This window comes from Amblyomma maculatum, chromosome 11, assembly GCF_055883805.1.
Source record: "Amblyomma maculatum isolate TAMU_Amacu chromosome 11, ASM5588380v1, whole genome shotgun sequence".
In the NCBI taxonomy this organism is placed as follows: domain Eukaryota; kingdom Metazoa; phylum Arthropoda; class Arachnida; order Ixodida; family Ixodidae; genus Amblyomma; species Amblyomma maculatum.
In genome coordinates this window covers 29,652,278-29,713,225 of record NC_139354.1, presented here as the reverse complement: position 1 = coordinate 29,713,225, position 60,948 = coordinate 29,652,278, and the positions used below count along the sequence as shown (strand labels likewise).

At 48.6% G+C, this 60,948-nt stretch overlaps 3 protein-coding genes across 3 annotated transcripts; all 3 read right to left on the bottom strand.

Annotated features, from left to right (window-relative positions):
- Positions 1-1,330: 1,330 nt before the first annotated feature.
- LOC146173295 (uncharacterized) lies at positions 1,331-10,819 on the bottom strand. The gene is made up of 3 exons (XM_084584227.1): positions 10,678-10,819; positions 6,944-7,085; positions 1,331-1,690 (listed from the first exon to the last, which is right to left on the bottom strand). The coding sequence occupies exons 1-3, from the start codon at positions 10,814-10,816 to the stop codon at positions 1,354-1,356; spliced, it is 618 nt and encodes a 205-aa protein (XP_084440353.1). The 5' UTR covers positions 10,817-10,819; the 3' UTR covers positions 1,331-1,353.
- Positions 10,820-14,394: 3,575 nt separating this feature from the next.
- On the bottom strand, positions 14,395-30,658 carry LOC146173294 (uncharacterized). Its single transcript, XM_084583948.1, has 3 exons — positions 30,520-30,658; positions 23,546-23,687; positions 14,395-15,186 (listed from the first exon to the last, which is right to left on the bottom strand). Exons 1-3 carry the CDS (start codon positions 30,656-30,658, stop codon positions 14,787-14,789), a joined length of 681 nt encoding a protein of 226 aa, XP_084440074.1. The 3' UTR covers positions 14,395-14,786.
- Positions 30,659-46,067: 15,409 nt separating this feature from the next.
- LOC146173293 (uncharacterized) lies at positions 46,068-51,237 on the bottom strand. Its single transcript, XM_084585069.1, has 2 exons — positions 50,653-51,237; positions 46,068-46,763 (listed from the first exon to the last, which is right to left on the bottom strand). The coding sequence occupies exons 1-2, from the start codon at positions 51,038-51,040 to the stop codon at positions 46,645-46,647; spliced, it is 507 nt and encodes a 168-aa protein (XP_084441195.1). The 5' UTR covers positions 51,041-51,237; the 3' UTR covers positions 46,068-46,644.
- Between the last annotated feature and the right edge of the window lie 9,711 nt (positions 51,238-60,948).

Here is a 60,948-nt window from a genome sequence, read left to right as displayed (position 1 = left end):
TATATACTATCGTTTTGTTGGTGACTTATAACGTTACTCTTTTTTACGTCGTAACAATTCGTTGCCCTTATTGCAAGGCGGCTCCCAAGCGGTAACGGTGACTTAAAGGCGACGGACACACAGCGCTGTAGATATTGTTTCCTGTTCTCCGGTGATTAACCCGGTCCTGTGCTAGCTGCATCCAATTGACCCCTGCCAACTTAACCTCATTTGCCCACCTAACTTTCTGCCGCCCCCTGCTGCGCTTTCCTTCCCTTGGAATCCAGTTTGAAGCGGCCACCGGTTGTCCTCTCTACGCATTACATGCCCTGCCCATTTCTTCTTGACTTCCACTAGAATATCATTAAACCGAGTTATTTCTCTGACCCACTCTGCGCGCTCCCATTCTCTTGACGTTACAACTACCACTTTTCATTCCTTGGCTCTCTGCGTTCTCAACTTTGTAGAACCTTTTTCGTTAGCCTTCACGTTTCAGCCCCATAGTTGAGGACAGCTAAGATGCAACTGTTGTATACTTTCCTCTTGAGTGATATCGGTAAGAGACGTAGCCACATGATTCCTCTCTCCACTTTGATGAGATGGGCTTGAAGGTGACAGTAAGGGAGTAGACCCTGTACCTGACCAAAAGACAACCACGTTTGCGCTAATGAGATCACCTCCATCGATATTTGCACTCAGGAACACGCTATAAAAATGAGATTCGCTACATTGATGCAAGTGTTGTGCTCTATCTGACGTTCGAAGAGGTGAGCCTGTTGAATTTCTCGCAGAGGCCAGCTGATTACACATACCCTTGATTGCACACAACCGCAACCCTACTGAAAATGAAAAGTACTACACGCCAATAACCTCACACAATCTCATCAAATCACATAGACTCTCATACGGCGGTCATCATTATCATAAAATATCTCCATAATTTATGTTAATGTACAAGGATCTATGAGGTCTTACGCAAGTATATGCGACTTGTATGCGATTTCTTATGTGAATTGAGTGAGACTGTGTGCGAAAATGTTAGGTTATTGCCTCAAACAATTTTTTTCAGTAGGGAACTTTCCCTAAATCGGCCTGAAAATTCCCAGTCATTCTTAGTCGAGACGAATTGTGCTTGCCGTACCATCGCAGGAGCCCTTTGGGGGGCCATTTGTTGTAATAACTCAGTCCTGAAAACAATCGTGAATACCTCAACCCTTTCTGCAGCTCAGAGTGGGGAAGCAAACGCTCTATTAACGAGACACGAGCCTTGAAAACAACAGCCAATACCCCTTCATTTTCTTTGAAATAGAAACAAAAAAAGATACAAGTTCGTGGCAGATGACAGAGGGTGCTTGTTGCTGCTGAAGTCCCAATCTACGGTAAACCTAACGCTGCTTCTCCGCTGTTCTCGCCGAACTCGAGGTCGTAAAGCGTCTGCAGTATCTTCATCATGGCTATGTGCCGTTTTCGGGGTGGTAGTCTCCTGAGTTGCGACGCCAGACTGAGGCAGAAGAGCTCTTCGGAGCCCGAGACACGCTCCAGCATGGCGGCCGGCCGCACGGCCAGGGGCCAGGGTTCAGGTGGGGGCGCCGCCGCCACAGCCGCAGTTTCGGCTACCGCGGCCTTGAGCACACCGGCGCCTTCGTCGGGCTGGTCGCGCTTCACATCCACGTCGGCCGGAGCAGCCGCCGCCTTCAGCGTCCAGCGCCTCCTGCGAAGGAAGAAAAGCGAGCGGCAGTGAAGGCCCGTTCACACTTGCGACTAGCAGCGGTCCCGGAGTACTCGATCGAGCACCTTCTCAATGCAATTAAAGAATACCCTTTTCAACAAACGGCACCCGGAATTCAAAGGCAGGGAGAAGGATATGGCCTGGGAGGAGATTGGAAAGATATTCGGACTATCCAGTATTGTATAATAAACTTTTGAGAAATTGGTTTTTCACGCAGGCGCAACATTTTATATTGACACCGTAGATCTATTCGTCGTCGGCGTTCTCGCCTGAAAAAGCTGAAGTGTCTGGCAAGCGGCCGCTACCGACGTTCGCTGTCATCGCCCTGCAGCTCTCCTACTCCCAACTCGTTTTTCGAGAAGGCGACAGTCGCAAGTGTGAACATCGGTAGTGGCGAGCTCCTCTCCTCTGGTCGCACGACTGGTAGTTGCGCGACCTCATCTAGTCGCAAGTGTGAATAGACCTTGAGGGTGTTAGTCAGACATGGCAGTAATTGAATTACAGTATTGAAATTACTTTTAATTACATTTTTGGTAATTTGTAATGTAATTACGTTTTTCGTTTGGCAATTTAGTAATGTAATGAATAACTTTTGGTAATAATTTTGCAGCAAAAATAATTAATTCCTTTCGAAATAATTTTACTGAAGTGCGTCTGGTCTGTTCAGGTTTTTACTCTGGTCTTGTTTTTGTAATGAGGAAAGAGGGAAGGAATAGCTCTGTGGGACGGAATTTGGCGGAAAGACGAAATAATGTGTGTACTTCACGTCTGGAGAACAAGTTGCTTTTTTTACTTGGTTTACTTAGTTTTTGCATGGATGGAAACTAGAAAGTAATTTTAAAATAATTGAATTACTCAGTAAAAGTAATTGTAATGTGATTTTGATTCCTTTTTAGGAGAAGTAATGAGTAACGTAATTTAATTACTTTTCTGCAATTTTCAGCAAAATAATTAGTAATGTAATTTAATTCCTTTTCAAATGTAATTTTACCATGTATGGTGTTAGTAGGCACTCCGACTCGAGGCGACATGTGTCTATACTCCAGAACCCCACACTTGCGAGTTCGCCCAGGGGCTAATAGAGAGGGATGAAAGGTAGAACCCTTTTATGTTTGTCCCGAATGGGTCGAAGTGTTGCAGCAAGCCGGTCAGTTTGCTCCCAAATGCATTAAAACCTCCCAACCTTTTGTAGTCTTCTTAGAAATGAATAACTGTTATACCTGTCCATCGGCAGCCCACAGAGCATGCTTACTGGCGGCTGGCGCAAGCGCTACAAGCCCTGTGCTACGTACAACGCACTAAGGAAAGCAACCCAGGTGCAAACCCCTTGAGATAAAATAACTGGCGACGCTCGAAGAGAAGCTCTATAGGTTACAGGACTTAAAAATAGTTGACAGTTAACATTAAGCCCATAGTACAGCTAGTTTATGTCTGCAAACGTTTTCCGGCGCTTAGGAACGCTTCAGATGACTAATCACGCTAACTTTGCGCTTAACGCGCACTGTGCATCCTGCTCTGCTTTACTTCAAAGCTTAATATAAAAGAGCCCGCAAGTTATTTGGTGGCAGGCAGTGACTGTTCGAAATGCAGCCGCTTTGAAGTATAAATTCAATTTGCTTAAATGCATTGAGATTCCATGCGCACTGAGGATTCGACGCTGCTGCCGCAAGCACATGCTAGCACTCCGGATTGGTGACACACTATATATATTCTTTGAAACAACGACATGATAACTATGCGCCACCTTTTTTTATATACACACATGCACGCTTACAAGACCGAAATACGTACCAGTCAACGTTTCCCGTCCACGAGATGTTGATTTTCGGCGTTTGTCGCCCTTGTGAGGGAGCTTTAAGCTCAAACATGTACGGCGAAACGCTAACACCTTTTAGGGGGCAAATGGGTTTCTATGATCGCGAATTTGTGTCGAGAAATTTAGCTTACACCTGCGAACAAAAAAAAAAAAGTTCTTGTAGCGCGAGCTACACTGAGCTACCAGTCGAGTATTTCGCGATGACCAAAAGAGGCCAGTTGTGCGCATGCGCAGTTACCAAGGCAACCCGAGAGGTGCAGCAGATGCTGCGTGCGCTTCGCCGTTGCCGCGGCCATTCGACTAATCACGGTCGGTAACTGCGCACGCTGAATGGCCTGCGGCAATTCCTGCTCATTTCTTCACAATAAATGTACAATTAAATTGTCGTTTGTATGCAATTTCAACGTGATAGTCGAATTCACGAAGCAAAATCTAAAGTGCTGCCGAAAGTAACTTCAGAGCGAGACATCTATTACGCTATGTTTCGCCAAGGTAGGACAAGTTGATCTTGAATCCGGGAATTTTCAATTCGGTTTAAAGTAGGCTGCTTAACATTGCATTGACAAATTACCCAAACAACCTTGACCATTGACATGAAAACTTAACGTAACCAAGCCAAAGAGAGCTCTCGCCAAGCTTCGCGGAGGTCATCGAGGGGGGCGATTTAAACTTGAAGCTAGAAATTTTCAGTCTGGTTTAAAGTACAGCACTTCTCGGGGAATTGGACAATTACACCAAAAACCTCGACCTTTTATATACGAAACTTTAACAAGCGTAAGCAAGCCAAACAGAGCTCTTGCTATGTATCTAGGATAAGAAGAGTTAAACCAGCATAAAAAAGAAAAGCTGCCTCGTGCGTACAGAGGAGAACACAAAGAAAGAAAGAAAGAAAGAAAGAAAGAAAGAAAGAAAGAAAGAAAGAAAGACAGAAAGAAAGAAAGAAAGAAAGAAAGAAAGAAAGAAAGAAAGAAAGAAGGAAAGAAAGAAAGAAAGAAAGAAAGAAAGAAAGAAAGAAAGAAAGAAAGAAAGAAAGAAAGAAAGAAAGAAAGAAAGAAAGAAAGAAAGAAAGAAAGAAAGAAAGAAAGGAAATGAAAAGACGCGTCGCGACAGCCATTGTACAGCATCAAAGCGGTGGCGAGTGTAATGACGGCATGCGTAACCAAATCACCGATGGCAAAAATGCCTCCGTCGCAAAGGGGCGAAGACACCAGCCCCGTAAGGTCAGGATGTACTTATGTCGCCGGTTCGAATCTGTATCGCAAACAAGCCTCACTCAACTTGACTAGCATATGGGTACAGAATGCGAAACAAAATAGTATGACACCACCGCAAAGCTGCACAAAGAATAGCTACGTCACAATTTTGCTCAGAAATCATGTGCCTGTTTTACCAGACACTTTTTAGAGAGTATACGCTTACTACTCAGGGTGCAACTCCGTGTTTCGCCTCGATCGGTTCGGATGACGTTCACCTAATTAGGCTCAGGCGGCCACCGAAAAGTGAAACAGATACTTCGCTTTCATTTCCACCCAAAATTCAGGTGTTTATGCTGGTCCAAACTAGTTAACCGAGCGTTATAATATATCTGTTAAGCATATATGTATCTACACATCTGTCAGATGCCTGCGCCGAAGCGTTGAAGCACTCGGACCGCAAAGCAGGCACCTAATCCATGGCGAGGTTCAACAATCAAAAGCCGGCGAAGCAGTTGTAATTGTAAACCCCCCGCCTAATCACTGTGGTCAGTGCGCGTTAAAAAAAAAAAAAAGGCTAGATAAGTTGAACGCTGTTGAACCAAATGTCGAGCGACAACGCTGCCGATTTAGGACAAAGCTGGTTTCCATATTTAATGGTTCCTTTCACGCTTTAACAATTACGAACAGAACAGAACCTTCTGTGTGAAACTATCGCGGTTTGCATGTTTCTTTGATAAAATTGGAAATTGGTATAGAAGAAAGGAGAGACAGTACGGCACGGGTCAGGTGTCCAACCAGAAGTGTGACAGATAATGCGCCTTTCCTTCAGGTGGCACGCGCTGTTGCTATGAGATTTATTGCTCAAAGTTAAATTTCAGAATAACGCGAGCCTGATGAATACTAGCAGTTGAGATAATGTTCTAAAACCCCAAGTGGTCAAATTTTCTGGAGCTCTACTCCACCGCGTCTCTACACTGAAGTTAAAACGCGTGAGTGATCTTTAACCGGTGTAGTCGAAACTCTTAGAGCCCTCCACTATGGAGTCTCTCGGTTCAAGACCAAACGCGTGTATGAATGACCTTGGGAGCTGGTTTGGTTGGTCTGTGAGGTTTAAATCCTTAAAACTACTCTTACTACGGCGAAAGACGCCGTAGTGGAGAACTCCGGAAATTTCGGCCATGCACCTGGGGTTCTTTAACGTGCACTGACATCGCATAGCAAACGGACGCCTTTCCGTTTTACCTCTGTCGAAACGCAGCCGCCGGCGGTCGGGTTCAAAATGACATTTAGGAGTTGCAGTTTGAAAAACTCGAAACTTCCGGTTTCTTGCACTGCGGCTTCTCTGGGCCCGAGGTCAAATTTGCGGCGCCACCTGACTTTGGAATTTTCAGTGTGAAAAGCAGTGCTCACTCTCTAAATCCAATTTTGAAAAATCGCATCTACTCGAGGCGAATCTTGAACGTCCTCGATTCAAACCGTTAGACAACGTACAATCTTGCTTAACCATGTAAAACCATGGTTAACAGAACTTTCGCTCATAAAATCCATAAGCAGCCTTCTTTTTTGGGTGGCCTATGCTGCAGCCGTAGCGGATTTCGAATAAAATCTTATCGAATCAGCCAAGCATTACATCACCAAAACTGCATGGTATTAAGAACAATTTATACGAGGTTATGCTTTCTGTGAGCCGAATTTCAGTGCGAGTAAGCGAGCGGTTTTGCCGACTGAACCATTTTAACTGTGCTTTTAGCGTTGCAGTAGTAGTTATAAGAGACATGTGGCATTGAAGTCATGGTACTGCTGATATTCTCGATAGTGCCACCTGAGTCGTTCGTTCATGAGATAATCATTGGTCGCCCTGAAGTTCAAAGCTTGGACGCGTTGCTTATTTGATGGAGGCCTTTGGAGACACCTTATAAGAGAAGCTACGGACGCTGTGGTGTGCAGGCTGTCTTGTCGAATATTCGCATTGAGCCTCGTGTATCGTGTACCACGAAAAAGCAAAGCAAAACATGGCGTTTCTAGAAGAGAGCACCCGTGGTCTCGCGAAAAGGATATGGTAACCGCAGTTCAATGCGCGCTCAGCGTTCGCGCGTCGTGGAATTCTGATCGGATACGCGATTCTCAAGAATGACAAAATTTGTCAACTGAACCATGACGTACAGTCGCGCGAGAGGTTAGATTGTGCAGCGAAGACGGGGTTCCATGTTGCGCAACACTCACGTTCGTGGCTGCAGGTAGTCGTCGAGGAAGCTGAGCTCCCTGTCCAGCACGTTCCATTGTCCCTTGGCGTCAGCACGGCGACGTTTCTTGCGCTTGAGGTACGTGTCCCGGATGGTGCGCCATCTTATCTGGCACTCATCCACTGCGAGACGCACCACCCGGTGGGGGAAACGATTAAGCTTTGGTCGCATTTTGTGGTTCGTTGATTACCTTTGATAACAACGGGAATCATTCTCTCCGTGACAGCAAGTGTTAGCCTACGTCACAATGGCCGCCCTTTCGTATACTATCAGTGTTGCCAAATCAAAATTAGAAAACCCGCAACAGGAAGCTCCAAAACCCGCTAAAAAAAAAAGCTAAATTTTTTTTTTTTGCATAAGACAGCTCATTTTAAGCATTTTATTTTATTATTTAAGCCTGCAAACAGTACGACCATTGTTTTAAATATAAATGTCATCACTAAATCATGTAAGTATTATCATTGTTGTTGTTGTAGTGGTTATTTATTGTATGTACAAAAGGAAAGAAAAGATGTTTGCCAGCCCCGGTATCTGCTATCTGATATCTGAAGAACTGGGGCGGCGGAAATAAAGGGATAGCGAGGAGAAGGTAGAGGAAATCAAAGAGGTGAGTGATAGGGAGAAAGAAAAGAGTAGGTAAAAATAAAAGAAATATATACACTATGGTACAGTATACAGTAGTTTGCATGAGGCCCACCCGCAAATGTTAAACCATTATCTTTGCTCCTGTCATCAATGTGATTATCAAGTTTCAAGTTTATTTCATACATACACACAAAAAATTATCACTAATTGCAGCGTTATTGTCACCGATACTATCATCTTCAAGATAGACAAGGAGAATTATGATGTGCGTTTCACGATCCCGGGCGTGGCGCAGTTGGCTAAAGCTCTCGGTAGGAGATCCGAGCAACCAGGTTCTATTTCCGATGGAGGCAGGCTTTTTATTTTTCTGATAACGTCATCAGGGTACTTGGTTTGGTTTGGTTTGTGGAGTTTAACGTCCCAAAGCGACTCAGGCTATGAGAGACGCCGTAGTGGAGGACTCCGGAAATTTCGACCACCTGGGGTTCTTTAACGTGCGCTGACATCGCACAGCACACGGGCACCTTGCTTTTCGCCTCCATCGAAAAGGCCGTTGAGGCCGGAAGTTGACAAGTGACACATCAGCGCACAGATACCGCGCACAATTCTCGCGCACGGGATTTCGTTCCACGAGCATAGAAAGGCTTTCACCTTGATAATTTATTATCCCTATAAGCGTCTATTTTATTTTTGCATTTCGCTGCATGCCCCGCCGCGGTAGCGCAGTGGTTAGGATGCCCGATCACTATTCTGGAGTACATCGGGTTGGAACCCGACCGCCGGCGACTGCGTTTCGATGGAGGCGAAATAGACAGGCGTCCGTGTGCCGTGTGATGTCAGGGTACGTTAACGATCGTCAGGTGGTCGAAATAAGGCCGAAGCCCTCCACTACGGCTCCTCTTACTCTCTCCCTTTTGCTTTCACTCCCACCTTCCTCCCTTTCCTTACGACGTGGTTCAGGTACCATAGAATAAATGTGACAGATTCTGCGCCTTTCCTTTTCTGTAAACCAATTTATTAATGCATAAGCATTAAGTCGGTATGTTTTCAAGGTCGTGTCACCAGACGTTTGTCGGCAGGATTACATTCGAACGAAACATGTGATAAGGAATCGAATGGTCGCACTAAATATAGGGTGAAAAGATATCGCTGGATAAGAACTTCGATGCAGACGGAGTACTAATTAGTTAACTAATTAGAGCTAATTAAGTCAATAAGACGTCGAGTATGTCGTGTCACCAGAAGTTTGTCGGCAGGATTAAGTTCGAACGAAATGAGTTGTAAGAAAACGAATGGTCGCTCTAGGTAGAGGAATAAAAAAATATAAATAAAAAAAAATCGTGCACGTGGAGTAAATAACTAGAGCTAATCAGGTGAATCAGACATCGAAATAGCCAAGGGGGTAAGGTCGAAGTTCAAGGGGAGTGACACGGTAAACTTTCATGGGGTGTTGGTTGGCTGGTTGGACAACTTTTCCACCGGAAAAGGACATACTCTACCCCCCGCCTCCGGCACACATGCCGGGGAAGACGGGGAGTCATGCGCCCGCGGAGCAGGTAGCCCTTGGCTTGTTGGGGCCTCTTCCGCCAGATGGACAGTGCGTCGCTTGATCGCAGGGACCGCGCTTCGCAGCAGGGTATCCCAGGCTTCTCTACTTATACTTTGTCCTATCCCAGGGGATTGTCGGCACTCCCAAATTATGTGGTCTAGGGTCCCTCTCGGCCCCACAGTGTTTGCACTGATCATTGTCCCTGAAGTCCGGTAGCGCGTGAAACGCAGCTACAAACTAATAACTTCATGAATCCATGGGGTGTTAAATCATAGTGTGACGTCACAAACGGGAAGCCTCCTGTTCTTCCGTGTGTCTTCAACAAAGAATGCTTACGCATTCCCCCAATGCGGGTGCCGCAGTGACCTCAAACGTTTTTATTTTGTCGCCATCTAAACGCGACAACCTCAATCGGGATTCGATCCTGCGTTCTGGTGTTTACCAACCGAAAGTCATAAGTGGGTATTGGGCTATGTCATATTAAATGTCTGACGGAGAAATCTATGCCTTTTTTTTCAGAAAGGGGCCCTTCTATATCTGTAGCCGCGAGAACATTGGAGGAATATGAAAAAAAAAGAAACAACGAAAGGTTGTTTTGAAAATAAAAAAGCCTGTTGATCGAACACATGTGTGTAGCAACGGATTTTCTTCCAGAGGGGCTTCAGGCGCTTTTCTTTACGTGAGGAGCTAGGGTGTATAAGCCCAACAGGGACATTAAAAGAAAAGGGTTGAGTGGAGGGGAGAGGGGCTTGGTTTGGGGGAAGGCATGGGCCCTATACCCTCCCTCGGGCACGTGCTAGGCCTAGGCCTCATTTGGTTTGGTTTGGTTTGTGGAGTTTAACGTCCCAAAGCGACTCAGGCTATGAGAGACGCCGTAGTGGAGGACTCCGGAAATTTCGACCACCTGGGGTTCTTTAACGTGCACTGACATCGCACAGCACACGGGCGCCTTGCTTTTCGCCTCCATCGAAAAGCGGCCGCCGAGGCCAGGATTCGATCCCGCATCCTTGGGAGCAGTAGTCGAGCGCCGTAACCACTGCGCCACCCCGGCGGGTTAGGCCTCATTTCGGAGCACAGCTTGGTGGAAGGAACCGCTTCATAATGTCCTTGACGTGACATGACGAAATGAAAGGCTTACAGCACATGTACTCCGTGAACAAGGACGCCTGATCACAGTGAACCCGAGGCCAACCCCAGCTTGGCAGTTCGATATGAAGGCGCTCCGGCGATGAGCACGCAAATTCCTACACGGCACTTGTTCCCAACATGATGATCCACTGACGCGAACAGCAAGAACAAGTGCTTATCCAACATACACGTCCCGATTCGGCACCACCGGCTCTGCCACTATCACGATGCCAGTGGATCCCCAAGAAGCTCAAAGCTCCCGGCACGGCAGAAAAATCATTGCCGGTTCAGCATCGGATGGCGATCGGCACTCCGTCAAACGCTATCCGGACCGAGCGTCCCCGAAGAAGCAGCAGCGAAGTCGCGGTGCGAATTCGCGGACACGTACGCGTTCGAGACCGGAGCGCAGGCCGGCCGTGTGTGCGGGCCACTCAACGTGCAAGATGGCTTACCGCTGACGTCCAGTGCGGCGGCGATGTCCATCCAGGCAGCCTCACGGTAGTCGGCCTGCTTGTGCAGCTTGGAGTACCGATTCCAGAGCTGTTTGTGCTTCTTCACCTCCAGGACGAGCTTCTCGTTGAAGGACGCCATTGCGTGCAGCCGATCGTTCGGTAGCGCGGAGCACTGATCGTCGTCTTCGTGCTCGGGCTCCGGAGCTGCGCCCCGGCCGTCCTCTTCCTCGTCTTTCCGGTCGGCACAGATCCGCCCGGAGGCGCACGAGCTTCTGAGCGCCGCATGTGCGCATGCGCGTACGCGCAGCGCCACCTTTCCACGAAAAGCCAAATCTACTGAAGATGTTTAGTACCCGGGTTAGAACCCGAGCACTGACGGCTGCGTTTCGATGGAGGCGAAATGGAGAGGCGTCCATGTGCGGTGTGATGTCAGTGCACGTTAAAAATCCCCAGGTGGTCGAAATTACTCCGAAGCCCTCCTGTACGGCAGCTGTTTCACTCCCACCTTTCTCCCTTCCTTTACGGCGCGGGTCTGGTTTCAACGGAGAAAGTATGACAGATACTGCGTATTCCTTTTTCTGTAAAGCAATTTACACTTTACTAAAATATTTAACACTTTGCCATACACTGTGTCAGTCTAAAAGCTAAACCACCAGGCAAAACCATGTCAAACAGTACTTTCGCACGTCTTAATCGGCTGAAGCGGAATTCAACCCCACCTATATTTCTGCAGCGTTCGTTACATGCTGATCTGGCTGAAAGTTAATTGCGTTTACACTGCGGCGATTGTCCTTGTATCTAGGAAGATGCCGTGCAGAGGAACGTTGAACGCATCGTTGGAACGTCCGTCCGTGACTGCGATTTTCACCCTGATGGTGGTTCCTTTTTCGATGTTCAGTGATGCTCGCGTGTATAGGCAAATAAATGGATTCCTGGTGATGCAGACGCACCAACTTGGATATAGATTGCTGGTTTTCTGCTGCTTAGTTTGCGAGCTGCTACTGCTACTGTTTGCTAGCTGCTACTGCTTTCTTTGTACAGGCTACAGCTAGGCTGTTCCTGGCCCTACGGGGATGGAACGGTAGTTCAACGCCGCTTGCGGCGGGGGCTGGCCAGCCACCGATTTTTATCTTTTGTAGGCCGTCATTGCACCCGCCACCGCTTAGGTGGTGGATGATGGCTGTTGCGGCGTGCGTCTTTCTCTCCCCCTTCTTTTTCTTTCTTCTCTGTTTTCTCTTCAGTCCACACGAGGCAGCGGAGGTGGCTCAACTACAGAGCCAGTAGCAGGCCCGTGCATTTTCATTTCCTTCTTCCTACAGCCACAACAACAGGCTACAGCTAATCGCGGCTGGGTGGAACACCAGCTCTGACTTGACCCTAATATGGCTGACGGATTGGATTAGCTTGACTTGATGAAATCTGAAGCGCACTTACCGAAGTTATTCTAGAGCACTATACCGGAGTACGACAGCGTTGATAACAAATGCGGACTCCCATTTCGGATCTTCGCTAGTGTTGACACACATTGCTACTCCCTCAATACTCCCCTCTACGAGGCACAAATTTGCACCTCTTCGGTAGTCGTTTATGGATTGCGCGTCGAAATCGTCGTCGGCGTAACAGACTTCCGTCAGTCGTAACATTTACGGTAACAGTGAAACACCACTTGTCACAACTGCAAGGTGGTAGAGCGTATAGAGATGAAACTCTCTCCCTTCACCTGTACATTTAGGTGAAGGGAGAGAGTTTGAGAAGTAGCGGATGGATTAGTGGCTCTGACTGAGCGGTTGAGGTTAAAACCCGCTTTAACCGCGGTCGGTCAACTCATGACCGACCGCGCTAACGTACACCCTTAATCCGGTTCCACATACGCGTTAAAAAGTTTGTTGTTACTTTTGTTTATTTACAAACAAAGTTTGTTATACAACTGAAAGTTGCACTTACCACAGGAGTTTTTCTGACACGTATGTGGAACTAGATTAAGAGTGTGCACCTGTGTGGCCTAGACACAGCTTGTCTATATCTATATTCAAGGGTTCTGAAGAGCTAGATTCTAACCTTACCCTCGCATCTCTGACGCCCGAGTCGGCAAAGCCTGGCAACACAGCCTTGTAGTGTGTTCTTGTGATGTCATGGAACTTGACGACTAGTGAGTGCATGGTCATGTCATCTGCTAGCCATACCAATTGTCATGGTCATGTTATTTCTCGCTCACGGCTCTGACCTCGTATATTTTCTTGAAAACGGGGCCTTTAGCGCGATAGTCGAGACGGTAAATGCCCGGAAAGTGAAGCGAGAACACATGGCTATCGCTTTGTGCTCTCTCTTTGCTTTGTACCTTTCCCGAGACGTTGAACGCCCGTCTAAAAAGATCAGGGCCTCTCACTGAGACACGCACGTACAGCTTCTCGTGGCGAAGACCGATGTAGGACGATGCCAGTCTAAAGGGCGCTGTTGACAGCAAGCGGTGCTAAAACAACGCAGGCAGGTATACGGACTGGCCAACAACTATGTTAGAGAAGGCAGACTTTCTCCTCACTGATTATCAGTCACTATATGTACCAGAACCCCACCGATATCTCGCGAAATCTCGCCGACACATCTCGCGCACAGTTTGCGCACAATTTCTGCGGATTTCTTAAAACGCGTGGATAAATGGAGTCACCAAGGACGAAAGCAGAGGAGAGCGCAACATGCCAGGTTGCTATGCGCACTGTACTGCGGCCCAGCTATGTAAAGCAACCACATCGTCACCGGACGCTTCGCCCTTGTAGTCTTTTGCAAATAAGTAGTTTATTACCGTTAGTCAATTACAAAAGAAATAATGGCATTACCCCAAATGTTGTTACTAATTGTACACAAATGCAATTAGTTACAAGTAATCAATTACGCACAGCTCCAGTTCTGATCAACTTAATTATGAGGTCAGGAACAGGTCATGAATTTTTAAATGCGATCAGGAAACCTAAACTTAACATCACGCGTTAGTTTGAGATTGAGTGGGGTCGTCATTCTGTGCGGTCGAAACTGTGAGGTCCAGGCTCTTCGCCGTTCTGGCGGTTTATTACGAAGAGCGCCCCTTCTGATGCGAGGTTTGTTTGAGCCTACCGGCCACGATGTGCATGCGGATATGCTTGGTGTTCAGTTCGGGTCTACGGCTCGGGTCCACGGCTTCCTGTACTGAGGAGGCTGCCCATCTAGGGCGAATATTTCACGCCATCTCTGAATGAATGTTTGTCTCTCTCGCTAGCTTTAGGTGAGGTCGAGGTTTCTGAGGTGAAATGCCCATCTGATGCCCTTGTACTCTTATGGCGATTCCACTGGCCGCTCCGGAGCACGTTTTCTTGCTCCGGGATTACATTTTCGAATTCCACTTGTCGACGAAGATAGGTCGCGCCTATCCCGCTGGTCGTTTAGAGCAACTCAGGGCGCTCTATCTCAATCCGCCCACCGGAGTCGGACTCGACAAAAGTTCTAGTCGCTGATGTGGTCACTTCCGGAGGCTGCTGGATTCTTTTGGCTATTTCTGGCTATTTCAACGATATCGGCAGAGGATACTGGCTGGGCATCACCGTTTTTTTTTTTTTTTTTTTGCGCGAATATGTCGAAGTGCGTCTATCGATAAGCTTCTGCAGCGTTAAAATAGTGCTAAAGCAAATTGCAGATTGACGCACTCCTGCCTATTAATCAACAGCAAAAATTTTTGGCGCCGTGGGATGCGGCTACAACTTTCGAAACCGGCTCAGCATTACTTTCGCCGCGCGCTCTGCACGTTCCGCTGGTCGAGCAAGGTTAATTCGCTCTGTTCTAGGTCGGTTCGGGCGCCCAGTTCCGATCGACCAGGGGAAATCGCCATTAGTTAGAGGACCCTTTTGATGGACTAATGGCTTTAATAACAACGTCCTAAAAATAATCGCGGACATAAAATCATTTCTGTAACTCAGTGTATGGAAGCAAACAATCTATTTACAAGACACGTGCGTGCAAAGCAACAGCCGCCCTCCTCTTCATTCCCATTGAAGCACAAACAAAAAAGTTCCATTTCTCTGCGCCTGCTCACTAGAGGGGCTCGCTGCTGAAGTCACTTTTTTTCTAGTCCTAATAATAGTCTATGGTGAACCTAGTGCTGCTTCTCCGCTGTTCTCGCCGAACTCGAGGTCGTGCAGCGTCTGCAGTATCCTCATCTTGGCCATGTGCTGTTCTCGGGGAGGCAGCCTTTTGAGGAGCGGCGCCAGGCTGAGGCAGAAGAATTCTTCGGGTCCCGAGGTACGTTCTTGCGTCGCCGCGCCCCCCGCCGCCAGGTGGTGCGGCAGCATGGCGGCCGGCCGCATTGCAAGGGGCCAGGGTTCAGGTGGCGGGGGCAGGGGTGCCACCGCCACAGCCGCTGCTTCGGCCACCGCAGCCTCGAGCACATCGGCGTTTTCTTGGATGGCTTCAGGCTGCTCGGGCTTCACATCGACCTCGGCTGGTGCAGCCACCGGAGCCGCGGCCTTCAGTGTCCAGCGCCTCCTGCCAGGCAAGGAAAGGGCGCGGCAGCGGGGTTGTTAGCAAGAACTAAGACTCGGGGCGACAGAGTGAGTCTACTCCACAAAGGCAAACTTCTGAGTTCGACCACGAGTCTCAATAGAGGGACAAGACTCAAGAGAGGGAAATATTTGCTATTAGTCCCGAATGGGATGAAGGGTTGTGGCAAACCAGTCAATTCGTCCCCAAAAACACTAACCTTTCACACCTTTTCAGTGTCCAGCGCCTCCTGCCAGTTAAGGAAAGGGCGCGGCAGCGGGGTTGTTAGCAAGAACTAAGACTCAGGGCGACAGAGTGAGTCTACTCCACAAACGCATACTTCCGAGTTCGACCACGAGTCTCAATAGAGGGACAATAGAGGGAAATATTTGCTATTAGTCCCGAATTCGATGAGGTTGTGGCAAACCAATCAATTCGTCCCCAAAACACTAACCTCTCACACCTTTGTAGTCCTTACATTTAGAGTTTTATAGACCTTTTCAAAAAAGTAGTCCTATAGAGACTGGGCTGTGCTCCTAGCATAGGGAAAGCTGAGGAATATCCCCTCCAAACCCGCACCACAGCTACCACAACCCAGTCAAACCGGTTACTCAAGGAGACGCCTACAAGCGAATGCTCATTTTCGGCTGCACATTTCGCTTCAGAGAAATGCTCGAACTTTTGAGAAACATATCTTCGCAGCAACTGTTACACTAAATATTAATTTTCGGCTGACAAAGCAAGCGCTACACGCTGTGGCAGAACGCTCTAATAAAAGCAACCGAAGTGCAAGCCCCGTGGCAAGAATTATGGACAATACTGAAAAGGAAGCAGTATTATAAGGATACAGAACTCGAAAATATTTCGCAGTTATTATTGAACTACAGCACTTTTGTTTCTTTGTTTTCCGGTATAGGAATCACAGTATACTCGAATAAAATTCCGCCAAGGCTCAGCCCTTCGCAAAGCACGCCGCACAGATAAGTGGGGTGTACTAAAACCAGTTACTGCGTCATCGTTACGTCGCGATGAGCGCAGCCCACTTCCTCGCCGTGCTTCTGACTACGACGAACGCCGCGGCAAAAGCTTCGCCTGCGCATTATAAGCGAAATGCATGCAGCTCGTTGAGTAGAAAAGCCGTCGCTGTAACCCGAAAGTGAGTATATGGCTCTGCCATATATCCCCAGTTTCGGCTCGGGTGTTGTTGGTAGTTGTCGGAAGGGTTTGGAAAGTGGCATGAAAAAAGGCCTGCAGTTGATCGATAAATACTAGATAATGGTTGGGAAGTGTGATACGTGAACAGTATAGTTAATACTTACGCCATAAGGGATTAATTATCAATTATTGAAAACAATTTTTTTAAATTAAAGAACATTAATAAAGATATGAAAATAAACGATAATTTCATCTAAAAATAAAACAAAAGCTAATTAAACGGAAGAATAAAGATTTAATATAATCATAAAACTGAAAAGTGCTGAGCCCTTGCTTCGCAGTCCGTTGCAGCTAAAAAAAAAAATTGAAAGTGGTAAGTCGCGTGCTTTTATACTAAAGGTGATGAGACACTGAGTGGTCGTGGTTGCTACGAAATTAGGAATGAAACGAAAGAACGCTTTCGCGTCTACTCTGCAGGCGAAACTTAAGCGTCTAATTTTTGTGTGTATTCGAGTGTTTCGGTTAAATGTGCTTTTTAACAAGTGGCCGAGGCAGAGCAGCAAAGCTTTGTGCTCAGCATGCCGCTTTCTACGCGGCGTACACATAATTGGTTCACAGGAAGGGAAAGGCACAGTATCGGTCACACTCGCTCTGTGGACACCTGAACCGCGCCGTAAGGGATGGGATGAAGGCGGGAGTCGAAGTGGAAAGAGAGAAAGGGGAGCTGTAGTGGAGGGCTACGGAGTAATTTCGACCACCTGGGGATCTTTAACGTGCGCTGACACCGCACAGCACACTGTTTCTGCTTTCGAGCAATCTCTGATTGGCAGCAACACATAAGAAATATTTATTGCCGTAGTGTTCATCTGCAAAGGTTAAATCGTGAAATCCGCCATCTTGAAACGACACATGAGTTATGAAAGATGCCGCAGTAGAGGGCTCGGAAATAATTTAAAAACTCCTGCGGTTCTCAGTGTGCACTGACGTCCACAGCACACGAGCGCTTTTGTATTTCACCACCATCGAAAAACGACCGCCGCAGCCGGGAACAGCCGAACATAAATGGAACTATTAGGGCTAGTTGGTTTATAATTCGAGAGATGGAGAGAATAAACTTTAATTGCTTACGGAATTGCGTGGGTATTTCTTAGTACAGGAAAACTACTCACAGAAAGAACAGGAATACCTGAAGCTGCTTCCCGTACTGCAAAGAAAAAACCGCGCTGGCGGGACGCAGTCGAAAAAATTCTAGAGGGCAAAATTCTAAAGTGCGGTGAGGCGAAAGCCTTTATAGCGCGATGATCCAATAGCCCTCAACTATACGGCACCTCTTTCTCTCTTTCTTCTTTCACTCGCACCTTCCTCCCTTCCCTTACGGCGCGGTTCAGATGTCCACGGAGAAGTGTGACAGATACCGCGTCTATCGTGCGCAGCTGAATGAGCTGAATGTGTTCGCAGTAATGACGTCACCACGACGTCACGTCCGATCGTGTCTAGAAACCAGAACAAACGACATCATGACGTCACGTCCGGTCATGACAATCACTTCACCAGGCAATTCACGCATAGCTGACCCCGCACGGGTGTCCGATTCAGACGCCCGTGCGGCGCCTTTCATATGGAGCTCCTTCAAATGCCGCACCACACAGCATACAGAAGTGTCCATATTAACGTGGCACGACTGTGTATGAATTCGCATGCTGGAACAAAACTTAACGGGACTTCCCAACGCGGCATTGGTAGACGGAACGACGGCAGCCTTGGATTCGCCTTGTTCGTCGCGAAAAGTAAGTTTAAGCTCCGTTTTTATTTTTTTTTTAATTTTTACACACATCTTGCTGTAAAAGTAGGCACTTGTGGAAGTCTTAAAGCGCGCAAAAGGGACGTTTCTTGGTATCTGCCGTGCATGCTGCACAAATATAGGCACCGTAGATCGTTCCGATTGTATGCGCGTATGCTGCTTATTTGTTTTTATGTTTACCTCAGCAGCGAAGATGGCACGGATTGGGTGCCTTCGGCGAAATCCAAGATATGCAACAGCCATTTCGTGGGAAATGCAAAATCGAACGAAGAAGGACAGCGTCCTACGACCCGAGTATTTTCCATTCGGTCTACAAAAGAGCGGAATTCCCTCAAAGCGTGGAACAACACAAGGCGGACGTCACACAAACGAGCAGAGACCGTATAGTCTGGTGGCCGTACACTGCGATACATTCCAACGCGAGTGGCTTGGAAAGACAAAATGTGCTGGACACATAGTAGGCGCTAGGAAACATAAACCTGTACCCGCGGGATCCCTCCACGCCCCCCCCCCCCCCCTCCCTCCTGCATCCCATCTTATATCCACGGGCTATGTTCAGTAACCCGTTGGATGACTAATCGCAAAATAAAAAAAAATGGGCAAGCTGAAACTCTCCTGCGTCCTGTCCCTTTTCTTTCCGCAGTCCCCAGCTCGTGTGCTTAAGATATTTGATGCAGTTGCCGCGGCCGGCAACATCCCTTTACTTCTGATTATTTTTAATAAACCACCACCATCAAAAACTCGCTTGCAGTAACACCTGATGAAGGAACCGAGTAGGTTCTGGAATGTCGTGCGTTTTTCTTCCCTTTTCTGTTGCCGTTCCTGTCTATCACACTTTAAGTTGCAATAATGTAGCGGTAATCCGGGCTGATTGTTACATTATATAAAACTAGCAGTGGTTTTCGATGGCGCACCGATGCTTGTCTACGCAACGCTGTTACCTCATTACACGGAATTATCTCCTTCACGTTGTGTACATGGCCTGCTTCAAAAAGCTTCGTTCTTTGCCTGATGTTAGCGCCTCGAAATAATTTTTCAACTCCATTGACAGCTCCCAATCCCGCCTCTACCATCAGCGGCACATCGCTACCAGACGACCTTCCTACGGAGACGCGGAGGGTGCTTTCATGACAGGGGCGAGGAACGAGCCGCGTGAGGCGCTTAACGCAGTCTCTACGGTGGCGGCGCCTAGCGGGTGCAGGGTGCCTATAACAGGTGCGGCCTATGGCAGCCTTGTCACCTTTGTGAGCGGCCACATAATGATGGCGCTGTCGGCAGGGGCAAGCATCTTCTGCCGTGGCGTATAACAACGCAAAGCGATAGCTTTCCGCAAGATGGCGCTTCCTACCTCTCCTTACATCATGCAGCTCCACTGCTCGGCTTAAACAGCTCCGACGATGGCAGCAGTGAAATACAGAATGATGCAAATGCGTACTCGGCCACGAAGATACGCTGGTCTGACAAGAACGTAGGAGAAGCGTCGTTAGATTGCTCCCCGAGCGTCTGCTAAAGAGAGAAACATCATGAGCTGACGACGGAGCACAGTGACAGACTCAATTCCAAATGCCCTAACGCTCTGCGAGCTGCTTCCGCCTCGACCACAGACGTGAGCCGGTATTCTACGCACTAGTGTGTGACACCGTGTCATCATCCATGGGCTCGGAAGGCTGAGAGAGCGAATTCTCGTGAAATTTCGTTTGGTGCCTGGATGTTCACGTTTCTTAGAGAAATAAACAGCCAAGGGACGAGGACGAAGAAAGACGATGTACGCTGGTTATTATTCTCTAAGACAATGTACCAACTGACCCAGACTTCAACCCTCGTTCACGTTTCGTTCCACGGATGAAGAGATATCAGTGCCCGGATGAAGGATAATCGGTGCTCGGACGACATGGTTCTCGGTTTCATTTCGTCATACCCGTAAGGTCACTGTCAAGAGGAGCTAAAAGTATGTCGTGCTTAGAAATTCCAGGGGCCACCTAGGCCCCGTTACGTGCAGCAATGCGAAATCATTTCTATCCTGTTGCCTGGTTGTGCGCCTGTGTCCACACTCTAATGCGTTTGTTGTACACGGAGTTCCTCGAACGCATGACGTGTTCAGACATGTCGATTACATGCAGTGGCGTCGTCCACATTGAGCTGTTATGACGTCAGGCCCTGTAACCATGACTATGACTAATTAAATCGTAAGTATCATGATCAATTATGAGTGATTGGTTTCATTTCTGGATGATTGACCGCGGTGCGAAGGACGTTTTCCGGTCACACTTTCTGGTCACACGAAGCATGAGGCCACAAGACGTTTCCCCTTAAAATTTGTCACCTATTGGCTTGAAGTCGCGTCCGAGCTGCCGTTTTCCGGCGTTAGTCGCTTCTGTGTGGGAGCTGGAGGCTAACCGCTCCTATCGTTCGGAAAGCAAATAGATTCTATAATCGTGAGCTATTGTCGAGCGTATAGTCTGCAGCTGCAAAAAAAAAAATGGTGGTGGCTTAGCTTGGTTAAGCCTGGATATCAGAAGCGAAAAGGTTCGGCGATGCCATGGCTTAGCTTGTGTTTCCTTGGCGTAGTTGGCCTACTACACACGCTTTCAACTGGATTGTCTGGGATGCGAGGCTGAAACTCACGAGTAGCATAGCCAAGCTCGCTCGCCCGAATGTCAAGGTCCACTTTCCGTAAACGGTTAAACCTCATCGTCACATCCAGTGTTATTTTCAGCCGCAAAACGCGCCCGTCTTGCTGCGTCACTCATACGTCTCTTTTCCAACCGCTCGGAACACTGTTCACTTTCCTCGGCCCGCCGCCTCCTCTTGTTTTAATTCCGCCGTGCAGCAGTGGCTTCGGCCTGAGCAGCACCCGACGCCTCGTCTCCTGTCATTCTTCTTCTTCTCTTTCCCGGCATACGGTGTCCCAGTGCCACGCCAACGGCTTGAAAACCTAGCGCAGTGTATCATTCTTCTTCTTCTGTGACGTCACGTGGCTTGCGCATGCGCAGCTGTGGCTTTTTCTAACGACGGAGCACACGTGAGACTCGGAGTTGACTAGCCTAACGAATCTTTTCGTTTCAAAAGAAAAACGGTTTTCTTGCCAAGCGCCTCGCAACAGCCGAGATATAATAGCGTCCTGATGACGGTTAACTGCGCGCTGAATAGCAGTCCTGCCGGAACAGCGGTATATTTAGTCGAAATAATGGTACAAATCTTTTTTTTTTTGGGGGGGGAGGGGGGAGGGGGGAGGGGGGGGTGGTGATTTCTGTGTGATATAGTCAAAATCACGAGTCAAAAATCTCTGAAATACCGTCCGAAACTGATTTCGTTTTGAAAACCACCTGATCTTCCTTTTACCTGCCTTTGCGGGGTACGACGCGATAGATTTTACTCCCATCTGCGTTCGCGTTCGCGAATACTTCGCGGTAAGAGTTCGCGCACTTGTAATTGCGCGCTTAATTACCAATTCTTTATATTGGGCTTCCAAGGGAAGGCGCAATATTTATCCTACTACTTGGTGGACACCTACACCTACCGTTAATGACACACAATTAGAGATACACAAGTCGTCGGTTGGAATCGCTATCGCAAACCAGCCTCAAAATGGACTAGCAGGTTGTTGATAAGTAAACTGGTATGACATCACAGCAACCTTGTACAAAGAACGGTAACGTCACAATTTGATACTAACAGTGACGTGCGTGTTTTACCCGACACGTTTCAGAGCGCAAGTCCACTATACTCGGGGTCCAGCTTCGGGTTTCGTCTCGTTCGGCCCGGTTGACCTAATTAAGTGCAGGTGGGCATTGCGCCTTTCTTTCCCCCTAAATTTGCGGAGGTTGATCTCGGTTAAAGCTACAGCGCATTGCACAATTACAGGCGTGTTGTAGAATAGTTCCGCCAGCTAAACCGCGGAATCCTCGCAGCTCAAAGTTCACACAGAAATGGCATTTTGTCGTTAGTATTTTTTAATATCACATTTGTTTGGGGTAATTGCCTGATTCAATCATTCGGCGGCGGCGAAGCAGGACATGCCACTGTCCCAACGCTGGCATCCAACGCGTCATCTTGTGCTGTTTCCCCAACTTTATCACAGCAACAGAAGAGGCGACTGAATGTTGCTGCAAACAGCGCAAGATGGCGCCGCAGATGCCAGCTCTGAGTCAACGGCTTTTCTTGCTTCACCGCCGCCGAATACGATAAGAACAATCTTCTTCTGATTGAATCAGGCAAGTACCCGAAACAAATGTAGTATTAAAAAATACTAATGACAAAATGCCATTTCTGCGTTAAATTTTATCTTCGAGGATTCTGCGGTTTAGCTGGGAGGAGAATTCTACAGTACGCCTGTAATTGTGTAACACGGTGTAGTTATCCGAGCACCTCTGACGTCCACACCGAAGCGTTGATGCACTCGAGCCGGCACGCACCTCACCCACGGTGAGAGCTAACATAGCACCGTCGAGCAGTCAAGAACCCCAGGTGGCCGAAATTTCCGAATCCCTCCACTACAGCGTCCCTAAGCTCAAAGTCAAATTGCGCAATTAAATGACTTTGGGAGTTACAGTGCGAAGAGGTTGAAACTTCCGAAGCCCTTCACTAAGATGTCTCCCGCGCCAGATGACTGGGGAGTTGCAGTGAGAATGGTAGAGCTCATGGTCTAAAGCCAACTTAAAATATTTTAAAAAATCGCCGAATTCAAAGGCGGTGTTAGAAGCGCTATCGCATCTACTCCTAAGGCGAAGTGTGAGCCCCCTAATTGAAAATGTTACGTCAAGTACTATAGTTGCGATTCAATGCATATTTGAAGTCCGCTTGTTTAACCTGGTTCAAGCCAACCGTTCCCCCTCCCTCCTTTATTTTTCTACATCCTTAATTAAGCTCGAATAAACGAGCGATTTTAGTCGCGCTTTTAGCGTCGCAACAGTCGTTATAAGGGTTGCGGCCTCATCACGTGGGGCATCGACGCCCTGGCACTGCTGATACTCTCGATAATACACGTGAAGCGTCCATTTATTGCAAAACGTATGGTCGCCCCGAGTTAAAAGCGTGGAAGCGTTGCTTATTTGGTGGCATGTCTTTGGGCACCCTTATCAGAAAAGCCACACTCGCCACGCTGAGCAGCCTGCCATGTAGATTATTGCTACTAAGCATCGCCTATCGCAACAGAAAGTAAAGCAGGCGTCTCCTGGCGAGCACCCGTGGGCTCGCATAACAGACGATGTGCGCAGTCGCGACTGTCAACGTGCGACTCGCCGATCCAAGGCGCACTCAGTCTCGCACGTCTTCAAACTCAGTTCGGTCCGTATGTATACACATATGTGATTCGCGAGAAAGGCTTAATTTGTCAGCTGAGCCATCGTACAGTCGCGCGAGAGGGGAGCATGTGCTGTGAAGACGGAACCCATGTTATGCAACACTCACGTTCGTGGCCGCAGGTAGTCGTCAAGGAAGCTGAGCTCCCTGTCCAGCACGTTCCATTGTCCCTTGGCGTCGGCACGGCGGCGTTTCTTGCGCTTGAGGTACGTGTCCCGGATGGTGCGCCATCTGGTTTGGCACTCCTCCACTGCGAGACACACCACCCGGTGGGGGAAACGATTAAGCTTTGGTCGCATTTTGGAATTCATTGATTACCTTCGATGACCCCAACGGGAATCATTCTCTCCGTAACAGCAAGTCAGTGCTCGCCGACCCACAATTATGGTCCCTGGTACAATGGCCGCTCTTTCGTGTACTATCATTGTTGCCAAATCAAAATAGAAAACCCGCAAACAGGAAGCACCAAAATTCGCTAAAAACCACTAAATTAAGTAATTGATTCAAGAAGCTACTTTTAGCTCGTTATAGGGTCAGCAAACAATACGACCAATATCTTAAATACATTACATAGCACGTTTTTGTATTTGGAGTAGAAACTTAGGACTGCGAATACTTTCGTCCTCAGAGATATCTGCCTACCTTTTGCAGGTTCAAGTTTGAAAAAAAAAAATGTCTTTATTTCCTTACTACATTGTATATTGCAGCCATTATCACTCGCGATACCAAGGCAGTATTTGTAGATGTCACACATGCCCAGCTTTCCGGGAAATGTACTACTCGCGCCATCTACCGGTAAGCGGCGGAGACAGGGTGCGTAACTTAATGGGAACGAGTACAAAACAATACGTAAGACGTGAACAAAAGCACGTACGCAAAATGATTCCGGGATTTATATAATATGCAGTTAGCCGAAGATCGCGCCGAAGTTTCAGTTCTGTGCAACTATTACACGAGCTTCCCAGCGAGTCTGAATATTATGCATTGCTTGCTATGGGAAGGCACCAAAATTTCCCTCTTTTTCAGACTTTATAACATTATAGTGTCGTAACGCGGATAGATATTGAAAATGAATGTTTCATTGTTAATTGAGGCATAACGCAAATTTCTTATAATTTCCGTGAATAACTACTGTTTTGTTAATTACTGTACTTCTGAATTTTTGTTAGATTTTATTTGGACTGATGTTATAGATTGATGTGAGCCTACACTGTAATTTACTGTGAGGCAACTGCTGCCATCTATGGGCCCTCAGGCACTCTTCAAGCTGTTCTAAAACAGCATTTGCGCCTGAGGGCCTTCAACCTCGAGTTGAAAATAAATTGAATTGAATTCCCGGTTTTAGGTACCCTAAAATATGCTGATTAAAATGGTTTGCGTCGATCTGGCATAGATTTAATCATGCAGCTTCCTAGGCCGTTTTATGTGTAACCTGATGTCGCCTCGCATACGAAACACGGGCCTTATTTCCTTATTTCTGTAGTTCCTTTCAGCATGAACTTCTGAAACTGCCAAATCTATGGCGAGTGCAGCGGCGGCAATCTGACGCAGCGAAATGTAGTGCCTGCATAAACTGGCCATTTGAGCATATATGGGTTATCATGCATTAAATCGCATCCAAAAACGCTATTTCGAATCGAACCTTAACGTAATGTTAGCGTCCGCGACTATCACGTATGCTTGAATTACGTTGCTAACATGGCGGCGTGCTATGTGCTTCGGAATAAATTCTTCGTTCTTTCTTGCTTTTTCGGTATATTCATTGGTCATAAAAGGCGCTTCAGGCGTCCGTTTGGCCGCATCTCACATACAGCGACAGCCATGAGAGTTACATTACCTCTGTTGTTTTTTCTCGTGTGCTGTGTCTGCCTCTCCCAGACCAATATGAAGTCGGTTCGTCGGCAAAAATGGCTTCAGTCCGAAAAATGGCAGTGACTTAGCTCAGCTATGCCAGGACATACGTAGCGAGAGGTACGTTTCCCTGGCTGCGCTAGTTGTGGCCATATATGTTTAGCAATGAGGGACATTGTGTATACACTTGTTTCATTCATTTTGCTTGACGGAGACGAAGACTGCTCGGTGATTTGTGAAGTAGCATGCAGCAGTCTCAATTTTGTCGATATAGCATTCTGATTTGGCAGTCTAATAATAATTGGTTCATAGGAAGGGAAAGGCGCAGTACTATCACACTTGTTTCTGTGGACACCTGAACCGCGCGGTAAGGGAAGGGAGGAAGGTGGGAGTTAAAGTGGAAAGAGGAGCCATAGTGGAGGGCTACGGAGTAATTTCGACCACCTGGGGATCTTTAACGTGCGCTGACATCGCACAGCACACGGACGCCTCTTCGTTTCGCCCCCATCGAAACGCAGCCGCCGAGGTCGGGTTCGAACCCGGGTACTCCGGCACAGTAGTCGGGCGTCTTACCCCTGCACCACCCCGGCGGTATGCTCAGCCCTGACGGGGCTGGTGCAGGTGGGTCACCGCTGCTTGCGGCGGGGCTGGCCTGGCACCGAATTTTTATCTGTTGTAGGCCGTCATTGCACACGCCACCGCTGGTGGTGGACGACGGCTGTTGTTGCGGCGCGCGTCTTTCTTTCCCCTTGCTTTTCTTTCTTCTCTCTATTCTCTTCTATCTGCACGAGGCAGCGGAGGTGGCTCAGCTAGAGCCAGTAGCAGGCCCGTGCATTTTCTTTTCCTTCTTCCTACAGCCACAACAACAACAACAACCCCGGCGGTCTCCAAACGCAGTCTCATACATTGGATTACTCACCGGTGTCAAGTCCATTTGATGCCACAGTCTCTCGCACACGCTATACATGTGTCCAAAAAGATTGTTCACAAAGTCTGCTTCAAATGTCCGGGTCGCAGATGCACTTTCGGATCTCTAACGGAGTGATCAGTCACACGACGTGCCTTCAGATCCTCTTCTGTTGGTTCCGGTTGACTGAACTTTTCCATAGACCCCATCTCGGCGGCTGTGCTCCGTCTATTACGCTCGGCATTCTGGCATCACCGTTTGGCAAGGCGTTCCTCTCTCTGTTTGGGCGTCTAGCTCCGCTGCTCTTTTCGCCTTTTTACGCTCATACTCTCTCTGCTGCTGCTATGCGCCGCATTTTACGCTCTGCCGGCGTCTGCGTTTCGTTGGAGGAGAAACGGAGAGACACCCTGCCCTGTGCGACGACGTGCTGTACAGGAGGGCTCCGGAATTTGCACCAAATAGCGCGGACACAGATATAGCCACGGGGACATGCAAACAGTGCGGACGTCAGAACAGCAAAAACGGGTCATAATGGACGATGTCAGTCAACATTGTCAGTGCACGTTAAAGATCCCCAGGTGGTCAAAATTATTCCGTAGCCCTCCACAATGGCTCCTCTTTCTCTCTTTCAACTTTATCCCCCACCTTCCTTCCCCCGCCGGGGTGGCGCAGTGGTTACGGCGCTCGACTACTGTTCCCAAGGACGCGGGATCGAATCCCGGCCTCGGCGGCCGCTTTTCGATGGAGGCGAAAAGCAAGGCGCCCGTGTGCTGTGCGATGTCAGTGCACGTTAAAGAACCCCAGGTGGTCGAAATTTCCGGAGTCCTCCACTACGGCGACTCTTATAGCCTAAGTTGCTTTGGGACGTTAAACCCCACAAACCAACCAACCAACCTTCCTTCCATTACAGCGCTGTTCTAAGACGCCCGACTGCCCCGCCGGGGTGGTGCAGTGGCAAGACGCCCGACTACTGTGCCGGAGTACCCGGGTTTGAACCCGGCCTCGGAGGCTGCGTTTCGATGGAGGCGAAACGAAGAGGCGTCGTGTGCTGTGCGATGTCAGCGCATGTTAAAGATCCCCAGGTGGTCGAAATTATTCCATATCCCTCCACCAAGGCTCCTCTCTCTCTTTCCACTTTCACTCCCACCTGCCTCCCTTCCCTTACGGCGCGGTTGAGGTGTCCACAGAAAACAAGTGAGTCAGTTACTGCGCCTTTCCTTTCCTACAAATCAATCAATCAGGTGTCCATCGAGCAAGTGTGACATTTACTGCGCCTTCCTTTTCCCGTGAACCATTATTATTATTATTATTATTATTATTATTATTATTATTATTATTATTATTATTATTATTATTATTATTATTATTATTATTATTATTATTATTATTATTGCGCACTGTGTCTTGGCGTCACCGCTTGGCAAGGCGTTCTCCTCTTTGTTCGAGTGTGTAGGCTGCTCTGCATCTTGGAGTCTCCGCTTGGCAAAGCGTTCTCCTCTTTGTTCGGGTGTGTAGGCTGCTCTGCATCTTGGAGTCTCTGCTTGGCAAAGCGTTCTCCTCTTTCTTCGGGTGTGTAGGCTGCTCTGCATCTTGGCGTCTCCGTTTGGCAAGACGGTCCTCCTGTTCGGGCTTCTCTGCTGCGCCCGCAGTGGAGTCGCACGCGGCCGCGAGCTCTGATGTCACGTGCAGCTCACCTGTTGCTCTTCTCCGATTTCCGCTCATGCGCACTAGTAGCCTATCTTAAACACACGGCGAAATGATTCATTCGTTCATTAATTCATTCATTCATTCATTCATTCAGTTATTCATAAATTTTTATTCATGCGGATGACCTGAGGCCTAGAGGGGAAGGGGGTTGTTTAGGTGAGGTTGAAGGCGCCAGACTCCGACCTGAAGTCTAGCAGGGCACTAAGCCTGCGCTTGGCGTTGGTATTGTGGCTGTCCAGTCTTCGTAAGTCTGAATGGTTTGGTTTGGTTTGTGGTGTTTAACGTCCCAAAGCGACTCAGGCTATGAGAGACGCCGTAGTGGAGGACTCCGGAAATTTCGACCACCTGGGGTTCTTGAACGTGCACTGACATCGCACAACACACGGGCGCCTTGCTTTTCACCTCCATCGAAAAGCGGCCGCCGAGGCCGGGATTCGATCCCGCGTCCTTGGGAACAGTAGTCGAGCGCCGTAACTACTGCGCCACCCGGCGGAGCAGATGTAGCGGGCGCGCAGGCTAGCCGTGCCAGGACAGGTCCAGATCGGCTGACAAGAGTAGTGTAGCTCTCGCTACAGAGCTAGATGGCGCCACTAGGTTAACGTTGCTAGTGTTCCTGTATATGCTCCCTAGGAACACTAAACGTTGCTAGTGTTCCTGTATATGAGTTGCCATGGCTGAGTGCGGATCTTTCTCGCTCCGCTGAAAAGCCGTTGCCGTAGACAGCGCTCGTGAAAAAATCCTGATTGGTCATAATCAAACAGCCACATGACATCGCCCGGGAATTTCAAATGCCCCCCAGCTTAGTGTTTGAAACGTTTTGGAGGCCGGTCCAAATGAAGCCAGAATTTGCAAGCAGTTTCCTCTAATTAGGGTATTTCAGAGAATAGAAGTAATTCCATAAAACCAGCTGGCTTCGAGCTCGGGCTCTCTGCATGCCAAGGAGGCAGGTAACTGACTGTTGGTACCAATCATATGAGACATCTAGCGAACGCATTATGCTTCCTATAACTTATAGCGTGTCTTTAGGAGGTGTACCGATTCTACAGATATAATAATAGAAAGATGTTCACTTACTCAAGTAAAAAAATCACAGAACGAAATGGCGGTGTGAAATCCGCCATCGCGTTTACAACTAAGGGGAATCTTGAGTGTCCGCCTAATTAAGAATAATTGGTTTACAGGAAAGGAAAGGCGCAGTATCTATCATACTAGGTTAACGCCTGAACCACCCCCTAAGATAAGCGGTCATTGCACCCGACACCGCTTAGGTGGTGGACGACGGCTGTTGCGGCGCTTCTTTTTCTCTCCCTCTTCTTTTTTTTTCTTCTCTACTTTCTTCTGTCCGCACGAGACAGCGGGAGTGGCTCAGCTACAGAGCCAGTAGCAGGCCCGTGCATTTTTTTTCCTTCTTCCTACATCCACAACAACAATAGCCGTAAGATAAGCGGAGGTAGGAGTGAAAGAAAGCGAGAAAAAGGTGCCGTAGTGAGACCTACGGAATAATCTCGACCACCTGGGTGCCTCTAACGCGCGCTGACATCGCACAGCACACTGCTGTCTTCGCCTTTCGTCTCTACTGAAATTCGGCCGCCTCAGTCGGATCTGGAACTTGGAATTTAGGCTCAATAGCCAAGCGTCTTGAGCACTATGTCACCACGGCGGGGTTGCCTACCGAACGCCTCAGGTAAGTCTTGGGTTATGACATATCAAAAGGCAAACGGCAAAATCTATGCTTCTTCGAAAAGAGGCCTTCCTGCATCTATATCTGGGAGAACATTGAAGAGATACGAATAAAACCTGCGAAAGGTTGCTTCAGAAAGACCTATCCTAGCCTATCCTAGAAATACCTAGCCAGGCACGTAGCCAAGAAAAATCTCTGTTATCCAACGTTGTGGGGGCACACAAGCCGTACAAGAGCACTTCCAAAATGACTGGTGGGGAGCCTGTTTCTGGAAAGGACCCCGCGCCTCTCCCCTTCCCCGGATACTTGCCTGGCCTAGACCTCATTTAGGACCAAAATATTGCACCGTTGACACAGTACGTCACATACCGTGTAAACACAGGGCTGGACGCGTAGCAACAAAAAAAGGCCACGACCACGTCGACAGAGATTACAGCCTTCGTGCACAACAGACATGAAGTGGCAGCGGCAAGATCGGACCAGAAGAACCAGTGCATCTGTCCAATGCGCTGAGAACAAGGACGCCTGACCACAGTGAACCAGAGACCACCCCGACGTGGCAGTTCGACATGAAGACGCTCCGGCGATGAGCTCGCAACTTCCGGTACTTGAACTCGCTCTTAATACGACATCCCGACTGAAGTGAACAGCAGAATCGAGTACTCATCCAACGTACACATCCTGCTTCGGCGCACACAGCCCTACCGTCATCAGCGTGTCAATTGACCCCCCAGAAGTTCAAAGCTCCCGTCACTACGGAAAAATCATTGCTGGTTCAGCATCAGATGGAGAGTGGGACTCCGTCAGACGCAGTCCGGACCGAGCGTCCCCGAAGAAACCAGCAGCGAAGTCGTGGATTCGCGGACACTTACGCGTTCGAGACCGGAGCGCAGGCCGGCCGTGTGTGCGGGCAACGCAACGTGCAAGATGGCTTACCGCTGACGTCCAGTGCGGCGGCGATGTCCATCCAGGCAGCCTCGCGGTAGCCGGCCTCCTTGTGCAGCTTGGAGTGCTGGTCCCAGAGCTGTTTGTGCTTCTTTACCTCCAGGACGAGCTTCTCGTTGAAGGATGCCATTGCGTGCAGCCGATCGAACGGTAGCGCGGAGCACTGATCGTCGTCTTCGAGCTCGGGCTCCGGAGCCGCGTGGCTGCCGTCCTCTTCCTCGTCTTTCCGGCCGCGAAAGAGCCGCCCGGAGGAGAGGCCAGCTGAGTGCCAGCTGAGTGCCAGCACGAGCTCGCCGCATGTGCACATGCACGTGCACGCAGCGCCACTCTTCTGACTTTTTTTTGTAGTGCGAAATCGCTGATGCGATGCCAGAACCAAGCAATTAAATTGGATTGGAAAATGTTTATTGTAAGCATTGAGCTACAGTGAACTAGAATATTAATTCACTGTAATTGAGTACTGAGCAATAACCTTGCTTGTGTAGGTGCCTACCGGGAAGTGAGATGCTGCGCCTTCCCCCCTCCCCCCCCCCCCCCCCCCCAAAAAAAAAACAAACAAAAACAAACAACAACAATGAAATGAAGACTACTTTACTGGAGCACCCGGGTTCGAACCCGTCCGATGGTGGCTGCATATCTATGTAGGCAAAACGGAGAGGTGTCCTTGTGCTTTGCAATGTCAGAGCACGTTAAAGGTCCTCAGGTGGTCGAAATTAGTCCGTTGTCCTCCATCACTACGCCACCTCTTTCTGTTTTCACTCCCACGTTCACGCCTTATCTTACGGCGCGGTTCAGGTGTACATAGAGAAAATGTGTGAGAGAGAAGTCCGTTCACACTTGCGACTCGCGGAGGTTGTGCGACCGCTTTGTTGGAAAAGCCACGGTCGCAAATGGTCGCATTTGTCGAAAAGCGACAGTCGTATACGCCGTTCGAACACTCCTCGAATTTCCAGCTTTGCGACTGCAGGTCGTAAACAGGTAGCCAATCAGTGGGTCAGCTGAAGGGAACGGAAGTTAGCTTTACATTCGGTTTTTCGTTCGTAACATAGGCACGTCTCGTTATGAACGAGGCCAAGTCGGTCAAACTATACCCGCGGGTCACATTTGCAAGTGTGAACATCGGTCGGGCTGAGTGACTCCCTGGTCGCATGCGACAGCCGGTCGCACGTCCTTCGCGAGTCATAAGTGTGAATGGGCTTTAATCTTAGTTAATTTCCTGCTATCTTTTTCTGCAGCGCTCGTTATTGCGGGTCGCTCTGAAAGTTAATTGCATTACACTGCTGTGGGCAGATACCGTGCAGAGGAACGTTGAATACGTCGTTGCAACCTCCGCCCATGCCTGCGCCCTTCACCCTGATGATGGTTTTATAGGCTCAGAGTGTGCGGGGGATCTGTGCGTCGTATCTGCGCATCGGATCTGTGCGCTGATGTGTTACTTGCTAATAAAAGATCTATGAGGATGGAAATTAGGAATGAGAACGATTGATGGTGATGGTAATGAATAGAAGTTATACGGTATATATCGATACAATTAAAGAATAATGAGCAATAAAATGATCATAAAATGACTAAAAATGACTACAGAACGACCAATATGTCAAACGACTACTTGTAATCATCACAACTGACTGGAAATGAATAAATATGCGTAGCTATGAGTGGTAGTGACTAAGCATGACTCAGGATTACTCAGCATGACTCAACATGACCACGGAACGACCAGTATTTCAAACGACGACTTGTAATGACCGCAACTGACTGGAAATCAGTAAGGATGCTTAGCTATGAGCGGTAACGAGTACAATGACTAGGCATGACTCAGCATGAATACGGAACGACCAATATGTCAAACGACGACTTGTAATCCCCGCAACTGACTGGAAATGAGTAAATATACGTAGCTATGAGTGGCAGTGACCAGTCATGACTCAGCATTACTCAGCATGACCACGGAACGACTAATATGTCAAACGATGGCTTGTAATAGCCGCAACTGACTGGAAATGAGTAAATATGATTAGCAATGAGTGGTCATGGCCAAAATGACTAGGCATGACTCGCCATGACCATAGAATAACCAGTATGTCAAACGACGACTTGTAATGACCGCAATTGACTGGAAACGGGTAAATATGCTTAGTTATGGATGTTAATGCGTACAATAACTAGGTATGACTCAGCATGACTCATCATGACTACGAAACGACCAATATGTCAAACGACGACTTGAAATAACTGCAACTGACTGGAGAAGAAAAGTAAGCTTTAGCCGTTCTCCTCCATAAGAAACCCTCGAATTTTTAGCACTTCAGTGATGATCGCGTAGATGCCGTAAAACCATATTTGGAGGTCAATGTCGGCCTCACATCCAAAATCGAGGCGGGACATGTTGCAGAGTGGGTCGTCAGGAACAGGGGACATTGCTCGGTATAGGAGTGCAGCAAACGTGGCGGAAAAGCCACCATAATTCACGTCTTCTGCGTCTGCCTCTCCTCCAGAATCGCTCCAATGGCTCTCTTACCCAGGCTGGAAACCCAAATACAGGTCGTCACAAGCCCAAGAAGTCACCGCTAGAATACACTGGTGACCATCTAGCAAGTCAAAGACGCACGCAAACGTTAAGCCAATAAAAAATGTTTTCCAATCCAATGCAGCATTGAATGCGAGGTGCCTTTTGAGGTGCTTTGTGCTGATGTCCAGGTAACGCACAACAGGTGCAGAGCCGTTTGACAGACCCCCATGTCGTACTTCCTGCACTGTGCTCTGAAAGCGTCGACATGGGAACATTCCCAACCGTGAAGCCCGCGGCTATTGTGACTGTCGTAGTCACATGTCAGGAGAAAACTACTCTAAAGACATATCAACCCATTCAGTGCTTGAACTCAAATAAAGTCCATTTATGCCATTTGGCTGTCTGCGAACGCTGTGGAGGGAGGTATGAAGGTTATAGGAGAGGTGGAAACAAGCGACTTGCAGTTAATGGCGCTGGTGTCTCAGAGGAAACAGCCAATAAACTTCGCTTAGACAGTCGTCTAGAATTAGGGCGGTCAGCGGAACAGATGGTAGGGCAAGAGCGAATTGATCAATAACTCGAAGTGGGAATGGCATTGGTTTCATATTTAGGGAATCACCCAAGGTTGAGTAGGTTTGTAATAAGAGAGGAATTACCCATTGGCATCCACCCAAGCGAAGCTATACGGCTACGAAGAAAAGCTATGCAGGTTCCTCAAAAACTTCGTAGTTAAAGAAAAATTCGTCCTGGTCCAGGGATCGAATATGGGACCACCACCTTTCCGGGGCAGTCGCTCTACCAACTGACCTAACCAGGACGGTAAGCAGAACATATGATAGGGCGAGAGCGAAATGATAAACAACTCGTAGTGGGAATGATGTTGGTCGGATATTTTGGGGAATCCTACAAGGTGGTGTAGGTTTGTAGTAGGGGAGAAATTACCCATTGACATCCGAACAAGCGCAGCCGTACGTCTACAAAGGAAAGCTATATAGCTTTCTAAGAAACGTCCTAGTCCAAAAAATTGGTAGGCGATATATAATGCCCTCGCATCCCTTAGAGAAGGGTTACAAAGGGGAGCCATCTTCCTGGTCACATGAGTGTGCTTAAATACCCGCAGCGGTGGCTCAATGGTGAAGGCTCTCGGCCGCTGTGCCGGAGTGCCCGGGTTCGAACCCGACCACTGGCGGCTGCGTTTCGTTATAGGCAAAACGAAGAGGCATCCGTGTGCTGTTTTATGTTAGTTGAGGTTGGGAATTTTAGAAGGAGGAAAAGAAAATGCACGGGCCTGCCAACTTGCTTTATCTGGACCACCAACGCTGCTTTATACGGACAGAGGAGAATAGAGAGACGAGAGGTAGAGATACTCTCGTCGCAAGAGCCGTGGTCCCCCACAGAAGCGGCGGAGAGTGCAATCACGTTATGCACAAAGGATACAAAAGCACGGGTGTCTCTACACTGCAAAAAGCGAGCCCAGTCAGCCCAGGAGGGCAGGGAGTAGCCACCCATGCCCCAGTGTCAGTGCTCGTTAAAGATCCCCAGGCGGTCTCCCTCCACTGTGGCACCTCTTTTTCTCTTTCCGATTTCAATCCCACCTTCCTTCCTACGCTTACAGTGCAGTACAAGTGTCCTTGTTGTTCTTCTTGTTATTTCCTTTACAAGAAGAATAAGATTGGGATGGAGCGCATTTGGCAAGCACTCGCAGATTATGACTAGCAGCTTACCGGTATCGCTCAAGAGGAAAGTATACAACAGTTGCATCTTGCCTGTACTCACTTATGGGGCTGAAACGTGGAGGCTGACCAAGAGAGTTCTACTTAAGTTTAGGACAACCCACAGGGCTATGGAACGAAAAATGGTAGGGGTAACATTAAGAGATAGAAAGCGTGCAGAGTGTATCAGAGAAATAACTCAAGTTACCGACATTCTAGTGGAAATTAAGAAGAAGAAATGGGCATGGGCAGGACATGTAGTGCGAAGAGAGGATAACCGATGGTCGCTGAGGGTAACAAACTGGATTCCAAGGGAAGGAAAGCGTAGCAGGGGGCGGCAGAAAGTTAGGTGGGCGGATGAGATTAAGAAGTTCGCAGGGGTCAAGTGGATGCAGCTAGCACAGAACCGGGTTAAGTGGAGAAATATGGGAGAGGCCTTCGCCCTGCAGTGGGTATAATCAGGCTGATGATGATGATGATGATGACAAGTGTCCATAAAGTGTGTGTGACAGATACTACGCCTTTCCTTTCCTGTAAACCAATTTATTTCTTCCAGTAAACCAATTTACATTTTACGTTTATATTAGGGCTTTATAGAGATGTATTCAAAACATCTCCCGCCGTCAGCGGACCACTCCGATGCTACCTCCGTGCAGGTTCGCCGCTTCTGTTCGTCTTCCTCGCTGACCATGGAGCATCGCCGATTCATTGTTAGAACGTTCGTATGACTCTCCCCATCTAACCAACATCAACGTGAGAACCATACCATTCTAGGAGGCTCCGTACATGCGGGAGGGGGGGGGGTGGATGTTTAGGTGTGAGGTGATGGATCCGGGGTAGCCGAGCGCAGGAGAGGAACACCTGTAGACGTCGTGCGGACTCTAGGTTGTTGGTTGGAGAAGTGCACCTGTATGATTTCCCTGACATTGTTGTGTATGCCCAATTGAAGAAACCAGATTGTATTGGTATCACGAAGTAAATGGAGGGCTGTTGGTTGAGCGGTGTAGGGCGTTAAGTGTGGACAGCTGGGTATTGGTGAGATGGTAGGCTAGTCGGCTAACGTTTAGCGAATCGACGAGCGTCCTTTTGAGGCCGTGATTGCAGCTTGAAATGCGGCGGATGAGACGTGTGATCTAGTTTATCTGGCTCTCCAGGAGGTATGGTATGGGTAGTTCTAGTGTCGAGAATGAAGACCAAACAGTCGGAATTGTGGTACTGTGATCGGAGCGTTTACGAGGAGTACGGTGGAGGTTGGGGCGCGTTGGGGATGTTTGATGACGAGGACCTCAGATTTCTGCGATGCTCACTCGAGACCTACCACTGTTTGTGTGGATGGCATCTGTAGCGAGTTGGTTGAGTATGCTGAACTTGGCCAGATCAGCCCTTAGTATTCCAGACGGAGCGTAATGTCGTCTGCGTATACGACCTGTTGAAGGTCGGGTATATTTTCGATTATCCGTGCTAAGGGAATGAGAGCGATGTTAAAGAGTATGGGTGAGAGGACTGAACCCTGCAATGTCTCGGTTGGGTGAGTGGATGGTCGGTCATGGTCGGGGGTAGGAGGTGTCGGAACCGAGTGTGGTATGGGCCGCGTGTTTGGATAGGAAGGCCTCAGTGTAGCGCCAACTGCGTTGTTCGCAGTTAGTTGTGGCAAGGGTAGACAGAATGTGGTCGTGGCTGTTGTCAAATTCCACTTTTATATCAAGAGCAACTACGGACTGTGTGGTCTGTTTATGAAGGGTGTTGTGAGGAAGGTCTTTTTCAGGGGTGGTGAATGTTTTGGGTGCAAATATGCGGGCTGAAGCCGAATTGAGAGGGAGCAAAAAAAAAGGCTGTAAATGCGAGTTCAGGTTGAAGTCGTCAAAGGATTACATGTTCGTAGAGCTTACCGGGACAGCATATATGGGAGAGGTTGCCTAAGAAAATGGGTTTTCCGGTTTGGGGAATGACGTTGATTTCGCCGTGTTTCCTAATGCTGGTAAAGTTCCTTTCCTCCGGTGTTGGTTGAGTATGCCATGAGTTCGGAGAGTGACGTATCGTCGATGTTTCGAAGAAGTATGTAATTTGGTCAGGTCCGGGTACGGTGCTACAAGTGATGTGGGCCATAGAGTTTCTTACACTAACTAGAGGGAAAGCTGAGGGCGCTGCACTTCAGCCACCATGGGCGAGCTAAGAATCATGGGCCGGTGTGCTACTTGTTGCGGGACAGTCGGTTTTTCTCAGATCCATGGAGTGGCGTTACTATGATATTTTTTCATCATCATCATCATCATCATTATCATCATCATCATCTCAAGGTGCGTACATAGGCCACAAAAGCCATAGTAGCGAAGGCGCGAAAGCAGACGTCGCCAATAAAAGGTTTCTGTTTCCCGAAATGCCACTAAAAACTTCCTTAAGTAATTGCGCAACCATAGATATTTCCAAAACGTTTTTTCCCCTCTTAAAGTGTGCCTATTAAGTGCGAAATATTGATATTTGCGCTGCTCAAATCTAAGCCAATAGGAGAAAGAGCCATCGCTTATATTGGATAAATCTCACGCCGACATGCTGTTTCTCTCCCTTTTTGCCATTTATAGTCACAATATTCAATCTTAGGACATTATTTACGCTAGAACAACGTTTATCTTTGCGTTAGTTTTGGCCAAAAGTTGTAGTTCTGCACTCGGTAGCTCTCCGGCCCTTGATGCTTTGAGCGCCCATGGGGGCTGAACTGGTCGTCTGGAAACTCCGTGTAAACTTCCATAGATGGCAGCAGAGCTTTCCCTCTACCCTCTAGGTAAGAGTAAGAAACTATGATGTGGGCGAGGGTGGCCCATACCGCCGCGGTAGTTATGTCCTCGTCCATTCTCTTGTTAAGTATAGTAGGAAATGGTGGCGTGGAGATGTGTATGAGGGGGAGTGAAATGTATCGCTGTGTGAGGTATTGGAGGCTGTCTGCTTTTTTGTGGAGCAGTGTGAGTGAAGTGGTGCGTGTTGATGGATGCCTGTCATTTGGCGGCGGTGGGGACGAGTAGGGTTCGAAGGATATTCCAGATTTGTCATGTGCATAAGGTGCCCCGAAGGCTGTTGAAGCGGTTTCGCCAGTTGGAGTTCGCCAAATTAGCTATGTACTCTATGGCGTCGGTGGTGATGTGTGCGATCCGAAGGCGGAGTTTTCTGTTCTGTTGTATTTTCAATCTCTTAATGATGCTTCGTCTTGCCTCTCAGAGACGCAGGAGTTAAGGATCGAACTGGGGTGCTTGCGGAGTATTTTGGGTGTATCTAGCGGTACGTTTGAGTGCGGACTGGAGATTATCCACCCAGGCTTCTAATTGGACATCGCTGTCGTCGGGGGCAACCGCTAATTGCTCAAAAATTCTCTCTAATTTGTGGTTGCTAGGTCTTGGACACGAACTGTTAGGCGCCATGTTACAGTTGAGTTTGTATAATGTGATATTCGCCGCCCAGTGTGTCTGGCAGTACATAGTAGGAAACGGAGGAGAGGACGTTGGTGAATGTAATGCCTGGAGTGGTGTCTCTGGTAGTGCCAGTGCCGATTCGGGTACGGGCGTAGGGGTCTGTTACGAGGATAAGGAAATGTCACATAAAGACATTGTACTTGTGTTTGCCCTTGGGCGCATTTTTAAGGTATCCTCAGGTGATGTTTCCGGCGTTGAAATCGCCTACCATTAGCGTTTGTGACCCATATAGGCGTTTGATGTCAGCCATAAATGTGAGGAAATCGTGGCCTGTAGCTCAGCGTTGGTGGTAAACGTTCGCTGTGAAGAGGATAGGAGTGGTGCAGGTGGGAGGAATTCAGTGAGCGCGCATGTGCTCAACGATTTGGTTTCTGAGCGTACGCTTGATGGCTGTGAGAGTGTTTTTTTGCGAAAATCGCAGTGCGTGCGCATATCGAGATAGTATTGTATCCGGTCGGGAGACGCCTGTTTCCTGAAGGGCTATGACATCGGGACTAGTTGAACGGTTCTGAATGGAAAGTTGCAGTGGTGCCTTTTTTTTCGTCTAGGCTGCGGCAGTTCCATTGCCAGATTGTGATGCTGGGGGTGGCCGACAGGCGTATCTTTTTTATTGCGTGCCATATTCGCCGTGCTTCCTTGCGCAGAACGGAGGATATGAGCGCGCTTTATGGGCTTCGCGAGCGGAATTTATAGCAGTAAGGATGGCGTTAAGTGCCTGAGTGAGGTCTGCATGCTTCTGCCTCAGTCATCTAATGTTAAAGCGTCGTTTGTAGCCGCTGAAATTGCTCCTGCACTTCCTGGTGGTGTTGTTGCACTTCCTGGCGGTGTTTCTGTATTTTACCTTGCATTTGGTTTAGGCTTATGTCTAGTTGGGTGATAAGCTCACTGATTTCTAGCAGAATCGATTTCCTGAACTGCTCAAATTGCGCTTTCAGCTGGTGCTGAAATACCTAATATTAAAAACTTTTGTTCATTGGGAGAGTGGAGCAAGCTTGCGATTAGATAGTGGGCCGTACGTTAGGGGAGCAACTTTGAGCGCCGTATTTGTGGGAATGACTGTAGTCACGGGGGGCCGCCCCACTGGCTCGTCTCTTGGGTATGTTGCCGACAAGGAGGGTGAGGTGGGTTTGCAGTTGCTTGCACTTGTCTTGATTCCTGCTGTGGAGTGACAGGCTGGATCTTGGGCGTGAGGGCGCAAGCCTGCTGCTTGGACAGCTATGTCGCTGATGTCTGCAGATGATGGGCTCAGGGATACGCTTGCTGTTCAGTGCGGTGGGCAGCTTGGTGGCTATTTCTGACGCCGCTGCATTGGTGACGGGCTTTGAACGCGTGCTATGTAGGTCCCGTTCCTGCCGCGTTGGTTGGTTCTTCGCGGGTTGGAGTGTCAACATGCTCGTTGGTGAAGTTCCACCCATCTTGTTTATGGCGATGCGTAGCGCGGAACATGACTCGTTGTAACTGAGACGCGGTGGTAGCCATCTTGGTAGCGTTTGCTACGAGTGGTGACAGGCGGGATTGGGGGCACCCTTTAACTGTTTAGTATGGCTAAAGCTATTACGTCTCTCGGGTAATTGTTCGGATGTCTCTAGGATCGTTGTATTCTCATAATCTCTCATCCGAAGTACCTGTAAGAATGTTTCCTTCGTCTCTAATCGGTATTTGCGCTTTTTGAGAGGGCAGGCGGGTCGTTAGTTTTGCGTTCACCACCGCAGTGGAGGCTCACTTCGTGTTTTGCAATTGTTTCATGCAGTTCTGGCATCGAATGATCGTGGTTCCTGTTGGGCAATTATTGGCTCGGTGATCATATCTAAAGCACAGTGAGCAAAGACTGCCTTTGGGCGGTGGTGGCGGCATCGGAACGCAGCCCTAAAATAGAGTACACTCCTAAGGACTTTGGTCCCTTCGAATTTTATGTGTTCTGTTTCTGGGCAACCATCATGCGCGCTGCCATGATGGCTGGGCCAAAGGTCTCCAATCTGCTCATTAGTTGGTCTGGAGGGGTTCCTACGTCGAGTCGTTCCTACGCCCTGGCCCGACCCTCACAATCACACAAGCCACCCAAGCGTAGGCTAACAACGCGCAAAGTCAGCCCCATACCCAATCCTTCTCCGCGCACACTTTCTTAGTCAATTTAATGCCACCTGCAAGCACTTTCTACACGCAGTATTCTAGTGCCCCTCATTCCCACATCGTCCTGCGTGACAGTTATGGCTCTAGCTTACCGGGAAAACCTACTCGCCACTACCTCCGATCTGAATCAGCGCAAAATCACTACTAGCACTCTCTTTAGATAGCCCTACAATGGATCTCCTCTGCTTCGAAGGGGTGGTGATGGTGAAAAACAGTTATTTGTAAGGCAAAAGAAAATGACAAAGCAGCGTTGCGGGCTGCCTTCGGGCTGCCGGTTAGGCGTCCAGAGACGTGCCTAGTCGCAGCTGTCTCTGCCAAGGTCACCAGCCGAAGTTGGAGATCCGGTTCGGTGCTGGACAAAGCAGCCTTTCTCTGCTGCGGGGTGTTAATGAGCCGGGAGAGATATCTATATTCGGAGGGGGAACGATGAGACGAGAGAGGACCATTTTACGTGCTGCGACTGCAGCGAAAATTTTCGGTGCAGTGGGTGACGCCGTAGTGCGATTTCGCACAGCGCTTTCACATGCAGCGAACCCGCGTGCGAATTCGGTGAGAGATACCCTCAGGGTTGTTCGATGCTTTGTAGAAAACGCGTACGCAGAGCGTGTTTGATTTATATATTCAGATGTATTTTTAAATTCTTAGCGGTAGCTGATGCGTATTTATGAAAATGGGCATTCTTTCAGCATACAAAAAGCGCGTTGCTGCGTCGAAATCACTCGGACGTGAAAATAGGGGTGTCTCATGGGGGCGCGCGCTCTCCTTCGATACTGGGCGTGCCAGCCCGTTTTACGTCACCTTACGTCACATGACGTTGCGGCGCTCCTCGGCTCCTCAGTGGTCAGTCGCAGAACGACCGCGCCGACGCTGCGACTGAATTCCAACTTGTTGGAAACGCCTCCGCGGCTGGAGCGACGCTCGCTCTGCGGCTAGACCGACGAGAATCGCAGCGTCGCAGTGCAAAAATCGCATCATGTGAAACGGACCAGAGGCGGTTGTGCAAGGTGACATTGTGGTACGTGAGGAACACGTCGCGCGTATCCATTCACGGCGAGGCGGTCAGTCGAATCGCGCTAGCCTCGATGCCAGGAGGGGTGCGTGAGCATATGGGGCAAGATGGGACAATGCCAGAACGCAGACCGAAGTCCGGAGGTGCAACACGTAGTTCGCTGTTTAGATCGGAGGATTCGAGTCACTGAAAATGTATTCCGCGGAGGTTTGGTAATAGCAAGGGCAATATAGCTACCTGCTCCGCCTCAACAGGAGTTTAGGTTGTCGGTGACCGGAAGTGAATGGGCTAAGTAGCAAGGAAACGGGGCGGATGGCATCCACATAAGCATTGGCTAGTTGCCGACCGACTAACGCCAGAGTAAATGTGTGCACAGGCCAAAATTTTGAGCCCGAGCCTGACTCGGGCTCTAAGCTCCAGACCCGAGCCCAGCCCAACACTGAAAGAACCTGAGCCCGGCTCGACCCGGCGCTCAGACTTAAGGGCCGGGCCCGCCCAGCATGCTAAAACTCCGGTTGAAGTGATGAAGCAAATAATTTCGGGATGATGAAATGTATCTTGAAATGTATTCTGGCGTTTAAGATAATAAATTTGTATACTACATACTGAAGCGACTAAACAAAGGCCTGAACGCCTCGGCAGGTGGCGGTTTGCAGTGCGGCGTCGGCGTATGGTGTGGTGTACAGTTTGAGTCGAGTGGTGAGTGTGGCGCTCTTGTTATTGGACTGAAGAGTCGAATGGTGCGGAGAGTAGAGACGAGAGGAATGAGTGCGCCGTCAAGGTAATATGTGACGGGAGAAGCCGATAGGGGGCCACTCCCGAAGCAGAGAGAGTAAAAGTTCCGATTTGGGCAGGGAGCAACTCAATCCGATAGCCCGTACGTGGGTCGGCATCGCATCCACACCTGCCTGGACAGTTGCCGCCATGACCTACATGTCGCCAAGACTGCCAGTGATCACCCAGAGGGTGATGTCATCGGCGTAGAATCCATGCGGCAGAGATGGGATAGTTGGTAGAGCACACGCCAGTGGGAAGAGCTTGACGTTGAAAAGAAAAGGGGACAAGACAAAACCTTGAGGGGCACCCTTTTTGGCAAGGGGGAAAGAAGGCGAAGAAAGTGGGCCGTATGAGATTTCGGCTGTGCGGTGGGGCAACGAAAGCGGTAACGTAAACATGGTCACGGGGGCCGGCATGGAGCATCCAGAATGCGGTCTGATGTACTGTCTTTGCCAAAAGTAACCAGGTTGTATGATTTACTTTTCTCTCGTATTCTAAAGCCAACATATATTCCCAGGGGATCAAAACTTAAGAAATGAGGACAGAAGCTCGCCTTTACTAAACGGATTGATAGCTTCAGAAGTGGTACAAAATTCTCTGCTACCCGACTGAGAAACTGAACATACAGCCATGGTTATTTTTGCCAAAGACAGTGGCCGGATCATGACATCCCGTGTTGGCAGTTGAGATGCGAAAGTCGAACATGGGGTTGGGATACAGGTCATGGCCACCCAGGTAGGTTTTGAGGCGGGCCAAGATGGGAGCCCCTATTCAGCAGTATCTACGATTGGGACCAGCGCAAAATTATTGCTAGCGCTGTCTCTAGGATAGCCCTCCAAGGGCTCTCCTTTGGGGGCCCTCGCTGCCATGGGAGGGCGCCGCTGTACTCTTAGCAAAAAATGTTTCCACCACCCACTTGGGCCCGAACCCAACCAAGGAGGCTCGTTTCGATGGAGGCGAAAGCAAGGACGCCCGTGTGCTGTGCGATGTCGGTGCACGTTAAAGATCTCCAAGTATTCTAATACTTGCAACTCTCCACTATGCAGCACCTATTTCACTTTATTCTTTCACCCCCACCTTCCTCACTTCCTTTATTGCGGGGTTCCCTCTTCTGTAATTCAATTTTTTTTTAATAACGTTGTTTATTGGCTCAGGGAATAATGGATTATGTAAAAAAAAAATGAAAGGGGTATTAAATGAAAGAAAAAAGGTTGGCTGTTCCAACGTCACGTTCAAGAGAGAGAGTGATGATAAGGCCCTTGCGTCCAAGCAATGTACGAAGATGAGTGGTTCGGCGAAAGGGGCCCACTGCCGTCAGATGCCGAATTCTCGTCGGCTTCAGCGCCGGGCAAACCCACAAGTTGTGCATACCTGCCTCATGATATTGTGACTTGCAGACAGGACATCCTGGACGTTGATATAAATATCGATATTGAGGCCATGTTCGTGTTACAGCAGGCGTCAAGGCAACCCAGACCCGGATCCTCCGTAGCGCAACCTCCTCTGCGCGGTTAAGACAGCTGGGGAGGATTACACGCACGGTGGCACAAGAGCACGTGTGCGGCGCTGGAGGTGCTCCTTTCTTGTGAGAAGCAGAGTGGCATCATCCATAGTGAGGAGGAGGCGTGTCATTGATGAAGGTAGAGTCGCCTGACGGGTTGCAGAATCTGCAGAGGTTTGCGAACTGCGTAGGTCATGTGGGGACCCACTCAATTCGAACGGTTTGCGAGATGCAAGCCACCAGACGATGCATATTCTGGCTGATTTCTGGGCTGCGACTGACATGTCGGAGCAGACGTATTGCTTGTAGGGCGTCGGTGCGGATGACAATTTTGGCTCTAGGTTTGACGACGGTTGTCGCAATGCCCGCCAACTATACCAATACCGTGCGGGCGCGCTTTTGTGCTGCGTGGTGGCGATCGTGGTTAAGCTAGTGAGCGCTGTCTAGAAGCGCCAGTTTTTGACCCCGACTGACTAGGGCCGCAACGTCCGCGATTTTCGGAACTCAGAAAGCCGCGGTACAACTGAAATAGAACAATTCGCTTCAGAAATCTTTCGAAACTGTGGATATTCACTTAATAGCATTAGGAGCCCGTTAGGCGCGAACGCCACCGTCGTTATACGGTGCTGAACCTGAAAATGGTTACAATATTTTGATTATTTCTGTGGGGAACGATTTCCCCTTTAGAGTCGGCTTTCCCCCGCGATAATGACACTAGCTATCGCGAAATGGCGTCAGCTCACGGCCGGTCTCGAGGGAGAGCGCGCCTCTCCCTCGAGACCGGCCGTGGTCAGCTTTGGTGGTTACCATTAACTATCGAGAGATGGCGCCAGCGTCGCGGTAGCTGGGGAGTCGCGGGAGCCGTCCCCCCCTGCGCACGCCGAAAAACCAGTTCTCTTCGGCATCGGGGACCTGGAGGTCGCCGGAGAGGTGAAGCGTGAAGCCGCGAAGCCACGCGGGACTTGTCCCGCTTGCCCGTCTTTTCCGGCCTCGGAGTTTATCCCCTGCCCTAGCGTGGGCGAACATTCGCCCGTAGCCCTGCTGGTGAGTCAGACGACCTGTATTCATTAGCATGTTTTATTGCTAGCTGGCGTTGTTGTTACTGCAGCAATAAATGCCTGTTTGTTGTCAGCACGTGTTGTTCCTTTGTGCCCAAGGCCCGCAGTGGTCAGCGTGCGCTCGGTAGCGCACGCTATCACTGTGTGGGGTCAGCGGTTTTGACTGTCAACCGCGACTAAGCGGGGAAAATGCATTTAACCCCCCTTTAAAAAAAGAAAACCCACAGTTCTTATGGAGTAGAATCAAAATAAAGCCAAAATTGGCGCGATGTTCTTGTAAAAGGGGTATTCAAAATATGGACATCTTTCGTGCAGTAAATTATTGCCGATTTAGCGGCTACTGGTGGTCGAACTTCGTCTTCTTGCTTTTATGCACGCACGCCACAAAGGCTCGTCGACTGAAACTTGAGGGAGACAATTGTGGCATTCCATGAAGTGTTTTACGTAAAATGGTTACTGACGTAGGTGTGCCAATCAGCTTAGGGAAGCTCTAATCACGGTAGTAATTAGGCAGTTAGAAAGTGCATGTTGGCGTTTTTTTTTTTTTTTTTTTTTGTATCCTCGACTATAGTCACTACATAAGAAATCTGATCCAGTGATTCGGCTTAACATGGCATGGCCGGCATGCCGGTGCCCATGGGAACTATCTAGACACGCAGGCTAGTTTAATTACGTAGTGGAACCCTGTCGCACTATCTGGTGATGCACAGATGTGAATGCAAATGGCTCCTCGGCGTTCTCTCTGGAAGGCTTCCGCGTTGCAAACTGCTCCTCTACGTAGGTTTCTCCTAAGTGCCGAAGAACCACAGAGGTCCACTGGGCGCTATCACGTATTACCTTTGATGAAACTCCTCTCCCTTTTCTTTTTTGTCTATAGCCCTACTCGCGGTGACAGTTGGAAGGAGTGCACAATGCTTCATTGGAAAGCGCCAACTTGAGTTTCGCTTGAACTTAGCTTTTGGCGCGCATGTGGGGCAAAAGTGAACAAATGTGCAGTTTCGCGCGTAGCCGGATTTTCCCATTTAGCGCAAATGGTGCAGAAGTTCCATGACAGTACAGTACGGTCCGCTGTTAAAGGGAACATGACACCACGTGGCTTCAGCGCTTTGCTAAGCTCTCCAGCCGAGAGCCGGTCACAAACAATGGCACGAGGCGCATGCGCAGTAACGAGTGCTGATTGTTCTCCTCCAGCCTGCACACGGTGCTGTACATTCTCGCCAGGTGCCAGTGGCAGCGCTTTGCGAAGTGTGTAGGTCATGCGATCACACGTTCCCTTTAACAGTGGACCGTACTGTACATATAACCTGCAAAAAATTTCCTCTCTTCACTCTTTGGTGAAGTGGGCCAACCGAAACGAATAAGACGTGGACTCGTGCGCGTGCCATGCAGCATGCGGCTCTCACCACTCTCTTTATTAGCGAATAGAGGCTCTCTGTACACACGGGTTGGCTCACGTGGGAGGGGGTGGGCGCCTTGGGCTGGCGCCTATTGCACGCTGGCTGGCGCCCCGGACGTTGATATATACTGGAGAGGGCCGCCACTATCATAAAACAACAAAGCGCTATATAAAATCGGTAAAAAATAAAATGCTTAATTTTCTTTTCTTTAAAAAAAAAGAATAAGCAAAAGACGGCGCCCCTTTCGGTGTGTGAGTGTGTTTGTGTCTAGTACAGTACTGAGATCGTGGGAAAAAAATGGGTAGTTGCTTGGGTTGAGGGGGAGTTAGGAACTCGCTCGTGATTGTGGTAGACGGTGGTTGTTAGCGCTCTCTGGTCAGGTACGGGGGTGGATTAAAAAAAAGAGTGTAGGGATGGAGGATAAGGAGGAAGGTGGGCGGGGAGGGGAGCGGCGGGGCAGCCATTGAGATCATAATCATTTTTGCGAGTGCACGGGGTAAGAAAAATTCAAGGCACGGTACTGCTGCTGCAGCAGCAGTGGACCACCCCAGTGACCCCGCTAAGGCACCACTTCCGGTGCGACCACTTCCGGTTGTTGCATCTGTCTCGAGGCCTTTGCGGGGGGCTGCTGGCTCTTGTCTGCAGCAGCCTGGGGTCGCTTGCGGGCCGAGTAGAAGTCTGCGGCAGAGAGAAACACAGCGCGAGCCGAGCAAGGTTAGCCACGGAAATGTGGACACACTTGGGAAAAATGAGCTGTGACAAAAGTACACGCGCTTTGGCAAGGAGTTTGATCAGGGGAGGCTTCCTACCTCCCTCTTTCGCACTTGAGGTCGTGGCCTTGACATGGATTTGGCGTGACAGTCTTTGAGGTGTTGTTAAAGTGACTACAACAGAGGTCTCATCTACGCTGATTACTTGGGGACGATAAATCCCATAAAAAAAAAAAAAAAAACGTACACTCTGGTTCTTCGCTTACAAGCAATTTGCTATTCGCTTAATCATTAATACCTTAATTAGCGCTACCACCTCAACCACTCATTGTCATAAAGTCGTAAGGTACCATATGATGCGAAAACCTACCCAACATATATGTATAAACCCCGAAGTAGCGCGATCTACACTGCTTAGATGTCTGACTTTGGATCCAAAAAGCCCGGAAGGTTGAATTTCCAGCTCACCGGCGGAGCCCTAGTTGGCTCTGTGCAGAGCTTTCGGCTCGTTCCAGTTGGGAAACTCCACCTCAAAAAGTGGCCTGTTTTAATACGCTCTTTTCGGGTGCCTATGAATTGTCGCGCCACCTAGAAGCGGTAAATAGAAGCTTCCTTATAGCACCGCTATTGTCTTCCGGAAATGACTTTTTTGCTTTCTTTTACCCCCTTAATGACACCTACGGCTGTTACGTCTAAGAACTTTCGCTACTAAAACTCTACAGATTAATTTATTTTCTAGGTAGTTGCGCATTTAGTAACAATCTGAAAGTTTGCAACTTGGAAACAGTTTCTTTTAATGGCCGCGAGGCGCCACCAGTATTCGTAAACGCCCAAATTTCGACCATTCAAAATAACCCCTATTTTTTATACATGGGTCCTATGAAGTTCCGTGAATATTAAAGAGCTCTCGGCTCTGTGGTCATGTGACGTCACACATCCCGCCAAGCTTGCGATTTTTCTCTTGCAAAGCCGACAATGCGGAGAACGTGAGCTCCCACGTTGTCAAGTTAAAAAAAAAAAAAAAAAAAAAAATGTGCCACGCGCGCGTCTCCATCTATCCGGAGCTCACAGCAGCTCCTCGCTTTCACTACCTCGCAAGCATACGGACCATCTCGTTCCAACGAGGCTACCTGTTAAAACGCGTAGTAAAATCGCGCGATTCTTTTCCTACCGCGTTTTCTATCGTCCACAGCGGCTGTAAAGTTTAGCGTGACGTCGCTTGAAACAAGTGCGAATGTGAAAAGGATCTCAGTAGACTATAACTGTAGCCCCGAACACTGCACCTTTCCTGTCCTACGCGGATTGGTTAAGTCGCCCACGTGTGTTCACCGTATGCCCCAAACAATCGCTGCCAGCGAGTGGCAACATTCCGGCAGCAGTCGGCGCGAAGTGTGCGTAAAATGGACAAACAATAAGCGATGCGATGAAATGTATCGGGAAAGGGGGTGGGAGGCGCACCCGATACACTGATGGGCACTGGGAGGTCCGAACCTACATAATCAAGTTCATTCGAGACCTGGCGCGACAAACCGGGGCAGAATTACGAGGGTGTGGCCTCCCCACAAGCGAAGAAATTTTACATAGATGGACCACGCCGAACGTCACTGTTTCCAAACAAACAAAAAGGTCCAATAGCCAAAGTTTAAAAAGTAGCCCCCGTCTTTCCTCCTCACAAGCCCACCCAACCACCCATTCACTCATCCACCCACAGACACACACACACACTCTCCAACCACCCCTTCCAAAAGTGGCCCATAAATTTAGAACGTATTCCCAAGATGTCAAAGCAACGCTTCAAAGGCGCGCACATTTCCTCCGCTGACGCAATGCTGATATGCTCTTTCTTTCTTTTTGGCCTCAACGAGTCTCCATTTTCGCGTGCAGGCCTGCAGGAAACGCCCCTATTGCAGCTGTTCAATGTTTCTATAAATTTTGGAGGGATATAGGGAGGCAGTTGCAGTACACTCAGCGTAGATTTCTCGTTCTTTTTCAAAGTGGATGGCCGCTCCAATTTCCTCTTCGCACTCTGAACACGTTGTGTAACTGACAAAGAGAGTGTTACCACAGCGGAGACGTACAAGCGCATGATCCTGCCGGAAGGGCACCTCTCCGGTGTCATTTCCCGAGGCTGCACTCGATGACATTCAAAGTATTGTGGTGTCCACCAAAGCGCCGCGAAAGGGCGCTTCCCTGCCAATCAACCTAGCTAGGCGGCGAAGCACCTGGCCGCTTGCAGTGCGCGGCTTCTGACGCCCGCACCGATGGCACGAGCTAAGCGCGTTTGATGAAAGGGCACGTTTCTTATAATAAATAGTTAGTAACGCGCATGTCACCACGAAACAGAGCGGGAAAGAAAAGCTGGTTATTCAAGACGTAATTTAACTTCCGATACCAAGAACATGCGACTGGCAGATTTGCATATCACTCAAGATAAGTTAGGCAGTTGCTGGAAAAAATATATATCTTGCGCGGCAAGAAACAACAACAAACTGAAGAGGTCATCGCTCCTCGACCAAGAAACGGCACGCAAACACTACACTTGCAAGGTCACGCCCGAAACGCAAAACACAAATAAGCTACAAAAGTTAAGAGTTGTATGTTAGCAAGCAGCCAAGGGCAACGCACCAACGAAAGGGCAAGGACCTCCAACAGTAGACAGATACGCCGCTTCGCTGACAATTTGTTGAAATGAAGAGTCGGAATGTGCGTTACTTTGTGCGTTCGTGATACAGAGAAACAAGTTGCTCCGAGAAACAGTGGGGCGCGAAGCTCCAGGACAAACAAACACAATAACGGATTCCTCTGTAACAAAGTGAAGCCAATACCGCGGGAGCCTGTCGGCATGCGATTCAGATCAACGAACAGCCGACTTCGGAGCGGCGGCCTCTTACACAAAGGCAAAAGGCACGGTTACCAGCTGCTGCAAACGGTTTAGAAAAATTACCTGACCCTCGCCACATATTCTTCCACATACGGCAAATGTAAAGAAAATAAGACAAGTTCTAAAGTTTACTGTTCAGTAACAGACCCGACAACACTATGAGGAATACATATCTGCGGCGCGTTACCCGGCTACTGCTCTTGTAACGTTGTCGAAAGCCGCAATTTTACCACGGAAATTATATCTGAACATTTGCCGAGCGGACGTTTCTTTCTCTCTTATTTACCTGTAGTGGAAAAGTAGGCGCCAGGGATTACCGTGGTACATATGTATGTACACCTAAACTAAGGATAATCTGGATCAGAAGTGCAGGCTCTGGTGAACGAAAAAAGCTGCGAAAATACGCAATGCGTAGCCTCTAAACCACCTCCGTCGTCTCGTTCCGATGGCCTATGCAGGCCTGCGGGACGGCGACCTCGCATTTGACCGCACGCTGCAAAAACCACAGTCTAGCAACATTGAAAGAGGTCACGAGAGGCCCCCGTTTCTGTCATCTACGACAGATGGCGCCACCATGAACGCCCCTTGTATGGCGACGCTCACGCAACGGTGCTCGGAGACCCACGCCCCATTCCGGAAGAAATATTTCGTAACTGTGTACAATTTCCGCACAAACAAGACATACGATCCCAATAACGCGTACAACAGCGCCAACACAAGCCGCCATACAACGGCGGACAAAAATCGTACATGGATGCAAGGCAGATTTAAACTGAAAGCCTGCCTCAACGTTCGGCTGCCCCTTCTACGCCATTTGCGTTGCGTGGAAGCTGGCCGCCGCTATTCGTAGGCTGCGCTAAGCCTAACCGAACTGAACAAAATCGCGCAGAAAATCGCAAAAACAAGCGATTCAGCACTTGACTCGGTCGCTGTTCACTGTGTATGTGACATCTTAGCGCGCCGTTTGACAACTCACCTGTTATGAGGCCTTGCCTAGAGGGGGCCGCCGCTGGCTGAGGTCGCTCTCCTATCGGGGCTTCCTCCGCGCCACCGCCGAGCGTGGCGTCTGTAGCAACGGCGTCCTCTGTTTTCGGTGTGCTCAGAGTCGCAGCACGATCGTAGCTCCACTCGTAGCGGCCACCGGGGAGAGGAGTCTCCGTGCTGAGATCGAAGTTGTACCTTTCGGAGAACGCTTCGCAACGAGCCCGTGCCTCCGCATCCAGGTCGCGGCGTACCTGCTCGTGATCAACCGGGAAGAGCATTCGCTTGACCGCGCGCACAGGCTTGACAACGGCCGACGACCGAACGAGAGTCCGAGACATGGGCATATTACTCAGGTCCGGCAATGCCACCGTGGCTGGCATGTCGGAAGCAGGTGACGCAACACTGCTGCACCGGGGCACCGAAAGGTAGTGGTCCACCACGAACCGACGAACAACCGACGGGCTTCGCAGCGTCAACGACGGCGAAGACGGCGGAGAAGCCTCCCGCTCACTCACTCGCTCGCTCTCTATCTGTCTCTCTTGCCCTCCGTTATTGCTCTCTCACTCCTCGCCCTCCGCTTCCAGCTCCTCTCTGTAGTGCCGCGGGCGTTTTCAACTTCGGCCGACGCTAGCAGCGCCCCATCGCCGCCGCCGACCGAAATAGCGAATCTGTGAGAAAAATGGCACTCGGGATGCATTCTCTTACAAAAATAAAGTTCCGCGCAGAGAACAACAGCCGCGAAGAAAGTAGTCAGGTTCCAGAACTTGTCGTAGTCAGCCTTTTCTTGTCCGAAGCGTGCAATAAACCGTGCTGTTTCTTGTTTAAGCTGATGAAGTTTGAAAATGGGAATCGGTTGTGTACGCGTGGCATATTGGAGGCCGGGTGGAGGAGAAAGCGCGCGAAATTCGAATCATTATTTCGCAATCCGCTGTACTCAGGTTAGTTTCTCCTGCAATTCGCGTCGACTGCATTTCTGCTGCGTGCATTGTTCTGGATTCGCGAGGTTTCATTGCTACGACACAAGTCAAATGGTGCCTTCTCAGATTTCATATACGAAAGCGTTTTGGCGAATGCCAGCAACCCGCGGTTTTTAACTGAAAAGAGTCTGCCAAATGAATTGCAACCCATCTTTGTTCTCTGCTTCTGTCGAGTTTCACATCTCTCATGATTAGTCGACCTATATAGATGTGTTTGGGGTGCCACTAGATACTCTGTGCCAGTACTTTGTGTCAGTAAGCAACTATAGCGTATCACTAGATATTCTGATGGTTATCTAGTGATTGAGAAAAGGGGGAGGTGTGGAAGCATTACACCCTTACACACATTGAAAAGCAGTTCCAGTTATCTTTTTTTTTTTTCTTTTTCCAGCTCCAGGATTCTGATCGCTTTATTTAAATTGCTTGCCATGAGCAATTTTACCGACTGCAGGCACTGAAGCAAGGACCAGGAACAGACAACCCAGTCATTCAAAGCGTGCGCGTTGTAGGGAAGTAGAAACATCAGTTCAAACGAAGAAAAGGGAAGAAAAATTTGTTGAAAACACACAAACAAAAATTCCCTGCTGGGAAAGAACTCTACCGCGCAAAGCTTTGCGATAGAGTGAAAGAATAGCAAAGCGAAAAAGTTGAACATAGGAAAGACGATTCTTTACCACTTTATACCAATCATAAAAGCATCGATCGAGGAGGCTTAAGCAAGCGATTCTACCATGGAGGCATAAAATGGCATAACTTCACGGCGAAGGTACTTAGCCAACCGCTCCACAAACTTTACTACAATCCCGTTCCCATCATTTTGCCAAGTTATTGTCGCCGCCCAAACCAATTATGAGTGATAATGCGAAACCGGGGATTGAAATCTAACTCGACATAGAGAGCAGAGAGAGAGAGGAGTATCTACGACACCGATCTCCTTATACAATACTCCCTCCCCTTCACCACCAGGTAGAGTTGAGGTGGGAACTCTCAGCCCTGACTTCCTTTTCTCCTCTTCTGATTGTGTTGATTCTTTATTGAAGCACTGGCAGGGCCTTCGGTCCTCCGTATTGCTTGCGCAGGGTTTTCAAGCCAGCCTAGCCACGCATGCAGTTAATTAGGCAGCATCTACGCACCCTTCTTTTTTAAAACAGCGACACGAAATAAAACACTAAATGGGCATAAAAAGTTGGTTCTTTCCTTTCGTTGCTTTTTTTCACCGTAGTTGCTTCTCTCGCTGCTGCTTCTGGCTGCCGATCCCGGCTTGTGGTGTTTGGTTTGCTGTTGTCATACTGCTGAGATCATATGTTCTGGGGGCAGCCTATTATTCGTACTGACACACTACTCTTTAGTTCACTGGTCGTGTTTCAGGTTGCAACGGGTAGTAAACCAGTATATATATATATATATATATATATATATATATATATATGGTTGGTTTGTGGGGTTTAACGTCCCAAAGCGACTCTGGCTAATGGAGGACTCCGGAATCCTAGAACTGGTTAAGCCATCCATATATATATATATATATATATATATATATATATATATATATATATATATATATATATATATATATATATATTAATTTATTTATTTATTTATTTTTTCGCTTAACCAGTTCTAGGATTGCTTTCATTGCTAACTTCTATATTCATTCATTCATTCATTTGATCTTTCGCTGGGCCAGTTTTTCCCGACTCCCGGAAGGAGTTGTGTTCGTTATGCAATTCCTAGCATCAACACAATAGCTCGGCAACACTTTTCGAGTTAATCGAGAAAGGGGTGAACGCCGCCCAAAAGAAACCGAACCTCAGAGAGCGGCACGGATCGATTGACTCACGCGACCCGCAGATGTATACGCGAGACGAGAAGAAAAAAGGCGGGAAACGCAGAGAGCAACAGAAAGGGGAAGGGAGCAAAGAAAGAGGCGCTGGGGGTGAGGATAATGAAAGAGCGGGCGCCACGCCCCTCCAGCGCGCGACCTCCGTCGTCCACGCGTCGTCCGGGGGCCTGTTTGGGCACGCTTTGAGCGCGCTGCGCTGCGCCTTTGCGGCAGCAGTGTTGCAAGCGTTTCGCCAGGTGGGAAGCGGAAAGCAACCAGGTTGTTGTGTTGCGAGCAGTCGCAGTTTTTCTTGTTTTTATTTTTGAATTTCCGGTTTCTTCGGAAGCTATTCCGGCATAGTTTTATACTGAGTTGGCACGAACTTCGGAATCGCAGGTTTGCTTAGAGATGGCGTGGTGGAGGGCACTGTATGTACTTTTTAACTGTCACTTAAATGGTGTGTGTTTGGCACTCAGTAGCCTCGGTCGCTTATAGACCAGAACGCTAAAAAGAAAAAGAAAGAAACGGAAGCGAAATGTAGCGCATGAAACCTTGGTCAGGATTTCTTTTCTTCTTTTTATTTTTTTTTTTCCGAGCCTAAAGTGCCCCAACTATGACCAGAATCATGGTCAGAAAGCCACGCGACATGGAATCCGTGGGCACTGGACGAAAACTTACCGATTTTTGAGGCCGATCCGGGAATATGCTTAATTCACTGATGAGTATCTCTACGATGCGATTTTAGGGGAGTTTATGTTGCAAAGTGGTATTTTAAGACACTGAATTTTGGGAGATTAGCGCTTCAGGGATCGTGTGACCGTTTTCTTTTCGCAAGACGTATACATGACACCAGAAATTCGCCAAGAAAAAGAAGAGTATTGTTAGCACTGGTGGTAAACTAGCCTGAGTTATTTTGGAACGTGAAACTCCATTAACCAAATCTTCCGGGGAAAAATACCGGAAGGCCTGCTAGCGCTCTGTTCTTGAAGTTATAGGGTCGAGGTATACATTTACGAACGCATGAAGCTAGAAATGCGTGTGGTAGTAGTTAACAGCTCACAACCGACGGTATGCATCGTATATAGGTTTGGTTCGAATAAGGTTACATTTAAAATTCAAAACGGTTATGTTTACGACCAGGTTTTATATCCAATACAGTTGTAAACAGTTAACGACCTTTTTTTCCGGTGAGCCTGATGTATCCAGTCGTTGTTTTTTTTTATAGTTTTTTTTTTTTTTAATCTGTAACCATTACGGAAGGCTCCGGACCGATTACACCATATCATCCGAATCACTTCTGCACGCAACAGAGTTTGGTAAGCAGTGATTGAGGTATGTTATATGTAAACGGAATGCACATTGAGTGCGTAGCAAACTGAGCGATGCACCACGGCTTGAAAAGCAGATGAGGCACTCGACAACTGCGCTGCTTTGTGGGAAGACAATGAAGCTATGAATCATTTTCTTCGTCCATCGTGCGCATCCTTCGAAGAAGATGCATGGGGCATGTCGTCATGCCTGGTGCTAACTGCCGACCTTTTGGCATTCAGCTCCTTCGCCTGAGCGGATTTCCACGCTGTGCGGACTGGCTTGCATAAGTGGGAGGGCGTTGAAGAAATAATTACTAATGGGAAAAGGGTGCAGCGGAAGTCATTCGGTCGATGGAAAGGGTCTCAATTCATTTTTTAACTTTAACACTGTAAATAGTTCCATATCATAGCGAGTGTGCTAATTATTCTCTTCTTTAATGTATATATTTATGCATATTCCATCACGCGTGTACTCCCCTGTAAACATGGTGGGTAAAATCAGAGTCTGTGGCTGTCCATAACCTGTTGTAGGGAGCGATCGATGCATGAAAAAACAAACAAACAAAAAAAAAACAAAGTCTGTGGCTGTCCATAACCTGCTGTAGGGAGCGATCGATGCATGAAAAAAAAAAAAAAAAAGAAAGAAAAAGCGGCCGCGGTTGATGAAAAAAATAAACAATAACTAATATTCTTGGAGGCCATTGGGAGATGCATTCGTTCCTCTTTGAACTAAAGTGGGCTGAATGATGACGATTCTTCGTCCGTCCGTCTGTGCGTCCGTCCATCCATCCATCCATCCATCCATCCATCCATCCATCCATCCATCCATCCATCCATCCATCCATCCATCCATCCATCCATCCATCCATCCATCCATCCATCCGTCCGTCCATCCGTCCGTCCATCCATCCGTCCGTCCGTCCGTCCGTCCATCCATCCATCCATCCATCCATCCATCCATCCATCCATCCATCCATCCATCCATCCATCCATCCATCCATCCCTCCGTCCATCCCTCCGTCCGTTCGTCCATCCATCCATCCATCCATCCATCCATCCATCCATCCATCCATCCATCCATCCATCCATCCATCCATCCATCCATCCATCCATCCGTCCGCCAGTTGAGCAATTTTCTTAATATGTAACAATATTAATCAGATGATTGAACCTGTCTCAATGAGCGATATTTCTCGGTCTAGAAATGGGCACCAGGCGCTACATATACTAGCCGAATGGTATGTTTAGATGGGTTCATTCACCGCGATGTCTCGCTAACCTTTCTCCGTTGCTTATGAGCATCTCAGGCAGCCATGGGACCCAGATACCAAACAATGGTCAGATCTATTCTCAAAGTAAAAGAGAATACAAAAGCTGACAGCACACACAGAAAGAACGACGTTTTGCCTTTGCGCTGGGTGTTTTTATAAAAATATGCACCATGCAGCTAGCACTCAAGCTTATTACTATGGGCTTTATACGAGGTGCCAATAAAGCCACTAACATCGACTACCTCATTCCCCGCCGTCCCGGTGTTTCAGCAAAAACAGTGGCGGCGATCGTTGCCCAAGCTCGAGAGCGAGCTCATCACGCATGCATGTGTACAGCACGCGCTTGACCAGTTCCGCAGCCCTGATCGCAATACCGAAACTATGCTCAGGCATGTTATTTGCAAGTGACTTCGCGGAGATACGGCTCCTCTTGCATGGAATCGCCGCTAGTTCTCTCAAAAAGCGATAAAGAAAAAGCGTCTTCTTCTGGACTTCTTCCTCGAATCGCGCGAAAGGGCGCCCAGAAAATCTCGACCAATTCCTAGCTTATCTGGACACTGCAGCTCTGCGCACTGAGGTTCATTCCTGCTGCTTGAAGTGATTACCGAGTTAGAGATAAGTGATACTTTAAATAGAGACGCTAACATTAGACTTCGTAAGTTCGTACAGCTTCCATGGTTACGATTTCAATGCAGGGGTTAACGAATGGCGGGTTTTTGAAGGGTCGGACGAGCCTCAGGAAGGCCAGGTTTTTGCGGTAGTCAGGAAAGGAAGCGGTTCGCTACTTTATGGCGATTTTTTTAAAAAAGCGCGATTTGTAGGTCGTCTTCCCGACTGCTGTTTTCCGAACTCAACGTAAATTATCGCAGGACAAACGTCTTCTGTCGCTGCTTCCTGCAGTTCCAGATTTCATTATTTACTCTTCTGCAATGCATGCAGTCACTGGATTGATACTACTCATTATAAATGTTTACTTGCGTTAAGGTAAAACCCAGATACCGCAATTACTGCAGTGGCGCAAGGAATAAAAGTTGGAACCGGAAGTAGCGGTAGCAGATGATTTTCCCGTGAATCTTTGCGTTGACATCGGGAACGCAGCTCGCTAGATCCCGGATGGAGCTCAAGCTCGGCGTCATGAAGTCTTCATTTTCAAAATGTCAGTAGGTCAAGGCGGGAAGCGTAGGACGAGCTATGTCGTTGCAATAATGGAACATACTCGACGTCGGTTAGAAAAAAAAAAAAAAAAGAAAAAAAACGCGCTTTACTGCCGTCGTGGTATTTGGGGCGACAAGTGGAGGACGAGGAAGCAAGTAAACGGGCACGCTGGTGCGTGTTAAGACAGGACAGCCAAGATATGCGTGAGCCATGAGTGAGGCAGAAGGGGGGAACGGCCTTCGGGGAAAGAGTTAGCGGGGCAGCGCGTACCCAGAATGCCCTTGACGTGAGGTGGGAGAGAGAAGAGAAGTTTCTCTCCACCGTGGTTCTCTCCGCGTTGTAGCGATAAGAAAGGGGAAAAAAAAACGAAAAAAAAAAAAAAACGGTGCGATGTGCGGAGACTGCGCCTGTAGCTGCTCCTGCAGCCAGCAGAAAGAGGAGAGAGGAACCTAAAGCTGACGCCATCAGTGACGTATTACGCCCGCACGCGCGCGCGCGTGTCAGCACGCGGTCTGGGGAGGAGCTGGCGGCCGGCGCGGTGAGTCAGTGCCGTGGGCGCGCGTTGTTTACACGGTGTTGGAAATCCGAACGATTCGCCTGTAACCACTCGCGGCGGCGCAGGCCTTGTCGGCATCTATCGCCAGACGCCGTTCCGTTGCTCCGACAAAGAGGGTGCGGTGGAGAGCGGATCTTGTGTGGCGGCCTCGCTGGAATCGGGAGGAGTCGGCGTTTGCTCTGTTTTGGGCGCCCACTCAGTCACTTCGTGGGAAGAGAAAACGGACGCCGCCTCGCATTTCCCGCCAAAACTCGCTCGCGGAGTTACACGGGACACAGGGAATGTCTGAGCTTGTTCTCACTCGAGTACAGCATCAGTTGAATTAACGGGTTGAATTAAGTCGTCTTTGAAGCTTGTTGATACATTGATCTATTTAAACGCATCATAACGGTGCTATAGGCTTTGAGGAACGCCATGATTGAGGGCTCCCGATTTAAACAAATCGCGAACCCTCAATCATCACCACCTGGAGATCAAGACCACCTGGAGATCCTCACCGAGCCCCGGCCGACATTTCACTACAGCGAGGTTATACACCATTGACCTTATGCCCAGCATCACAGCATTAGAGCCACTGAATTAGACCAGCTGAGCGACCTGTGGAGGCAGCAACCGCGTGCTAAGCTGATATATATCTTATTTTTCATTCTTTTATCCCTGCACGACGACCCAGTGGAACCGGCTCTGCACGATACTGCTGTTATATCAGACTTCAATCAGACTCATTTGACTGTTTATATTTGCTTCTTTTAGATCGAAAGCTCTACTACTGCAGGCACAACCTGTAGTTACGGCTCGGTGTGCACGCTTGACCTTCAAACCCGACCAAGGTCAAATCAAGCACGCATCTCTAAGACTTAATTGTGGTAATTATGTATCAAGTGGAGGCAGGTTTAGTGTCTCGTAACGAGAGCTGATAAAGGCGGGATATCTCGTCGTGCCTCGCTCCGCATCCGTCGTAGCTCGCTGTCGTCACAGTTGCCATGGAAACCGCGAGGCAAGCGGTTCTCTAGCCGCCGAAGCGACGAATAGGACAATATGCACAACAGATAGAGAAATTTATTATGTAACATCATATCTCCAGGTGCAGATGTCTTCCTCATTAGGGTGCTGTACCAAAACATCACCCCAGTAAATGTTCGCCAGTATCGCAGAGCCAATAAAATAAAATAGAAAGAAACAGATACGCCTGTAGCAGGGCCATAATGATTGAAGACGTCCAAATTGAAAAATCCGCCCCTGTCTAAATGCCTTTGCAGGTGTCCAGCCCTTTAGAACGGCAACTGCACTTTTAGCGCCGACAGGGAGCTTTCAGCGCTAAATGTCCAGCAGCCCTTCTAAAAGGCCGGGCACTTGTAAATATGGCTTCTGATTCGTTTGACATCTTCATATGCACACACTATTACGTGTGCAGCCAATGTTAATGAACTGAAAGCATAAAATATGTTTGCAAAACCTCCATTCCTACTTCAGAAATGTCATGAATAGGTTAACTACGCTCTTCAGGTTTTTTTAATTGTTGTTCAACACAGTCGCAGCCGGCTGACTATATAGATTCTTTCACCTGATATGTAAGCTTGATGTGAGTAGAGGTGGCGAATTTGATGCACGCTTGGTATGGGTCACTCTTCACTGAGTCGACAGGAAGGCGTTCCACTCGTCTTGCTGTACATTCGTAGCGTTTTAGGTGCCATACATGCACAGGTCGGCTTTGACCGCAAGTCGTGGAACCTCCAAAACGAGCGAGGAGAGCTTTTCTCGCACGCACTGAACGGCCCGAGCCGTTTCGGTGCGGGCGAGGAGGCGGCAGACTCTTCGCCGGCATCGCCGAGACGTGTTGGCGCCGAAGCACGGTTTCGACAGCTTCAACTGCCCAGTGCGAGCGGTCGCTTTCTGCGGTGGCGTGCTCAGATTGCGACGAACCTATAGCTTGCCTACAGGGTCTCCGTTATACTAAGAGCGCTGCTGCGTCGTGTAGGCTGCTCATGCCTCCAAATTTGTGTTTTGTTTATATCATATGATAAATAACACGTTTATCCCCTTTCTATCATGCTGTATTTGTGTGTACACATTTGAATATCAGACTGCACCCGAAATGATTTTATTTGGGCCACAACGAAAATCTAGACAGGACCACTATTCGCACCATTACTGGGCTTCCTAAGCACACGCGGAATGAAGAGCTGCTTAAGCTGGTCAGCCCACCACCCATACGAGACATTATGAGAGAAGCAAAAATACGAATGCGATCCCGACTAGAAAACACGGCGCGGGGGAAGCATGCAGATCATGGCATGGCACCCGCCGCGCAAGTGGGGGTGGCTTGCTGACAGGTACAATGCCCCACACCCCAACTCCATGCCTAATCCGATAGACTTAAATCCTTACAAAACAATGCTCACTAAAGGCTCCCCTGGTAGATCGATGATCCACTATGTACGCACCAAAATAAAACATGACAGCAAGCTTAGATTATATGAAGCGACACCAATGCCGGCGTTTGATAACACGAAAGGGTTCACTCGACCACAAGAGATATTTCTCGTACATACTTGACAAGTGGTTTCTCAGCAGACACGAAACACTCAAACACAACATATGCACCCATAGTAAGGAACAGTGTACAGCAGACCTAAAGCCTCTTATATAGCAATGCTCATCGTTTTCACGAGGAAGAAATAAAATTACGCATATTCCACATGACGACATGCCCACCCTCGCAGATCAGATTCTATCAAGCACCGCAATACAACATTCATCTATGACAGTGAGAACGACCTGCTTCCAGTATAGGGTGAGAGAGGTCGACTTACAGCGCGCAGATCGGCAGCATGGCAAGCAAAGAGAAACACCTTGAAGAACCGTGAAGAAGAAGCTACACTCCCTCATAAACAGCGGCCGAGAGCCATCCCTACATTCAAATAAAGTTTTCATTCATTCATTCATTCATTCATTCATTCATTCATTCATTCATTCATTCATTCATTCATTCATTCATTCATTCATTTTGGGCCAAATCCAACGAGCCTCAGGTTGGCTTTGAAGGGTGCGCTTTATTGTTAAGTTGTAGCCGAATGTAGTGCAATAGACATTCTTATTATTGTTATTATTTATCTGAACGGTGGTACCGCATTCCCTGATTATATTTCTTTCTTGTAGTTGACCGTGTTTCTAGCTTCTATTTTAGGGGCTACATA

Bases quoted from the DNA above. Each gene is read 5' to 3' on its own strand.
- LOC146173295 (XM_084584227.1), bottom strand. From the start codon at position 10,816: ATGGCGTCCTTCAACGAGAAGCTCGTCCTGGAGGTGAAGAAGCACAAA. The intron at 7,086-10,677 runs GTAAGCCATCTT...TGCGTCTCGCAG, and splicing joins CGCCGCACTGGACGTCAGCG to TGGATGAGTGCCAGATAAGA. The intron at 1,691-6,943 runs GTGAGTGTTGCG...CTTCCTTCGCAG, and splicing joins GACTACCTGCAGCCACGAAC to GAGGCGCTGGACGCTGAAGG.
- LOC146173293 (XM_084585069.1), bottom strand. From the start codon at position 51,040: ATGCCAGCCACGGTGGCATTGCCGGACCTGAGTAATATGCCCATGTCT. The intron at 46,764-50,652 runs GTGAGTTGTCAA...TCTCTGCCGCAG, and splicing joins TAGGCAAGGCCTCATAACAG to ACTTCTACTCGGCCCGCAAG.
- LOC146173294 (XM_084583948.1), bottom strand. From the start codon at position 30,658: ATGGCATCCTTCAACGAGAAGCTCGTCCTGGAGGTAAAGAAGCACAAA. The intron at 23,688-30,519 runs GTAAGCCATCTT...TGTGTCTCGCAG, and splicing joins CGCCGCACTGGACGTCAGCG to TGGAGGAGTGCCAAACCAGA. The intron at 15,187-23,545 runs GTGAGTGTTGCA...CTTGCCTGGCAG, and splicing joins GACTACCTGCGGCCACGAAC to GAGGCGCTGGACACTGAAGG.